At 43.0% G+C, this 71,347-nt stretch overlaps 3 protein-coding genes across 7 annotated transcripts in view; 1 reads left to right on the top strand and 2 right to left on the bottom strand.

The window, feature by feature from the left end:
• Window positions 1-13,795: 13,795 nt before the first annotated feature.
• arhgef28a (Rho guanine nucleotide exchange factor (GEF) 28a) lies at window positions 13,796-57,943 on the bottom strand. Of its 4 annotated transcripts, XM_030085027.1 has the most exons (36): window positions 57,778-57,943; window positions 53,596-53,650; window positions 48,089-48,233; window positions 47,635-48,003; window positions 44,393-44,582; window positions 43,418-43,610; window positions 43,127-43,196; window positions 39,680-39,729; window positions 39,435-39,510; window positions 35,579-35,685; window positions 35,233-35,495; window positions 34,969-35,149; window positions 34,101-34,212; window positions 33,488-33,574; window positions 31,980-32,022; window positions 31,333-31,434; window positions 30,658-30,781; window positions 29,945-30,080; window positions 29,817-29,872; window positions 29,672-29,732; window positions 29,432-29,567; window positions 28,284-28,399; window positions 27,639-27,779; window positions 27,221-27,471; window positions 27,018-27,143; window positions 26,815-26,932; window positions 26,074-26,328; window positions 25,917-25,993; window positions 25,649-25,827; window positions 25,477-25,568; window positions 25,178-25,363; window positions 23,471-23,685; window positions 22,769-22,816; window positions 21,642-22,160; window positions 19,494-19,767; window positions 13,796-13,976 (listed from the first exon to the last, which is right to left on the bottom strand). In XM_030085027.1, the coding sequence occupies exons 2-36, from the start codon at window positions 53,626-53,628 to the stop codon at window positions 13,810-13,812; spliced, it is 5,298 nt and encodes a 1,765-aa protein (XP_029940887.1). In that variant the 5' UTR covers window positions 53,629-53,650; window positions 57,778-57,943; the 3' UTR covers window positions 13,796-13,809. The 4 variants fall into 4 exon arrangements, with proteins under 4 accessions (XP_029940887.1, XP_029940889.1, XP_029940888.1 ...); XM_030085029.1 differs by lacking the exon at window positions 31,333-31,434; XM_030085028.1 differs by lacking the exon at window positions 33,488-33,574.
• A 5,635-nt stretch (window positions 57,944-63,578) lies between these two features.
• Window positions 63,579-67,114, top strand: ankra2 (ankyrin repeat, family A (RFXANK-like), 2). The gene is made up of 9 exons (XM_030085021.1): window positions 63,579-63,671; window positions 63,920-64,266; window positions 64,357-64,515; window positions 64,622-64,687; window positions 65,345-65,442; window positions 65,536-65,661; window positions 65,753-65,819; window positions 65,915-65,995; window positions 66,510-67,114. Exons 2-9 carry the CDS (start codon window positions 63,975-63,977, stop codon window positions 66,563-66,565), a joined length of 945 nt encoding a protein of 314 aa, XP_029940881.1. The 5' UTR covers window positions 63,579-63,671; window positions 63,920-63,974; the 3' UTR covers window positions 66,566-67,114.
• Window positions 67,115-68,819: 1,705 nt separating this feature from the next.
• Window positions 68,820-71,347, bottom strand: part of btf3 (basic transcription factor 3) — a 5,325-nt gene continuing 2,797 nt past the window's right edge. For both annotated transcript variants that reach the window (XM_030085022.1, XM_030085023.1), the window contains exons 3-6: window positions 70,970-71,083; window positions 70,686-70,887; window positions 70,078-70,134; window positions 68,820-69,324 (exon numbers count right to left, since the gene is read on the bottom strand). In XM_030085022.1, coding sequence (XP_029940882.1) covers window positions 69,278-69,324; window positions 70,078-70,134; window positions 70,686-70,887; window positions 70,970-71,083 — 420 coding nt within the window. In that variant the 3' untranslated portion in view covers window positions 68,820-69,277. The remainder of the gene's footprint in view (window positions 69,325-70,077; window positions 70,135-70,685; window positions 70,888-70,969; window positions 71,084-71,347) is intronic.

The raw sequence follows: 71,347 nt of genomic DNA, 5'->3' as shown, positions 1-71,347 counted from the left end.
GAGGTAAAATACAGAAGCACAGGAAAAAAAAAAAAAAAAAAAAAAAAGGAAAAAAAAGTCTGTCATCGATTCAAATGCCCAAATATGTGCAAGATTATTAAGGCTTCATGTTGAGAGAACCAGGGAAATCTGGTCTCTTTCAAGCACTTTATTGTGCAGTCATGTGTTAGACTTTCAAGCAGGAAATACACACCTTCACATTGAAATGTCCCACTGCACCAAATGCTAAGATCTGAGTCAGAGAGCTCCAGGAAGCAGAGGTGGTGTTGCTCAATACAGGAGCTTCAGCCTCGTGTTTGGAATTTGACAGCTACAAAATCTCTTGTATTAGTGGAAGGAAATACTATTTAAAAAAAAAAAAAAAAAAAAAGAGCGAGAGATCCACCTGGGATGCAGATCATTGACTATTTCATCCTGGACCCGATGCTTTCCAGTGACACTGGAAAGCTGAAAGACTACAAAGATATTAACTTTGCATAAAGATATTAACTTTGCATGCTTCATTTTCTTTTGTGTGCTCCACAGGTGAAGACAATTCTGTCCTCTAGCCACAGAATGTGATAGTTGTTGTCATGTGAACAAGCCCAACAAACTTCTTAACAGAGACATTTCCCTTGTTCCCAGCTCCATTAGTTCTCCGTAAAGTAGGTCAACATGCATTTTCAAGTGTCCAATTTCCAACAGTATTACTGCGCGATTCGTCTTGGGATATAGATCAGGAAGTATTTTTCAATGCTTAATTGATGAACCTTCCAAAATCATTTTCGGAGGTCTGAGCCGTCATCATATAAACACAGAAACAAATCGCTGAAGGTGATTTCAGTCATTTTACGTTGCTTTAAATCATGCTCGTGTGAGGTGTTTGTACTTCAGGTTTGGACTGCGATGGCGCAACACCGGCGTCTGAGACGTTTTACAGCACGCTGGAAGAAACCGGAGACACGTTATCTAAACACTTTACGGCTTTAGCATTCGGAATAATTTATTGGAGCTGTTTTGAGTTCAAAATGAATCTTCAATTACTGTGACGCTAGGACAAACATTTATGGTCCCCAGAAGATGAGCGGCAGGAACTCGGCGTCAGAGCAGGACTTATGCTGGTGGAAATCCCCCGCCCCCCCGCCGCACGCCATAAAAAGTCAATCATCATTTATCAATTTCACAAGCATGTCGTCTGTGCATCGGTATTTCATGAGGGAGCGAGAGAGAAGCGCCGTTTCACTAAACTCAGAGCATTACCTCAACCTGCTTGCTTGGAAATACAAACAAGCCGTGCGATGGCCGCTAAATCTCTAACCTCATGTGAGCAAATCAAGCAGATGGCAATCAAGTCAAAGAGGATTTTTATGTTTATTCTGCTGCACAAATAAAGTTAAAAACACAGCTTTAATTTTGCATTGACGGGTTGGCCGTTGTAAGCTGTTATTGCTGGCGTGATGCATTGCCCAGATGAAGGATCGCAAACAAGCAAAGGTGCGGTCATGGTCGAGTGCTGCGTGCGATCGCAGCGCTGGACGAACGTCGTCGAAGCACGGCATGAACGATGATGCATTTCAGCCACAGATGTCCACCTCATGCCACCGCAGAGCGTCACTCCGCCGATCACAAGGGTGACGCACCCGTGACTGAGAGCAAATGACCCCTGAACGCCGGAGTAATTGCCGGTTGCTCTTTGCGCAGGGACAGACCGAGGTGCACGCTGACCTTGCTTTCACCTGTTTTAATGGCCGAGTGTTCGTCTTGGAAGGACGGCACACTGCCTTGCTAAGTGCCGCTGCCTCTCATGTGAAGAGGAGCATTACCAGAGGTAAGCAGAGTAGAAAGGCCGACGAGGAGGAGGAGGAGGAAGAGGAGGAGGAGGAGGAAACAGTTCGATCCAGTGGGTGTTCAGATGAGCTGAAGTAAAACTTTTCTGGTGCTGTGAACTTACACACACACTCACACCTTAAAGTATTACTAATGCATCAGGGAGCGGCAGCAGCACCAGTGGTCATATAATGATAGTGGTTTAAGACACACCCAGACATTTAGCCAAACCTGGTCACAATTAGAGGCGGGTGCGACGAGCCGGCTGCCTCGCTTTACCGCACCAGGAAGAAAAGTCATTAGTGTTTTAGGTACGACAGTGCTAAACTGTCCAGTGGATGCAATGGACTAGCAGCAAATGGAGCGACTCTTGCTGGTGCTGCTGGAGACTGACGTGAAAGCAGGCATCGTTCGTCACTCGCTGTCCTCAAAGCACGTCCAGGCGGTCGATCTGACAGTGATCTACACTCCACATCCAGACTGAGAGCGAATGTCCACAGTGCCACTGACTGCATGTGAATTTAGAAGGTATTTTGATAAAAGATGGAGAATTCCCATGGGAAAATTCACCAAGAATCGCACATCCAAAACACATCCAGGGTCCATCACAAAAATGTGCAAACAATCAGTTATGGAAATCATGTAATGCTGTCATTTAGCAACCTTTGGACAAACAAAAGCTACTTTTCTCACTGAGGAGTTTGCAACTCTGCTGTAAACTGCAGTTTTAAAATAGTGTCGTGTCAAAGTGGAGCGATGCAGTCTCACAAAATCAGCGTGGTTTGACAGAATTTTCATTTTGAAAGGTGAAAAGGATGTAGCATGAAGGATGTGTTCACAGCCGGTACTCCAGCAGACTTCATCGACACACACAACATGACACACACACACTGACGACAAAAATATTCAGCAGTTAATCTGCAATTACAGTAATTTGTATTGAGCTCTAAATGTCAGTCAACACAGGATATAACAAAACTTTTTAACTAATTCCATGAAGCTCCTGATTAAAAAAAACTCGAGATGCTCATGCACGCTCAGGGAGAACACGCAAACCCTGCCCGGAAAGGCATCTACGCCCAGATTCAAACCAGAAACACAATTGTGATGGAGCAGTGCAAACCACTACACCACTATGCAGAATGTTGCACAAAATATTGATATGGTGGGTTTTGTTTTGTTTTTTTTTTTCTTAAAAAAAGTGGTGCAATATCTGACTTTTTATCAACAAAAATCCAACAATGTTACCTTTTCTGGAATTCAAATAAAATAAATAGAAAATAACAATATTAATAAAAACTGTCATCTCTATCTCTAGAAATTTCTTCCAGGAAGGAAGACGGTAAGACTTAAAACTAAGCCAAGCAACATGAATATTAGCACCAGTGGCCAACAAGCAATGGATGATTGAAATGGAAAATATAAAAAAAAAAAGATAGAATACAGAATCAATACACCATCAACAAAAGAAAGGCATCAACATTTAAGGTTATTGATATTTATATTAGATCTTTAGCCATAAGCTACAACTTGTGTTTTATATCTCATAAAGATGGTTCATTTTGTGTGTTTATATTGTTGGTATCAGTGTTAGAATTGATACGATTATCTTCCAAGACATACTGATCATTTCCAGTATTGAGATATGAGCAAAGATATCCGATTACTGCTACACAACTGGTACCTATAAATGTAATTTTGAGTCAGAGACCTCAGATTGGCCATTTGATGTCCGTGATGATCGGTCATGTTTCTATTAGACTGAAGACTTCCTGTCACAAACCTACACGCTAATGTTTTCCGCACTTCTAAGACACTGAGATCACACCCTGTCTGCATCTGCTGAGCGACTCCAGGTTAAGTTACATGAGCAAGTCGTTGGGGTTCCAACCCACACGCGACCCTACTCATCTACTATCTGTCACTGAGTAATTTTGCTGCTACGCAGTCACGCTCTCAACACACGGACACCTGAGTGCTCTCTATAATTTTCCATGGACAAAGCAGGAAAATGAGGGTCCTTTTGAAAAGCAGGAGGGCGGGCTGAACCTAATGAGCGCGGCCATTGTCGGGGATAACCCCGCTGTCACGGCGCAGGATCACAGTGAGCGGCTCGTCTCACGAACAGCATCACACGCACGTCCTCCACCCCTCCAGCGCTGACAGGTACTCGCCCCTTTTGGTGTGTATTAGTGCGCCGGGGAGATGGCTCACTTCCTCCCCGCAGCGCCAAACCACTGAGACGGCAATTAAAAGGGGCATTTAAGAACATGTCACCATTAGAAAAACAACCTCTCTTCTTCTTCTGGGCTGCAGACAGACGATGCCCTTTGACAAAACCGCAGAAGCAGACTCCTCCTAAGCCATCGCACACCAACACGGACACACACACGCACACACACACACACACGCTTCTGCAATGCTGTTATGCCAACACCAGCACCGGAACGACTGATGACTCCGATGACAGGAAGAATGGAGCAGCGCCGACAGGACGGCAGGCGGTGAATACACTCGTACGGAAACAACACGCGGTGAAAAATGATCCAGCGTTCGGGGCAGAAAGGCCTCCAACAGGTGGCGTGACAGATGCTGCATGTATCCGTATTGTCGCTTTGCACTTATTTCGTCTTGTTCTGTCAAGACGAAGTATAAAAAAAAAAACAAAAACAAATCATGGAGCTTGTGACAAAAAGTAAATCACGGCAGGTTTAAGGTGGAATGTTTCTGGCACAAAAGGGAGAAATGTTTCCTGTGATTGTGTTTTTTACTGAGGCTGAATTTATGTGTTTGTGCTTTGTCTCTCCCCAAAGTGTCTTATTATCGTCTTTCAGCTTTAACTATAGCAGCACCTCCCGGCCCAGTGAGGGAAAAGTCAACACAGATGTGTGTGAGATGTGGCATAAAATGGCCTCATCAGTGTTGCTGTTCATTTGCAGAGTTAATCACAGCCAGTATATTTAGATCAGCTGATGAGCAGAGAGAAAGTTTGGTTACTGAGACTTCAGGAGATAAGAAGACAATGATCATGAGACTCATGTCGGCTCCAAGAACCAGTTCGATAGTATTGACCTGTGAACTCATAGAAGAAACTAGTTGTAACTATATTACAAAACTGCACAATATATCGCATATCTATCAGAAACACAACATTAACACGTTAACAACCATAAAAACGCTGGTTGAGCTGCAATGAATCATGTTTGTATGTTGGAATTTTTTTCACAAAAAAATGTGCAAATAACTAACGAGAACAGTTTGATGAATTCATACCCAAATTATTCTATTCCTGGCAGCCACAGGAAAAAAATGCACGAGCACAAAAATGATCAAAACCAGAGTCAAATCAGCGATGTGCTTCTGAAATGCTGGCGGTGGGAACTGCAGACATGTAACAAAAAAATAAAGATACAAGAATCTAACAAGAAACAGGGTCTAGTTAAAGCTAACCTAAAATAGGGGCAAGAGAAAGAACACTGTTATTTAAAAAAAAAAATCTCAAAGTAAAATCATCACGTGTGTTATAATCACAAATCATGCCATTCCTCAACAGCATTATCATAAGTTCAGTTAACATTGTGCAGCACTGCAACATAAAACCTGGATTTAAACACAATGTGCTGCAATCGATGGCTGCTTCCACCAAAACTAAACCACCTAAAAGTCTTATAAATGCCAATTAAACTATTTTTCAAAGCCACACAATCCATTCTGTTTATTATATCATCAGAAGTGTTGGCTTTATTGCTAAATAACTACCAACTCCTTGCTTAAATGATATTTTGTGCCTTTGTGGAGCGCAGATTGTAGAGGAGAAAACCGAGACCTTGAGATTATAATACAGGACCGAGCCTTTATTGTCACCTTTCAGCCGCGAGGTAAACACACATCATGTGGGGAAACCTACCCTGCAAGCTTCTAGAATAAGGTTCAGAAAGACTCAAAACTACCAGGACTGTACACAACAGGAAATAGTCTTTGCAAGGGTCTTTTAAGGTCGATTTGTCAGTGAGTGACACAATGACGCAACAGTAAAGTCTCTCCAGTCTCATCTGGGCACTTTCTCAGCAGCTGTCTTTTGAGGACCCATAAAAAAGCTTTAAAAATTCCATGTTCAGAATTTATGGATATATTTTATATCCAACTATGAAAATCTGCTTTGCCTGTCTATAAAAAAAAAAAAATCACCTAATTTTAGGTATTTATCCTTGATCTCACGTCTCATTTCTGGGTTTAAACATACTTTTAACAGCACCTGTGTTGGTATTTAAAGGATAAAGGCACTCATCTCTGCTGTAGCCTGAGGTGACTCTGTAAAAATAATGCAGATCCTGCATCGTGTGGCCGTGACATTGAAGCCGTCTGATGTATAAATGCAGCGGTTAGCATTTATTCGGGGGGTAAACGACGCTGCACTTGGCTGCAGGAGATGGCCTTGACGTTAAAGAACAGCTAAAAGTGGGGTCAAAAGCACAGATCAAAAGATGTGTGGCTTCACAAATGTAAGCTGAAATATTTACCTTTTTACCAAGAAAAAAAAAATGAACAGAAAAAAGAAAAGCAAAGAGATAAAAGAGTAGAAATAAAAGTCCAGCAAATATACGTTAGGTTGTTACAGTCGCAGATTGTCCCCTCCAGGCATGCTTGTGAACAGTCTGTATATATATATTCAGTCTGGCCTGTCACCGTATTTCACCCCAAGAGAAATCTAATAACCTGTATATATGCTGTATATTGTTCAGGTTTCTCATAAAAGCATCCCTCACTGGGGTAAGCTTTAATGGCCGTTATTTATATTTGGGGCTGGGCAGGTTTATTCTGTGCGCCTACAGAAATCATTACCCCCCCCACCCACCCACCCCATGGGGAAAAGCTGTAGCAACGTGTGTCTCACCCTGGCAGATGACTCAGCGATAATACGTTTCCCCCCCTCCTTTTATCGCTTTTTCCTTCGGTGTTATTGGTTAACTTCCAGAGGGGTCATTAAAAAAAAAAAAAAAACAGCTGGGGGGGTGAAGAGACACGAGGCCACACACTGAGGTTTCTTTACAGTGTAATGAGCAAAGCCCAACTTTTAATTATTGAACCCACACAGAGAAGCCGAGGGAGAGAAACAACTAAAAAGCTATTAACTATTTAACATTGTTCGAGTTGAAGAGAGCGTGAGGGCTTAATGAAAGAAAAATCCACTTAAGGATGTCCTTCTTTTTGGCTCCACTGTCTTCAGATATACATATCTGAATCGGATTCTTTGGGATTCTTCTTAATGCTTTGAGGAAGGTGATATTAAAGACTGTCAGCTGAGCTGGTAACAGCCAGATGGCTGACTGGCATTTATATCGCAGCACAAGGCACAAGCGACGGCATGAGCAACAACACCTGTCAAACACAAAAAAACCCAGACAGGTACATATAGAGGCCCGTCTCCGGGACATGCATACATCAGCTTGCAGAGTGTGGAGATGCTCTGTTTCTGTCGCGTCCCGTGGCTTTCCATCACGGCGCGGCTCCCCTTCGGGGAGAGCTTTAAAAAACTGCAGAGGCACATAAAACATCTGGATTAAATGCATTTATGTATATGGTCCATAAAAAGATTGGAGGGGAGAAAGCCACGGCTCGCTCGGGCGTGCAAAGTGTTTCAAAACTGATTAGGGGGGGAAGATATTCTCCCACAAGCTCAAAATGAAGGTGATGAAAGTGAGTGTAATCTCCATTTTAACAGCACAGGTGATAAGTTTAATGGATCCTTGACGGGCCACCTGAAGTAGGAGCATGAAATATGGGTCTGAGCACATCTGCACATACTTCCCATTAAAAAAGGTCAAAGAGAGAGAGGGAGAAAGGCAAGGCGACACCAGGAGCTTATACAAGGAGCTGAAATGCATTAAAAAAAAAAGAATTTGTCAAAGAGCACTTAATTATTTGGACTTACACAAAGTTTGAACAGACCATTGGTCAAACTAGTGACAGCGGAATGCAGAAACAGGCCAAGATACAGCAGAAAACCACTGATTAGGAGTCAGATTTATTGAAAATCTCAGATTTCCTGGTAACTTGTTCCAGATCTGTGGTGCAAAGAAACTGAAGCCTGCTTCTCTCTATCTTGTATTAAAACTTGGGAGGAGACAACAGTCTCGAGTGACCTGAAAAGCCTGGAGGGCCTGTAGCACCAGAGAAAATCAGCATTCTGGAGTCGTTTCTTTATATATATATTTAGTACTCTGAAATCAATTCCTTAAGTAAACAGCCAAGCATTCAGGAGTTGGTAGAAAAGTGAAGTGGGCAACAACTTGTTTGAAAACACACAGCAAAAATGCTGTTTACCACAGCTCAGTTCGTACAATAAAGAAAAACAGTGCATACCTGCTCTCCTCCGCTTCGGTTTTACTGCAAAGTCCGCTGCTTTTCTCCGATTTAATGTGCGGCAATAAAAGGTCTGCTCTTCAAATAAAAAGCTACAAGCAACGAAGGACCTTCATAGGTGATTTTTTTTTGGTTTTTAAATAAACACTGTGTATTTTTGTTGAAGGCAAACGACAGCTGGGGAATACGTATCCTTAGTGCGCATGCGCAGATTTGACGCGACGTCGGTTAAAAAAAACGCAGGTGAAATTATGATAATAAAAAACAGATTTTTTTTTTTTAAATGGAATTAACTCAAATGAATGATGGTTCTGATTCTTTATCAAACTTTTATTAAACAGACCGTTTTATTATGCAACCAGCAGGTGGAGCTGTGCAGGGGCGTTTCTAGACTCTCTGGGGGCTGCAGGCAAACCCAACCCCCAGTCAACTAACTTTTTTTTAAATCAACTCTTTTAAAAAAATAAATAAATAAAATAAATAAATAAATAAAATCACAGAATACTAATTTAAAAAAGACACTCACTTCCTGCCTTACAGCAGTCACAAAACCATTTCATCTTGAACCAGAGGTGTCCAATCAACAGTCTGTGCATCAACTATGGTTCCCAATAACATTCTTCTTTTGTGAGATTTCCTCTTATTGCATTACGTTTTAAAAGAATCAGTAAAACAAAATATAATTTATGCACTATTCTTCTCTGAAACGTATACTGATTTTTTTTCAATTGTGTAAATAGGTAAATACCCAGTGTAGCCTCACCCTGCATGCTGCAGTCCCTTTTTTTTTTTTTTTTTTTTTTTAGCTTTCTGCCAATGCACAATAATCAAATGACTACAGAAAAACAGTCTTTTGATATCAGATCCATGCTCACTCTGTAACTCCTGCTGTCATGAAGTGGAAAAATATCTGTAAAAATGTCCTAATGTGGCCTTTAGGTGTGGACACAAATCCCAGGTTTGTGCGTGTCATCATATAATTTACCTCTTTGGTTTACTAGTGTTTCTCTCACACTCATTGACAAGTGATTTAAAATTTTCGCTTGATGATGGAAATGTTGCCAATCACTTGCTAAAGGTTAGCTGTTGTGCATTGAGCCATAAACTTACCTGGTTGATGGGACAGCAACAAAGTGAAATATGTACTTTCTCTTGACTGTCTTCATTTTTCATTCTCCTCTTGATGGAAGAGAGGCAGGAAGTGGATAACAGAAGGTCCCCTTAAAAGGGTTTCCATGTTCCTATTTGGGAAGTCAAGTCAAGATGTTTCATCGTATTGTCACTGGTTAAGACCTTTGTCCGCGTGGTCTGAGGGCTTCTGGCAGTTTCCAAGCTTGCTGACCCAATGGGCCATTTTCACAGCTCCACTACTTCCTGAAATTAACTGTGCACATTCATTTCCTGTCTTGCATTATTGGCCAAAATGATTAATCCAGGTGTGTCTTGTTGCAGCAGTCTAAACCAGACACACCTGGATTAATCAGTTTGGCCAATAATGTAAGACAGGAAATGAATGTGCACAGCTATTTTCAGGAAGTAGTGAAGCTGTGGCTGTGTTCGAAACCGCATACTGTCTACTACATCCTTACATACTCATACTATCCATCCTGCATCCTGCTTACTCAGTCCATCAAACAGTATGCGAAGTGTTTACACTACAGCATACTACATAATAACCCACAATGCATCGCATTTCTTCCATGAGCAGAAATCGATCTGCTAAAGCTGATTTCACTGTAGCTCTAAACTCATCAAATGTATAACTTCATCGAGATTTTTTTTTAAATTAGGCGACAAAGTGGTGGTTTAGAGCCCGAGTGTGTCGTTTATTTGTCCGAATACCAGCCGTTTATGATTTTGTTCAGACGAATTCGGCGAAATTCAAGCCAGCCGCAGTGAGCAACGCACTTCCGGTTTTTTTCACCAAAATAAACCACCCCTTTCCCTTTCTCATGCAAAAAAACCTCAGTGATAAATATGTGCTTTTACTTTGAAAACAAGAAGGAAATCTTTCAGCAATATATCACGCTTAACATCGCAGTTTGGACCGGTGTCCCGTTAACGGACCACTTATTATGCCAATTAAGATGCTTTACCGACGGAGAGTTTTTTCGGCTCTTCAACAAAGATCGGCTCGCCGTCTTCGGTACATCATGGTTGCTTTCAACATGGACTTGTTCTCAGATGTAAGGGTTTTTTGTTTTGTTTTGGTTTTTTTTAAATATTTTTAATCATTGTCAATCCAATCAGAAATCTCGTAATATGACATACGAGCACAAACAATGGAGGGAACATTAAATCTAGAACCATACTCAGCTTGCTAAATGTACATCATGAAGAAACAGTCATTGTGAACTGAATAAAGTTTATTCAAATGTCCGTCGCGTTGCATCTTGGGCAATTTCAGTATGAGTAGTGAACACACGATGTATACTCAACATTTCTGGCGAATGCAGTATGCATCCGGGAACTTCTCGCATACTCAAAATCGCATACTGCCAGTGTAAACACACTGCATACTCAGTAAGTTAGTATGAGTAGTAGGTAAGTACGTGGTTTCGAACACAGCCCGAGAAAATACCCCATTGAGACATTTGGAGTCAGGGCCCAATGAACCAATCGCCATTTCACATTCATTTTGATGAGGTTTACAGCAGCTCACCAGTCCATCAACAGCAAACACAGAGACACTGAAACCCACATCTATGAGCTATTTAGAGTCACAAGTTGTGGGTGTTTGCTCTCTCAGTTCAAAAACAAGTGTTGCGCTTATTTTATGACCCTAAATTGCCCATAAAGGTGTGTGTGTGTGAGTGTGTTTGCTCTTTGGAAGCTGGAACTGACTTTTCTTCTCTGTTGTCCACAGCTGCATGGAACGAGGCAACTTCGAGCAATCATCATTTCATATTTTGAACATATTTCCTTTTATACTTCATGATGAATTCAAGACTATAAATTTCTTAAAAAGTTAGAATTTGCTCTGTAGTTATCTTACTGGATTGTATTTTAAATTTAGTTCACAACAGTAAACGTATACAGACTGATTGTAGAAATGTAACGATCACTAATGCAAAAGGTGCAAGTTATCCAAAATACATTTGTAGCCAAGAAAAGCTTGTCAGCCTTGGTTTTCATTAAGACTATAATCAAGACTGCCATTGTGAGGGGCTGATTAAAAAAAAATTAGGCCTAATCATATACGATTTTAATTCTCAAAGTCAATACAAACTAATTGAAATGTGAAAATATGAGTAGTATTTTTTTTTCTACAAGTTTAAGCTCAATAAAGCAACAACTTAATAAGCCAGAGAAAGGACTGGGAACTGGGGAGGAGCAGAATGTTTATATGCAGCAGTGTGGTAAAATAATAAGGTGCATGCTGGGAAGGAGCAGGGATCTTGTTGATCTCAGGCATTTGCTCCCCTGTCGTGAAACCGCGACAGCGGCAGGAACACAGGTGGAGCACGAGGAATATATCACCGCCGTCAGAGACACGCCTGACAGTCCCTCTTCAGGCTTTTCACTCCAACCCTAAACAGATTTTAATTAACAGAATCTTCTTTCCTCTTGTGTATTTGGAAGTTTTAAAGACGAGACGAAGCACAGAATATAAAACAGAAGCAGTAGTGGTGTGTGTGTGTGTGTGTTGTTTTTTTCCCATATGAATGCAGTTGAGAGCTGCAGTCAGACAGGAAATCATTGACATTCATACACCTGGCCAGCCACCTGTCACTGCTGGCACCTGAACGGGCAGCTCAGTCGCACATCTGTTTGCTCTGTGGGGGGAGGCGGCACACCGAGAACAAGAGGACCAAACACATTTCTGCATTCAGGTTCAATTTTTATGTTTGCTGCATCAACCTCTTCACAAATCTCCATTTCAATGGCTGGAAAAAAAAAATGCAATTCACTAATTTTATCATTACAGACAGACCCGAATATATATATATATATATACATATACACACACATACATAAAATACATGTTCTCACAACAAGAAACACACACCTGTTCATCTGTTCACCCAGTTACACTATGTACAACACAACCCTTTTACAGTGCACGGTAAAACATTATTCTTTCGTAATAAATAAATAAAAAGCACAAACATTATTTACATTGCACTGAAATCACATGGAAAATACTGCCACGTCTTTAGTGTGCGAACGGGAGCCGACAACAGTAATTAAAGCAGGTCATGTTTTCATAGTGTTCGTAACGCCGCCAGGAGATAGAAGACATTGGCACGAAGGTGGGGGGGGGGGGGGGGGGGGGGGGGGGGGTCTCTGCTGCTCGATGTAAACCTGCAGCATGAATATTCAAGTGTAAATAGTTCGGCTTTAAGCACAACAAACAGGATTAAGGCAAATTCACTGGGATTATGCTCACCCTGTAAGGCCTGATGGGACTGCTCATGAAGCAAAAGGATCAAATGAAAACCTCCACAACCATCGTGGGGCGTCAAAATTACTTGTCTGCGTTCAAAAGTATTCAAATGACAGTGATAAGGTGTTGGTATTTAGCACTGTCTCACTTCCTCTTTGCAGGTGCTCGCTTTACTAATTCATCCGTGGAGGCAGTCTCTCCACATTCGAGAGGTTTTGTTCATAAATCATAAGGCACTTGACAAATGAAATGTTTGACCTGAACATCGAGCGAGATAAAAAGTCAAAAAGATTGCCACACTTTAAGCACTTTTTCTTTTCTTCCTGAGGGGATTACGACTGTTTTCACCAAATGTCACGGCAATCCATCAAACAGCTGTGAGAACATTCTGTTCAGAACTACGGAAATATAAAATCAAGTGTCAAATCCGACTGATCAACTCTTATTCACTGAAATACATGAGTATGATGCTCCAAGAGGAGCTTCTTTAGTTTTAACTTCTACTTCCTTTCACAAAACTACCCAGGTGTAGAAAAGATTTCAACTCTTCTGCTACTTCTTTAACAAGAAAAACATTCTTCAGATAAAAAGAAATAAATGAGAACTGAAGGCGGTGAGCGGAGTGACGCCGTCGCACCTCATCTTTCAAACCTCATGTTTCGTGTTGCACATTATGTTCGCCTCGAAAATAAACAACACCTGTCTGATATATCAAAAAAAAAACAAAGAACAGCACAGCAGTTTACTACATGGCAAGACAATCGCCCGGTAGAACGACGCAGCTCGATGTTCCGCCGATATGAAGCGTCTGTTTTGTTCCTCTCCTCCCTCGATGACAGATTTAATAAATTTGGAGCTCAAGGGACGAGATGTGTGGGACGGAGAGGGAGTGGCGGTGAGGAGGAGAAAGGGGGGAAAAGTTGTGACTGCAGGGGAGTATGCACACACACACGCGCGCGCGCACACACACAATTCTGAAAAGTAAGAGACACTGAGCACCCGGTGGTGCCTCAAGCTAAGGTGCATGACAGCTTATGCGAGTCTGTTTCTTTATGTCTCTTTGTGATTCCAATAATGCTCTACAAAAACAAAAAATACAAAAGAAAAAAAAACAAAAATAAAAACATGAAATAAATTTAAAACACAAGTGCTTTCTGAAGAAGATTTAGCGTCGATGCTGAAGCTTTTTTTTAGCATCTCATCTTCCCCCGAGTACCACTTTTTTTTTTTCCTTTAAGGAGATTTTCTGACAATCAGAGGTACACGATGGTTTCCTCTCTGCTGTCCTCCTCTCTGCTTTCGGTCTCCAAGGAAACGAGCGCGCTGAGGTCCAGCTGAGGGTCACCGGGATGCGGGAGCACGGGGAACGGGTCGGCGCCGCTCGCCGTCGACGGCCACGTCTGCCCATTGTAACTGTGATCTGAGTGGGCACAAGAAAAAAAAAAAAAACACATTCAGCCCTGTGCAGTATGATTTTTAAAACCCATATCCAGACAGTAAAAAAAAAACAGTGTTGGTAACAACTTGGTGAAAATGCTCCATGTATTTATTCTCTTAATGAGAGAACTGATGATGAAACTGGCCCACGCCGTTCTAATAGCTCAGCTAATGCAGCTATATGCCTCACATGGCACAAGCTAATTGAGAGAAATGACTGAAAGTTGCTTCCCCATTACACTTCCAGCCCCGCCGCTCCTTAATAGAAGTAACTTGTAGCTGTAATCAAGTGCCAATTTTCAGTCGTTTGTAAAAACCCATTGACTGAGCAGACTTCATCATTTAGCGAACAGCGATGAATAATCACGCGGCCACATGTTCGGTGAGCTCAGTCTAATTGTTGAGCCCCCCCTGATCGAATCGGTAACGGCGTGCAGATCGCCGGCACAGCTGGCGCAGCCTCGTGACGGCTCCACACACATTCCCCGGCGATTCATCACCATCGCCGCTTTCGCCATTATCGCCGTCGTCACAATCAACTGTCAGGATCCGGTGGCACCTGCCTCCTCGCACCCGGCGGGAAGAGGCGGAGAGACTTGGGGACCGCAGACGTGAACGACGGGCGACGGCCGTTAACGGCGATTCAAAGTGAAACATCACGCGTGACGCTCTGCCCTCATTATAAGGGGCGCCCCCTTCAAGGACCGTTATGATTTAACCAAACAAGGTTGGGAGGAGGCTGTTTGTGTGGGCGGCGTCCCGCCGAGCGTCTCTGTGCATTCTTCCATCCGTGTGCGCGGCGGGTGCCGTCTAGCATTAGGGCAGGTGTGCTGTCATGGTAACAGATGGCGCGAACTATAAATTGCCTCATTGTGTCCCTGTAGGAAAGCGTCTCCGTTTGATTAATTATATAAGAGCTGCGTTAGAGCGGCTCTGTCCGCCGCCGTGTAGGCCCGCCCTCTGATAGATGACACATCGGTGTGCAGCCAGACGATGCCGGCGCTCAATCTCTGTCTCCGGGCTTAATGACGTTTCAAGATTTTAGCGTTAAAACCATGTTACAGCCACCAGTAATGTTTAAAGAAAATACCAAAATATTAATGAGGCGTAACAATTCAAGATAACTGCGTTTCATAATTGCCTGAGCCCACAGGATAGAGCAATATTAAATTGCTTAGAAAAAGCTGATGTCGCAGTTTTCGTTGGTCTGTTTTCATAAGACTGCTTTTTTATTTTTTTGGTATCTTTGTTTGAAGAATTGTGTAAATCCGGCTCCATACTAGTCATTGCCAATAAAGCACTTTTATGTGTGTGGGTTTTTTTTAAAAAACAGGCAGATGTACAGCCTGATAATCAGCCTGGAGTTCTAAAAAGAGAGAGTGCACATATCCCGTCACATGGCCTCAGCACGGACTGGTTAAAACTACATGAACTGCAGCAGAATCACAGTATTTGTCTCCTTTAATAGAACCTTTTTTTTTTTTTCTTTTTTTTAATAGCCTGTATTATCCATGAAGGAGCCTGGGTATTCTGATAATACACACAGGGTGTGTGAAGCTCATAAAAGCTAATGCAGCCTTCAGCTGTTTGCCCGGAGCATTAAGTGCACAGTCAGCTACAGAGGTTTGGAAAGTTCTCACCTTTTCGGCAATAAAAAAACCCCCACAAAGCCGTTAATCTGCAAAGCAGGAGCCGCCGGATCATTAAGTGATGCCACGTTTATCAGTCATCCATTAATCATTTTAAGTATTCAGGAACGTACACTGACAGTGCTCGGCCTTTTGACTGCCAGAGGAGGTGAAAGTGCACGTGTTGACTTTTTCTTCTTATTTTCTATAAATACAGGGATAGAAGCATGTTTATATATTACATTTATATAGTTTTCCAAAACACATTTTATTTAAAATGGTTATAGAGGATGTGGGTAAATGGTAAATGGGTGTATGTGAGGAACAAATGATACACAAATGTATCTTGTCATGTGTGGAATATGAAGATAATATAAGAAATATTTATGCAAATACCTGAAAATTGTGCTTTGGGCATCGTGACAAAATATTATCCTTTGTTTCAACTAATTCAGCATGTTTCCATGAGAGGTCAGAGCATTGGACGACCCCTGACGGGAAAACGCAGTAAAGTCGATGAACTGTCAGCGAACTAGAAAAATTAAACAAGCTCCAAATATGAAAGAAATAAAAGCTTAACAATGGTTCCTGGTGCAAAACTGTAAAAAACAAGTATGTCTTTGCTTCGTTCTTCCAGAACTTAGCTTGCATGTTTTTACAAATCACACTCAAAGCATGTCTTTGCTGCTTATGCTTCTTCAGAAATCGAGTTACTTTTCATTGACAAAACCAACCATCGCTGACAAAGAGCATCCCCGAGAACAACACTAATGACTGTATGTAACATGCAGCGTGTGCAACACTGATTGTCACCGCTAATTACCACACATGTCAAGGTCCTGCAGAGAACTAGCTGGATAAATAGTTGATGAGCAAATTACCGCCTGAGAAACCATGTGTCATCGTGTTATATAACTCCTCCCGGCGAGAACTGTGTTCAACAAATATCTACAGTAAGAGCATTACGTCTGATCTTCGTCGCCTCGGACTGTTTTTCACCCCGGCTCATCAGCTTTCTCCACAACACCTTCCGCTTCTTCGACTTTCTACACGTGAAATCACAGGTACTGCAGCTGCGAGACTCACTTGAGGAACTGGAGTCTGTCGCAAACACTGGATTTTCTGTCCCGTCTACAGTGAAGGCGCGTCTATATTTAAAGCCAGGAAACACCACCTCCACTCTGAATCAGAAGAAATGCCTCACGGACAACACTGCTTGTAGTTGATTTTCCATTTAATAAGCTCTTTCCACATTCTGCGTCTATTAGTACGTCTTCTTACCGATTGTTTTTGAAGTGACGGTTTAAGAAAAAAACACAGAATCCTGCTCAGATGAGGCAACTATACCCTTTTATCTCACAATTGAGTAGTAATGTAGGCATCAATGTGCATTGAGATGCTTTGTAGCAAAGTCACAAAGCAGGGCCGTGCATCACACAGCATATCATACAAGGCTGGAATCCATCTACATACTTTAAAGCGCAGGTTTCATCTCTCTTTTCTTCGTCGACCCACTCACGACATTCTCCTGCTTTTGTATTAAAAGGTGAGTAACAAAGGCCTGATGCCACTCATCCGGCGAGACGTCACTTCAGGAAATTCCATCCAACTGGTTCACCGAGATTATACTGTGCCGCGGCGAATTACGGATATCCAATGAATTAAAAAAGGGCGTGTGTGAGAGTGTTACACGAGGAAGCATCTTCACATGCTCAGGTGAGAAAGTGAGGCGAAATCATACTTTGATTCATGTGTCTGGCAGCACAATGGAGCATTTGCATCTGAAAGAGATTCCTTTTCAATTCACACGGAAAGAAAAGAAGAGTCACCGGGTTCCCTCCACACGCCAGTCGGAGCGTTATCAACCGTAAGGTCACACGGGGGAGTTCAAACCCCTCGACTGCACATAAAGCACAGAAATGACTTCGTATAGATGTCCAAATGGAGGAAATAATGTGACCACGGCGACTTTTATTCACAGTCAAAGATTACAGCGTCGGGGGGCATTTACGGGACCCGCTGAGGAGTGGTTAAATACGAGCCGGAGCGCAGCAGACGGCGGCGCAGTATCCGCCCCTGGCTTGTTAACAAGTGACTCAGGTTTCACTGGGGACTGTGTGCGCTCAATAATGAGAAAAGGTTAATAAGCTGATCAATGAGGAAGAGATTGCGCTGCCTGCTGCGGCTGGTAAACAATACCAGGAACTCCACGTCGGCTGCGGTGAACGCTAACCCACCTCCACAGAGGCTGAGGGACAGGGCGAACGTGAGCCTATTGTGAACACCGGAGTCGGAGTGAATGGATTAGGGACGGGTTTGTTCTAACGTGGGAGTATGGCCGGCACCTCCGCGGCCGAAACACAGATTAATTTGTGTCCGCATCTCTCATTTCTCGCCCCCCCCCACCCCCCTTCACCTGCGATGACAAGTCATGCTGTAATGAGTTTTGTAAAGATTTTTCCAGATCGATGTCCCAATCAGTCAACCATTGCCTGTGAACTGTGATTCACATGCTGTTGTCTGCCCTGCCAGTCGATGGATAGAGAAACCATTGATTTTTTTCTTTTCCTTTGGCAGGCGAGGGGCCCCCGGACCGCTGCCGGTGCGAGCGGAGGCGGTCGGAGCGGAGGAACAGACGAGGCCACGCCAGGCATGCGGCCTTGAGAGCGCGCTGTGTTTGTGTGTACAGTATGCTCTCACATACATGGGTGAAACCGGTGCGAGCGCAAGGTTTGTTTACATTCTCACAGGTAGCGGGGCTTCTCGTTTGTGCTGACAGCCTGAAAACAGAACTACCGCTGAAGTTGTGCAACACCAACACACACACGGCAAACTGCACGGAAAACATTCAAATTAACTGGTGTGAGAATGAATAATTGAGTAACTTAATGTTTTTTTTTGGTTTACCTTTTACTGTCTTTTTCCCTACTTTAGCTGTAGACAGTATTTTCTGTGGTCTTTGGACAAATCTATTAAAAAATATACCACTAGTAAAAAACTTGAGAATTAACTGTCTTATACTGAGCACCTGAGAGCGTTTCCATCGAATTATCATCATTTCAGACTTATTTAGCCAGTTTTGAAAAATCATTCGGTATCATAATGTGAGCTGTAGCGGGGACCGACACTGATAATCTGGATGCAACGTCGGTCCAGAAGCGAGAAAGAGAAGGGCAGTGAGACATCAGATGCTGGACATTTCCAAAAGAAGTTTGGAGGAGAGTCCATTAGCTTCATGTGATAAAAGTTTACGAGGAGTTAAATAATGTATAAAACTGAAATGTATCTGCCGGTGGTCAGAGCTGCCAAAAGCCTACTCGTACTTTAATGTTCACCCAAACACCCTTAAAGTTAAAACCCGGAATGAGCATCTATGAAAACTTATTTTCAATTTCTTCTCAAGGGCTGTTTTGTGTTCCTCTTAACGTTGAGCACCGTTGTCGCTTTATATGGCTTGTTTTCAGTTCCTGTGTCATGTGACTCACTGCGGCTCAAGCAGCAACTGATCCGAACTTCTCTTTTCGCTGGACTTTGCAGATACTTCTCTCCTCGAAGCAAAAGGGATCACGAGCTGAGATTGTGCTCTCCGCCTCGCTTCAGGCATGTGTGTGAATGCAGTGTGCTTTCTGGAGCTTTGTCTGGACCGTGGATTTGTCAGCAGGGGGGCCACTGCTGCATCGGCTCATTTCTGATGGCTGTACTTATGCATTGCAGTATTTGCATCCTATTTTTCTTTCAGATTATTTCTATTTTCTAAATAATGTCTTGTGAAATAAAAGTATCCTGACCTGAAGTTCACCACTCTTAAAAAAAAAAAAACATGAAATTGCTTTACTGCATCTAGACACAAACATGAGCTGTTTGGTTCTTACCGCTGGTTCCAAACCTCCCCGCGGGGCTGCAGATGTATCCCGCCTCCTTCACCCATCCCTGGGAGTCTGAGTCCTGGCTGTGGGGGGCCTTCCCCACGGGGGGCTGTCTGCTGCTGGATCTGGCCAGCAGGGTGTTGAGACAATTGTGCGTGCTGGGGTCGTTTCTTTTTTGGTGGAAGTGTCGATTGTTGATGTTGGTGCCGGAAAACGCCGCCTCGTTGACAAACACCGAGCCGTTGCCCTCGAGGTCTCTGGACTGACTCGCTGTGGTGTCCTGAGAGGAGGGGGGGAAATGTCAGCGTTACAATTCAGTGACCAAGATGTGTATCCGGATGAATGAAAGCCAGAAAAAGCAAAGGAAGCTTATATTTATGCCCGTATGCGAGCTTCTAAAATAAAATGTCATGTTGATGGTTGGATGACGATCACACCTGTGAAGCCTTTCAACAATGCACCTTTCAGCTGCACTCATGCATTTGCATGTGGGAACAGGAAACACATTTGATAACATAACAGACACAAAAACCATAGAGGATATCTGTTATGCTTCTTTCTTTGGAAAAAAACGAGTCAACAAAAGTCCAAAAGTGATTCACCGACAATCAATTATTCCATCTGTATGTAATAAATAACGCTGGCTATATTCACTCAGGTGTTGAGATATCGCTTTCTGAGACTTTAGCCTCCAGCCCAGTTTAATGGATGTGAATGAGATTTCCTTTATATTGCTCACAGAACTGAAAAACTACCGAGTGTGGATGATATAGAGACTCGACAGTGGCAAGTTTTTATAGAAACCATCAGAGTGATGGAGATCGGTTTCCACAAAAACTGAACACTGTTGGGAGCAGGCTCTCGTGGATCACCCTCGGTAATGAAGAGGCGGCTTCTGAAAGGAAATATTACACGCAGGTTTTTAAAACTGGAAAATAATTCAAAGGTTTTTCAAATGGAAAAAATTAACTATTGCATTGGAACAAAGGCTAAACTCTTCCAGCTGCAAATCTCAAACCCTGAACGAATAAAGACAAAGAGACAATCAGAGGTGAGAAAGGAACATGCTTGGAGTCAACAGGGTGAGGCTGATATATGGTGAGCGGTGTCAGTGCAGGTTGCTGAAGCCTCTGGCTCCTTCTTCTGTCTCCTGTCCCATCTCCACAACAACAAAGCTGAGCGGAGGCAGCACAGCTAATTAGAAACGACCTGAAAGCTGTGTGTGTGTGTGTGTGTGTGTGTGTGTGTGTGTGTGTGTGTGTGTGTGTGTGTGTGTGTGTGTGTCTGTGTGTGTCATTCGATCCGTCCCTGACCCTGTGAACTGCTGCCTCCAGCTAAAACACTGGCGGGGCTACATTAGGACCTCCACTGCCTCCGCACGCCTCTGTCAGGCTGCGGCGATCACGGCTGCCTCCGCACCCACTCAGACAGACGAATGAATGGAAAAATAAAAATAAAAGTCTGCCGAGAGCCAAGACGGCCCCATCCTGACTTGCGCGTAAATTAATGAGCGACAGGGAACATTCTGCCGGTCTGAGCGTCCGTTCCGGCGTCTCCTGACCGGTTTCACCTGCCGAGCAGAGCAGCTCCAACCCAGGGGAGGCTCACCTGATGTATGGCCTGTATTAGTTTCACCGCCGCCGCTTATTCGCTGCGAGCCGCGTCGGGACTTAAAGGGCAGGGGAGAACAGTGCACCCTTTATCCTCGCTGCCCTCCAGCTGCGGAGGACATTTCACTGTAATGCTCTCAAATAAAGTGCCAATAATTTAAGTCCTTTTGGACACGACTGATTGGTTTCTTGAGCCCTGCGCCTCTGGTTTTTAATTATTTTGTCGGAGCTTTTATTTGCAATGGTTTAATTATCATCAATCATTAGGATGTTTATTGGTGAGTGGAGCTGCTGGAGCACCAAGACAAATGATGCTGAAATTGCTCTCATTATCGCAGGTCGTACATCAAGAGGGGATCGAGCTGCTCCGCGTAAATGAGTGAACCAGCGTAACTCAGGTTGATGGCTGTCTCGGAAACGCTGCTCATTTATGGTATTAGCTGAGAAATACTCCACGAACACTGCTCATCTATACTGAACCCTAGAAAGGATGAAGAATGATTGGGTGTATTTTGAATTTGACCGTCAGAGGTGCACCGCCTACCTGGTGCCCATCTAGAGGGATGACCATGTGGGGGATCACGGCGGGCAGGCTGCTCTGCCGCCCGTGCTTCCAGGTCTGGAGCAGCTTCTGGTGGGTTTCTAGACGCTCGCGCTCCCTCTCCACGCTCCTCTGGCCCTCGCGGAGCCGCTCCAGGCTCTGCTGGTACTCCTCCAGCTGCTCGTCCAGCTCTTCCCTCTCCTGCCTCAGCCGCTCCGCCTCCAGCTGGCACTGCCGCTCCCTCTCCTCCAGCCGGCTCTCCAGCGCCACATGTCGGCTGTCCCTGGCCTGGCACTCGCGCTCCCAGCGCTCCTTGTCCTGGCGCAGCCGCTCCTGGAGCCGCTGGGCCGCCGCCACCTCCTCCTTCTGCTTCTCCAGGTTGCGCTGCTTCTCCTGCTCCTGCAGCGAGTTGCCCCGGACGCTGGGGGGGTGCGGGCGCAGGGCGCGGGGCGACGGCCGCCCGCCGTCCTGCAGGAGGAGCCTCTGGACCTCGCAGCAGCTGTCCTGCATGGTCACCACCGCCTGGCGTGGACAGGGGAGCGACAAAGCGGTGAAGTTCTTGAACATGCACTGGTTCAGCCATCGTTTTTTCACATGGCACGCAGGCGTCCTCGCAACAGGCAGCCGGTGATTTGAAAGGCAAAATAAATCACGATCAGGCTCAGCTGGCGGCCCAGACTTTTTATGCGGGCACATCATCAAGATCTCTTTGTTACTGGCAGGACTGCGGGTTGACTGCATACACAAACAGGGATGCAAAACTTTGAATATGGAAATCACATTGTGATCAAAACCTCAAAACCCGAGCAGCCGGGCGGGACGTGTGCTGTAGGTAAATTCATAAACGTACTCGCTCCTCACAGATTTACATTTTGTACCACGGCACAGAGGGCTCTAGCACGCCTCTTAGAAGAAAAGGGATCAGTGTGATGACTCTCTGCAGCTCGCCACCTTTGGCTTCAAACAGGTCTCTGCTGTTTACTGAAGCTGCAGCGCTGCAGGTAATATTAAAGCCTGCCGCTGATAAAGCACGTACGAGAGCAAAGGATGATTCCTGGTTCGCACAGGTGACACACATGAAGAGAGAGTTTTAAAAAGCTGGTGGAGGTTTTACTGAGCGGTGATCTTACCTGCAGGCTGTACAGCAACTGAGTGAGGTGCTGGACGCCTTGAACGACCTGAAAATCACACACATAGTGCACATCAATGTCTCCAGTGGTTTGTAAACACTGAAACATTCTCAAATAATTAGCTGAAGAAGAAACTGAAGAGGAAAAAAAAAGAAAATCAATTCCAAGCTGCATTCATGCAACATGTGTGCCCCCTAGAGGCGGATTTTAGATCTACAATACTATCACAGAAATTGAAAAGGAAAAACTCTTCTCTCTCGTTGTGGTAATTTACCTCACAGGTCACACAGAGCCACAAACAGAGACATGGTAATTCTCATAAGTCTCCAAATCCATATTTAATGTCTCAAATACCTCTGGGAACTAAATGGACGTCCTTTATTATGAGCTTATCAATCATTCATTACATTAAGACCGAAATGTAATCCTAATAGACTCTGCTGAATTATTAAAACAGCTGTTGGCGATCGAGAGCCACACATCTGTAAAGACATGGAACGGGGCGGACATGCAGCCTGCGAGAGGCTTTAATCACCCACAATACCTCGAAAATACCACTGTACCTCCACCACCAGGGCAACAGTAATGGAGAGAGCAGTACGCCATAAAGCAGCATCAATATTTAACTCGAAACCCATTTCATTCACAATCACGATTCACACCACAGATTCTGACAAGAATTTCAGACACTGGAATATTTACCTTGAACTCAATGTCATTTGTATCTGTGTTTTGTGAGGACTGGAGGACCAGGGCTTCGGGGCAGCTCCCCTCGCCGGCCTCGTGGTTTTCAGAGTCTGGGGGAGGATCTACGACCGTAGCAGGACCGACTGGAAACTCGGGGTCTGACTCCAAATCCTGGCTGGGGCTCGGCGGAAAACAGGTCTGGGACGACAGTGTGGCTTTCAGATTCTCAGCTGCAAAAACACAAACCACAAGAAATCATCAACTAAAACCACAATAATATGAGAAAATAAATGTCTCCCACTGCCACTCCCACTGAAAATGAATGTTAATTTCAAAAGATTTAATTATGTTCAGAACACATTATATAAAACTTGAGTACACTGTGCTTATACAATAATCTGAGATAGCAGTGCACACCGAGACACACTGACATTAGAGTCATTACTGAAAATGCTTCCGATAAATTGGATAAACTGTAGGGTTGGAGTTCTGGCCTGGCTTTTCTATACGGAGTTTGCATGTTCTCCCTGTTCGTGCGAGGCAAGTGAAGTTACTTCTTGGCTCTAAACTCCACAAATTCGATTTGATTACTTGATTGTTTTCCAGTGGTGGACTGGAGACCTGTCCAGTGTGTCCTAATTTCACCCATTTTGAATGGCGTTGAACCAGGATGGATAAAACAGTATGAATTTATGGATAAAAATAAGGGGGAATGCATTACATATAATCTGATTCCATTTCTATTTTTAAGTACTAAAATCATAAGAGGACTTTATGACTTAACCATTTGTGCTGCTATATGTCTTGAGCTGAAACAATCTCCCATTTTCTTACCTTTTGTTGTATTTTAACACGTTTATTCAAGAATTTATTGATTGATTTTAGTTTTTTGTATTTTGCATTTCTCCTCTGCCTTTTATGTTTCCCCAGTTATTGTAGTGTTTATCCAGGTCCCATTTTTTAGTTCGTATTTTAGTTCACATTACATTTCAATCAATTTAAGTTCAACTGAATCAGGTTTGGTGTCTCTGTATGTGTGAAAAAATCTTTCTGTAGGCAAATGTCACAACAGTTTAATAGAAAAAGTAAAACAATCTCACTGTGACTCTATTAAAATAAACACACAGGCTGATGAAAAACATCCCTAAATGCACCGAACATAAAACAAGTTGCACAGAAGAAACAAAGCTTTGCTTCCTGTATCGTTCACGCTTCACTTTATCCACTTTAATTCTTCACCGCCACAACACAGAACCGTCCACATCTCCAACACATTTTTCCTCCACGTCAAGACAAAATGAGCTGATTGCAGACGATTCCACGACTTAATCGGAATATCGCCGATATTTCAAGAGGTATATAATCAAATGAAATGTATAATTGATGCAGGTACATTGATTTATAGCTGTGATGCTTTATGGACCAGTTAATGTAGTTGAATTTTACTATAATGTATTATTCCGTATCAGTACATTTCACTGGAGTCGCTTACTCTAAACAATGAAACTGGTTGTAAAACACAGTTGCATTTAGCTAGAACATTTCTTCAAGGAGGTTATAAAGGTTGACTAACATTACATAACTGTGTCTATTTGTCAAATTTTATCTGCATTGCCACAAAGTGAAAGTAAAGTTTAAGTGCTGCATAAAAATGAAAACAGCCAAAAGCTCAGCATAAATATATCTGTTTTCTGCGGGTTACAGTGTAAGCAAAAGTCTCACCCTCTTGCAGAGCCGCAGCCAGCAGCACGGCCGCCTGGGGCAGCTCCTCCGAGTGCGGCTGGGCCAGCAGTCGCGATTCCACCGGTGAAGGATCTGTCCTCCCACTCAGAACCGAGAGCTCCGCGTAGATCTGCAGCTTTTCCTCCAGGCTGGAGCAGATCTGCTGGTCCTGGCTCATCAGACTCTCTGAAACACAAGTTCGCCGGGTCAAGGATTATACAGCGCTGGCTCAGGGGTGGTAAATAATACATTTCTTTGGAGAAAAAACAAGTAAACAATGCCGCGGCTCTCTGAAAAACCTTGCAACTTTTGGATCTTCTGGAAACGAGCTTCAGCGGCTCGCTTCTCCTCCTCGGATTCACTCGCGTACTCCTCCTCTTCCTCTGGACAGCTAATAGGGGGATGAGAGTAATATTGGATAAATATCAAAGGTGAATTCCTCAGCATCCTTTTCCACAGAAGTGTACAAACCTTTCTACGGCCTCTCGAATGAGCCTCATCCAGGCGTTTCGTTCGTCTTTGGACGACGTGTGGACTTCGTACATTTCAGGCCCAGCCGCTGAGGCGCTGATCAAAAACATCCCTTTTTCTTCGTTTGCAACCTCGCGGACGATCAACTTCTGCAACGCGATGACCGGAGGCTTCTGGTCCTGAAGGATGGGGAACATATTGTCTCATCTGACATGGTCACAGGCAAGACAGTCCTTCATCCAAGAGAGTGTTTCACTAGAACGCCTACCACAGCGGCAAATGTATACTTCTGGTCTTTTTCTTGCAGAAAGATGAGTGTGTCCGTGAGGAGCAGCGCCAGAACATCTGTGAAAGTCAGAGGAAGTATTTAAACTTTGATATCAGCCTGGGGAAGCAGCACAGAGCACACAGCCCCCAGATCTCACCCTTCAGCCGCCCGGTGGCCGTCTTCCACAGCAGCAGCCCCTGGTGCTTCAGCCTCTGGCCCGGACCCATCATGTCCTGCTTGCGGAACATGTGTCCGTTCTTCAGCTTGGCCGCGCTGCGGTTCTCCATGCGGTTCCACACTTCCCGGAGCCGCTGGTGACGCTCGTATTCGCTGACCCTCAGGTCCACGGCTGCGATCACGTCTCGGATCTGAGCCAGGGCCTTGGAGAGGTCGGCATGCTCCTCTGTCCCTTCTGATGGATGTGAAGGGAAACATATAGCAAAACTGAAAGAGTTACGATGCCTTTGATCTCCACCAATAGACCAATCTAGTCCAAATACAACTGCTTTTCTTTTTTTTTTTTTTATTTGACCTAGTGCCCCTAAAAACACACACATTAAAAGTTTGTTCATTCTTTCATTCATTTATCCTTTAAAATATTTCTTTAATGTGAAATACTTCCATATATTTTAGATGCATTTATTGCAAATAAACAAACACTTTTATCTATGCAGTATTTCGCAGGATCTAATTACAGTATTTTCAGTGGAGGCCATACTGATCACACTTAAGTTTTTTACAAATGATCGGAACTTTTTAGTTTATCTGTAATGAGTGTAGAAACATCTTAAAACGATCAAGTTTTAAATCTTGATATATGTGTCTGCGTTTTGTCTTCAGCATGTACTGAGGTGAAGACAGTTGCTGGTTCGGCCTGCAGGGGGCAGTAGATACTGACCTTGTGTGTATTGCAGGATCCTCTCCAGCAGCACTGGGTACTTTGTGATCCTTTGGGTCACCAGCAAGATGCACCCTGGGATCTCTTTCCGCCGCACCAACGAATTATTACCTTGTTGCTTTAAAACATAAAATCAACAGTTAAGCTGCAGCTTCATACATTGAATCAGAGCATTTTAGAGGAGGATAAAACAGTCAAAGTACTTTGATGAAGCTTTGAAATCTCTTGTTGTGTTGCTGGAGTTCTTTGAAAAAGCTGACGGCTTCATTGTGATGGCTGCAGAACTCTCCGTAAACCTGCTTCATCTTGTCTCCGTTCTCATCTGAAAACTGCGGGAGAAAAACATCAGTGAGCGCCGCCCGCTCTCTCCGCCAATCAACGCCGCCAGAGCGGCGCCCGGGCTGACCTGCTGCAGAAGGACGTCCCCGATTCGCTGGATGAGGTAGTTCCTGTGCCCCTGGGGCTGGGCCGAGCTGTGCCGCCGCTCCTTCATGGCGGCGAAGAAGGCGTGGTGGAAGAGCAGCAGCTGATCCAGGCAGGGGAAGACCCGCTCCACCGCCTCCGTGTCCAGCTGCACCTCCTCCTTCATGCCCCGCCTGAAGATCTCGGCCATGATGTGCAGGGTCTGCAGGTGGTGCAGCTCCGTCTGCATCAGCTCTGCGTCACACAGTCGCCACACGCACGTGTGTGAACGTCACACGAAGACGCACCAAAACAAGACTGATCGGTCGCTCAATTAAAGCAATTTGAACTGATGACGTGTGTTTACAGCTAATTTCCTTCTAACGATTCACTGGCGCTTGGAGAAAAGGACATGTGCTCACCGTAGATGACGTCCTGCCTCTTGACGGCTCGCTTGTCCTGCTTCTTGCAGAACTTGTGCTCCACCGTCAGACTCCACGACTCGGCCTCGTATTCCACGGATTCGGCCGAGATGTCGCCGTGGATGAAGGAGTCCACGCAGTCTGTGCAGAGGAAATCACACCAAACTCTTTATCAGGCCAGTAAATATACAGGGGGAGCTTGTAGTTTCTTCCATATTCAAACTGATAACTTAGTGACAAAAGGAAGGAGAATATAGGTGTGTTGATCACATGAAGACAAATTTGTCTTACTTATTGAGAGTGTGTCTAAATTATATCATCAAAATAAAAACAGTATTTTTTTTAAAGCCAGTCCACTTATTAGCCGGTTTGCGTTTGATGATCTACAGCACTTTCACTGTGATGCACAGTCAGCAGATCGTTTTGCTTACTGTGCATATTTTTGAATCTTTCACTTTCCATTCATGAGAGAAAAAAAAAAAAATCAGGAGATGACCTAGTAAACTGTGCTTATCAGCATCGGCTCAGAGTTTAAAACCCTGACAATCTTTACGTGTACAGAGACATAAAATCCATGTGGAAACACGAAAGTGTTCCTCTGGAGGTGTTTTTTTTAGTAAAACAAGAGCCTCATTCATCTCTTACCCTCCCCGAAGGATGAGTCAGTGGAGGTGGAGGACACCGGGGTGGGCAGCAGCTCCTCTGATTGGCTGGTTGTTTTCAGGGAATCAGACTCGGTCTCTGAACTCTCACTGAGCCGACTGAGGAAATAAAAACATCACTTTAAACAACATGGAAAACTCCATAAGTCATGACAGTAAGTGATTTCTCTCATTGATCTGATTTTCACAGCATGTAGGAATACTATGATAAAGCTAAAATAAAGAACAGTGGATGCAGAAAAACAAAACAAAACAAACAAAAAAATGTCAGGGTGTAAAAGGTTTGAAGCATTTTCAAAACAGCTGAGTGAATCAAGAACACAAAGTTTTTCTTCTCGTTGAATTGATTCACAAAAATGGTTCAAAATGCTTCTGAGGTTGAATGTGAACCGCAGGCCAGAGATTTATTACTTTATTATTCTAGATCTACATGTCAAATTCAATATGTTCTGAATGAATGAATGAATGAATGAGTTCATTTTGGACCAAAGTTTAAAACAAAGTATTAAAAACATACATAAATAAATAATACAAAATAAAAACTGAAATTTAGAAAAATGAATAGGTAGAAGTAAAATCATACATTTTTTTCTACATTTTTCGACTCCTAACAAATTCATTTATGTGCATCAATTTTTAAATACACTCACAGTCATTTTGTCACAGTAAATGTATAAGCCAGGCAACTGTAAACACAAATTTCCTTATAACATATTTTTTTCTTAGTGATTAGGTAAAAGACCAAAGTGAAGCCAAACACTGCTGGTGAATAAATCCATTCTCACCAAAATAGAACGGCAGGAAATTTCAGTTTGATTTAGATTACTGTTTCAAAACTAAAGTCTTAATGATGTTTTTTTTTTTTAAAGAAAATCAAGATGGGTCCTCAGTCTCAGTTTGAGAACCAAACCTTACAACATGACATTAATATATCATTATACTTTATAATTACTAAAGATGCATCGTTATTGTGATAGTACTACAATACGGATGTTATATTATGAATGAACTCAACATATATAAATACATAGAAAAGCTTGAAGGGAAAATCCCTCCAATTTACATTAGAGTAGTAGATAAGTTCATGTGAATGCTGTGATAAAAAACGTGTTTTGCTTGGTGCTGACTGACCCGTCGCTGTTGGGGAAACTTCCAGACAGCGGGCTGGACTGCGTTCCGTTGTCCCTCCGCTCCTTCGGCGTCCCGGTAGGTAGAGAGGTAGAGATGGGGATGGCACACTGAGGAGGACTGTCCCTCACCGTGAAGTCTGAGGGGGAAGCAGCTGCAATGAGCCGGCCGTTCCAAACGCAAACTCTACGTTTCACCTGCAAACTAATTAAAATCCTCAGACGCGTTGGGTAATGGACTCACTCTGAGGGAGGGACGCCGTCCTGTTCTTCACCACGGTCACCGCATATTTATCCTGAAGTTTCTAAGTAATACAAATGAGAGTGCGGTGAAGGCATGTAAACAGCAGACAGGAGCAAAACTTCACTGTATTCAGAAGACGACTCACTTTGAAACATGGAGGGACAGAATCCCTGCAGCCCTTATGGACGATGGCAGTGCAGCCTGGGAAAAGGACAGGAATCATTTTTTAAAAGTGTAATTTGTTGCGCTTCCTTCGGATGACAGAAAACTCACCCGAGCAGTGCAGGAGGTCCTTTCCAGAAGCCGGTTTGTCACACACCACACACACGGTGGGGCCCAAACAGGGGCCCGTGGAGAAGCGGTGTCCATTCAGCTGCTTATCCTTGGCTTCCCGGTCTTTCCCTTTCCCCTTTGAAAACCACGCCAGAGACATCAGTGTTCCCGAAGATAGCTAAAACAAAAGGTAATCAACAACTGCGTCCAGTAGTTCCTGCTGCAGTTTTACCAGCGGCTTTCTACGTGTACAGCAGTCGCTCGTGCAACTGAGAACAGAAACGAGTCTGGAAGGAATCCCGCCTCATCCCATGCCGCTGGAGAAGCCCAGTGACACGGAAATGAAGCCGCTCGTAAACAGCCAGCGCCAAGCCAGGGACGGTTTCCAGCCTCTGTGCTGACTTGCCGACCGGGGATTAATCATTAAAAGGAAGCGGCTGGACACCGTGTTTGGTCTGTCACTCCGGCCTTGACATATTCCCAGAAACATTTCCTGCTTTTGTCTCCCGGACCGTCACATGATTCATACCTGAGTGCGAACCTGGGAATTCCCACACGACTAACGCTGCCAACGTGATATCTCACATAATTAAACACTCTGCATGCAATTTGAGCAATTAAATCACACTAAGAGTGGAGTAAAGTGTTTAAGTGTTGTTCAGCTCTTTATATTTGAAGGGAGTAGCAGTGAAGAGTGGACTGGCCGGGTTTACCTTGCTCTTGTTGCGAGTGCTGGACATCCTGCTTTTGAGAAAACTGAAGGTGCGGATGACTTTGTACTTCTCCGACTCCGCCTTGGTTGGGACGCTGTACTTATCCAAGTCCTCTTCTTCAATTCTGGACAAAAAGTTGAAAAAAATACTGCAATTACAGTGGAATTGGATTTGAGTTCAGCTAATAGGCTCACAAACTATTTGGTGGCTGGTGGGCACGAATTAGTCACAGCATCCGCATTTTCTTCACGTAAGTAAACAAGAGAGAAAAATGAAGCGCTGATGGCTTGTTATTGTGCAGGTGGTGGGATCACACACACACACACACACAGCTGTAACAGACTCATGAGTTTCGACGTTAGTCTGATCTTTCACAGCATGTTAAACAAATGTTCAGGATGTTAAAGAACAAAAAAAAAGTTCAAACTATAAATTCTTGTGCAAAGGTGGCAAAAAAAAATAAACATTAGGACTGTTAGACACATGCAACGAAGCGGAAGACAGTTTTTTTTTTAAGCATACTGTTAAATTACATGAGGAATTTAGGTATTTCCTTGCAGTTAGGAGGGAAAGGTTACATGTGGTTTATTGTCACAGATGTGTGCTTCACGCTTTAGTTAGTATTTAAGAACCGAAGCTAAAATAAAAAAGGGGCTGATTTCCCACACCACGTACTCTTTGAGAAACTCAGAAAGCGTGAGATGCTGGAGCGACTCGGCCAGCTCCATGCTGCCCTCGTCGTCGGCAGACTGGGCTCGCTTACGAAACCTAGCGTCCCTGCAGAGAGCAGCACACTATATTTCTCTTGGTTGACATGAGGGGATATTACCTAGTTTATTTAGCTCAAGAACCTTTTTAGTACTGATGCATGAAGGGCCTGGTCACAGTTTCAACATTAAAAAAAAGACACAGATTAACAAAAGAGGAAAAACTGTGTGAGGGAGACTCAAAGATACATGGATAACTGGATGCTACTTTCCTTGAGGGGGGATAAAAACAAAGCGTGAAAATAGCTGAAAGAATAATATTCATAAAACAAGCTCTGCATAACAAGGAACGAAGAGTCTTATCATAAACAACAGCAGAACGCAGACTGTCACCAAGCAACAGGGTCTTCATGGTTATCCACATACGCTGCTCCCAGCACTAATGGTTACATATCTGATGGAACATACCTGGATTTTAATTAAGCACAAAAGCCCCACGGAGACAAGCTGAGTCATTCAGAGCAAGAAAAAAAAAAAGAAAAGAAAAGGAAAACAATGTGGTCCAGAAAAGAAAGTGCAGTGACGCAAATATGAATGAATATAAATCATAAATACCTTTTCTCATGTGGCTGATCAGACCCGCTGGGGGTTCTCTGCTCTGTGAACACAGTAAAAGGAAAAAAAAAAAAAAAAAACATCAAGAAGTTGTTATGGCAAATTTGCAAAACAGTAAAAGCGCATAAATATGCATGGATTAAAATCAAACGCCGGTCATCTCTGTGATGAAGACCGGCAGGAGAAAAGACCAAACTCAATGCAGCTGCAAAATAAGGAAGCTTCATTCTAAATGTCACACAGGCTCTGAGTTCATACACACTCAGGTTTCATTTACATGTCGGAGGAGCTGGTTGTTGTCAGAACTGCTTCATATAACATCTGATTATACCGGCAATTGATATGCAAAATGACACAGACAATCCTCGGGCACTTAATCAGAGAGGGACGATCCGAATGAGAGCAGCAGACAGTGAAGCGCTGCTGACCACTCCTCTTCCCTTTCCTCTGCAAACCCGGGCTGCCGCTGCATCACCGTGAGATAGAGCAACGATCAGCTGTGTGATTAATGTATTGAACGAGTTGTAACTCAATTACTCTTTAAAACTGGGTTTTGCTCCCAATGGTTTGTGATTTATTAAAGAGCTGCTGCAGCCTGAAGACAAACACATAGATTTCCATTCGGGATATTTAGAGGCAATCGTGCTTTATTAACTTAAAGAAGTTTTCTCCTTGGAAAACTTTTGGACTCAGATTAGTATGCAGTTGTTGATTTGTATTGTGGTCATTTTGCTAAAGTTTAATAGTTCATTTTGGGTTTTTTTTTTTGGTGGTAGTTTGTGTTGCTGTCTCACAGTGATTAGATGTGTGTGCATAATGTGTACATTAATATGTGTGTTATGTTTATGTGTGTGTGATAGGACGTGCGGGTGTACTTGCATGTAATCGAAGCTGAATGTGCATAAAATAATCAGTGTAAGTGGAATAAAAAAAATGAAAATATGGTTAATGTACTTTTAAAGTTTGCAAGTCCTGGATAGTGACATTTTGCAGCCGCTGTTTTTGATTTTAAATTTCGTATGTGGACCCTGGCAGAACACTATTATTGGATTCTGTTGCATTTTCATATTAGTACTGATAACATGGAGCCACAAAATGAGGTAAAGAAACTGTAAAAAAGGAAAATCACAGCATGAATCATTCACAACGATTTGATTCTCTCTTCCACACAAGAAGTGTTTTTACTAAAATTATAGAATTATATATACATGCCACACAAAAATCAGTGTACAAATTAAACTACACACTCAGCAAATGTCATTGCAGACTAAAAATTGTGATTATGTACAAGCACAGTTTTTTATGCTTAAAAAAATCCTCTAAAATCAGCAGGATTGGGTGTGTTTGTGACCATTTTCACCATAATCCCAAACACACAATGAAGTTTCGCCTTTTTGAAGGACTTTAACCTCCCACAGAAACGCGGTGACGGCGTGAGGAGTGCCGTGCCGGGCCGGGCCGGGCCGGGGCGGGGCGCGGTGTGACGGCTGCAGGTGTCCGGTACTTACTACCAGGGTGGAGCAGAGACAGAGATTTAGACAGAGAGAGGGCCTGAAGGAGAGATCGGCTGTGGCTGACACTGTGGAGCACGGCATCTACAAGGCACAGTGGACAGAGGGCTGCTCACACGTCGGCGACAGAGGACACACGCACTCGCACCGCGTACACTCAACTCCCAGCGTCGCAATTCACAAAAATAAACTCTTCTTCTGTCTCATTTGTTTTAAACACTGTTTGAAATGATGAGTTGTGGCTCGACTGCGACCGGTTGTGTGCCAGAGCATTTCTTGGCAAGATCCGAGTCTTCAGAGATTAATGTTTCTGTCTCTGAGTTCGTCAAGCAGCCTAAACAATCATCTTTTCTTTCCTTTTGTACAAATTAACTGCTCAGACGTTCAGTTCAAATTGCTGGCATCACGTTTAAAATCACTTGGAGTTGAGTGTACAGGTCATTAGTAGTGAAGGTAAAAATCTAGGTTAAATTCAACGCGACACAAAATTAGCTTCAACCGGTCACATGAGTGTCACCCCATTAGTGATGGAGAAAAAAAACTACGGGCGTTAGTTGGAAACGAAGTTAGTTCTCCAGGAGGCTGGATGCTCCCAGCGGGAGCGACTGACCTGGGTGGGTGTCTGGAGCCTGGGGGTCCCGGGGAAAACGAGTCGGACGCAAACTGATCTTGGAGGAAGAGTAGGAGTAGGAGCGCAGTCGGATGCCCTGGTCAGCCAGTTCCTACAGAACCAAATAAAAACATTAATAATAATGATAATGACGAGAAGCAGCGAGGAGAAACAGAGGAGACTTGATGGAACAGATCCAAATGGAAAATCAAAGAGTAAATCTGCATTTTAACATGACATTTGCACAATCATAGAAAGAAAATAGGCAAATTTGATACAGTTAAAAACTATTTTTCATTTTATCTTTATGATTAGCCTGCACTCAAAGCTGCTTGAAAAAGGTCACTCAAAGTGATACCAGCTCATTTCTAATCTGATCACGAAAGCAGCAGTTTAACAGCTCATTCCAAAGGAAAACTAGCAAATAAAAATTGTGCACTTCTTAAACTGTACTGCGAATAGCAAAGAAAAGCAATGAATATATTGTGTAATATTTTCTGGAATATTACAATCTGAAAAATATAGATTTCCCTCATGTTACAGAAAAGATTTAAAGGTTTTTGGATTTGAAAAACAGGGCGAATGTAGTTAAAGATCGATTTATAGAGCATGATATATATGTGTCGTGCTTTCAGGACACAAAGACGTTCTTTTCAGGAGGTTAGGATGGCTCCTACATGGACAAATAGACACACACCTCGACGTAAAAATCAACTTACATATCAAAAAATGCCATCTGGGACCACTAGAGGGACCTTTATTACAGCAGAGTGGAACTAAATAAAACACCTTTAACATACAGTATTTCAATACGGTGCTGGAAAGGTACTGATAGTGAGATCAAACACGTGGAGACAGTGTAATTTACTTCAGAGGTGGGTTCACAGGCGGATGTGGACTGGCTGCGAGTGCAGGTGAGACCGGCGGGAGGACGACAGGATTCGCTCGGGTCGTCGCTTCCCCTCACGTCGGGTGAGAGCGGGGAAAGCGGAGCTGCCGGCTCCGGGCTCTCTTCTTCACTGTCCACCTCCAGGGCGACCAGACTGGGACTGCGGTGGAAAAACCAAACGCTCGATCATCACATGGATCAGCACAGGGAGACGCACAGACGCGCTGGAAACAGGTTTAAAACCTGAGAATACAGCAGTCCATGGGGGGGCTGTCTCTGGCGGGGGTCTGCCGCTCTGAGGAGGCCGGACGGTTGAGCCGGAAGAGGGCCTGGTCCAGAGGGGAGAGCGGAGGAGAGCAGCGCAGAGGGGGAGGGGGCGAGCCTTCCGAGTACGGCGGAGGAGTATCGGTGGCCAGAAGGAGGTCCTCCGAGCTGACAGAGTCCCACATGTCGGTCCCCGTGCTGTCCCTGGTCACCCCGCTCACCCTGTACGGAACGCCATCCATCTGAGGAGATTAAAAAGACGCCGTTAATACATCCAAAGCAAGGAATAATGGCTCCAGTTTTGAATAAATAAATGATGTACGACCTGCGAGACGATCTGGTTGCCGTTTTGATTCATGGGCTGTGGAGGATTTGCGGCCTGCTGGGAGAAGTGGAGTTCCACTGCGCTGGGCTCCAGGCGATGCCCGTTCACTGTGACAAACAGGGTTTCAGTTCTCAGGACGGATTCACTGCGGTTTACAGTAATTCAGAGATTACTTCTTCCTGCCTCGCCAATCCATTTTTCCAAGTTAAGATCATCTCTTGTGGATTTTATTTTTTTTCTGCCGCTGAATGATTTACCGTCAGTGGTGAGAAGCCCTCTCCTGATTACCATAACTCACCCCAGGATCAGACACACGCTCATATGTCAAGCGAGCAGATTTCAGTATAAAAAACTAATCACACATCAGATTTCACACATAAAAAACACACATCAAAGTAAATATCTGGGAAAAACCGATGAACAGCATGTCAGAATTTTGGAATCTTAAGTCAAATTTACATTCTTGCTGCTTTATTCTCATAATTTGTGCTTTTTATTCTCAGCACAATGCATTAATCTTTCACTGTTTAAATGTCAGGGCTCAGAGTGAAGAGAGGAAAATGTGATGAGATGCTGCATAAACTCCCGTTTGACCTTTAAAGGATTGTTTTGCTAAGAACCTCCTCATATCATCCTCACCAGCAGGCTGTCTGCATTTTTAGGAGTTAAAAAAAAGTGACTTTGTGTCAACTTTTGCTCTCTTTTATGTGGGATCGCTGCTCGGTGTTTATGGAGACTTCGGTTTGTGATAGTCGAAAAGACAGATTCTAACATCTGGTTAGGTTGATTCCTGAAAATCTTCTCTGTTTTCAGGATATTACAGCCTTGCTTTGGTTTGAGAAAAATATTGAGTTCACAAGTGTTTCGTAATGAAGACGTGAGGTGCTAATTAGTTTATTTTATTAGTCAAACAACTTAGCAAGTTAAAATTTTACACTTCAATGATTCAGTTTTATTTGTGTAGCGCCAAGTATAACAGTGATTTCAAGGCACTTTGACAAAGAAAAAACCAGACAGTTTCACAACTCATCACTTAAAAATGGCAGAAGGTTTGTTTGCTTTTCCAAATCAATCAAGAAAAAGTCCTAAAATATAAGCTTTGGAACTCAAATTGAAAAACTTCTCCTGAAAAGACGTTTTTCGTGGTAATGTCTGGTTTTCGACCCAGCAATTGAAAATAAAAATCATGCTTCAAATTGAAAGAATTGGCTGATCAACACTGCTTATCAAAGAGTAACAAAAAAAGATCTTGGATTCAGTCTTTTATATCTGGCTGTCTCTAAAAATGAGCCACGTACACCAAAGTTATGATCAAAAGCATGTTGCAAACCTGTTCGGTTCAAATGTTTCAATTCAACATGAATGACGATGTCCTGAGATCTTCGCTCACGTTGAACTGAAACTCACGGAAATTCACAAAAATTTCCAGCTGCTCGTAGATCGGTGAGATTTTTAAATGTGCACAGTGAATGTACGAACTCAGCGGCGTCCCTGCTGTATGTTTATGGGAGTGGTGGATGGTTTGACTGCTGCAGTAAAACAATGTGGAAAATTGCCTCCCTTGATGAGTGCACTTTCCACACAGACTTTGAAGTCTGGACCGGCCACGGCCGCTCTAATGTAAGGGAAATCCTGGGCATCACAGAGGCATTTCCTCTCCGCTGCTCTCAAACACTGAGACTCAAACATACAAGTCAAACTTCTCGTATCCAGTCATGGCTTTTGTCCTGTTTTTCTTCATACGGCTCGGTCTGCGTGCTTTCTTTCTATCAAGTATGGTCCACAGACACAAAAAAAATCTCTTCTGTATTTCATTTAGAAGCTGGTGGCAGATTGAAGGAGCACCGGTCTCAGCCGGTAGACTAATCTTCACACCGCTCCAACAATAACTGACACTGCTGAGTTATGTCGGTGAAACCAGAGAAACCTTTATGATCGTCCCAGCAGATCTGGAAAAAACAATAACTCTCGATGACAATTTGGAAAATGCAGCGTCCTTGAGGCGCTGTCATCACAACTAAAGCATTCGGGTCAGCGGCGAGTCTGATAACTCCGGCAATAAAGAGGAAAGTCTGCTGAAAAGCGAAACATTCAGACTGTGTGTTTTCACTCAGCACTGCTGCACAAAGTCACGCAATCACACACGCTTGTGCCATTTAGCGTCGCTGTAGCAGCCAAAACCAGCCCATCAGAGGGTCAGATCCAACTCATGTGGCAAAGCTAATTCAAAGGAAGAAGACAATAACTACATCTTATAAATACGAGTTGTCCTCTGTGTTCTGTTCTCTTTTTGTAAGATCATACCACAACACGGCCATCTGGAACTGAACAGCTCATTATAGCAAGATGCAGCAGTGAAAGCAAGCAGTTTTTCAGGAAAATGACATCTGCATCAGCGCATGCTGTGAGTTTGAGGGAGCAGGAAGCAGGAGTTGTGCTGCTTGAGAAGCTTTTGCCAACACTGAAGGAACTCCTCAATCTCGTTGACTTCATTTACAGATTTTAACGAAGTACTTTGACAAACAAAATGGCATTTGTGATGGGATGATTTAAAAAGCAAGTCTAAAGAAGCTGACTTTTTAGGGGGTTTCGTCAAAAAAGTGAGTTTTGAAAAGTTTTTGACAGAAAGTACAGATTTTACCGTCATTATCTAGATAGGAAGATGATATCGCAGTCGAGAGGCCCTGATGGAAAAGACATGATCACCTTTGGCAGTCAAACCCGACTTTGGGACAGTCTGAAAGGTCCTGTCAGGACATCTAAGGCTTCACACAGACTCAAAACATTACTGTAGCACAGAGGAGTGCAGGGTTTTTTTGTTTTTTTAAGAAATACTATCACAAATGATCATTTTTAGAATGCTTTTGCTTTTTTTTGCACTAAAACTGGGAAATTTTCAATATCTTAAAAATAACACTTAAGCAAGCTGAGCTCAAATTGGGCTTCATCCTAGTTTACAATGAGTTTGACATCCCTGTGAGAGTTTCTCTTTTTCGGTAAACAACACAAAGAAAATCAGCATTCACAGTAACTGAGGAAACACCCAGACCATCCCAGCATCTTCTTTAAAGTTTATACTAGCCCACAAGGGCTCACACTCCCAGAGCTCATACAGTTCAGCGTATGCTCTTCAAAAAGAAAATTTGAGGTTAATGTATGTGTCAGAGCTAAAATGCCAGCTTTTAAAAGAGGGGGACTTTTGTTTTTTTTTTTTTTGCTTGTTAACATTCTTGCTTCAAGTACACAGCTTCCACTGTCCGACAAATGGGGCGGTGGGGGAGGGGACGTTTGTGGGACACGCCAAAGAGAGCGAGAGAGCGCGAGAGAGAGAGAGAGGGAGAGAGAGAGAGAGAGAGAGAGAGACATCCCCCAACTCAGACAAAGTTTGAGTGGGACAAGCCTGACCCAAATCCCGTCTTTGTCCCAGTGACGGGGCGGATTCCTGGACTCCTGAGCTGAGTCGTTGTGGAGGCGAGAGTGGGCGAAGACCTGATCGGCTCTGCCTCCAGACAGAGACCCGGCCACTGATGCGTCCCCCTGATGAAATCAAACTGCTCCTGTACCTCAGACAGAAAGGCCTGCATGGCTCTCTATTGATTTCCTATGATGTGATTCAAAACAGAGCTTCGCACAGCGTGCCAGCAGCAGAAAACGATCCCAGTCGAGGCTTCTCAACCGGCTTATTGTGTCTTGTTCCCACACTCTGCTGATCAGTGCAGCCACAAATATGCTGTTGTGTTTTCCTAACATATATTGCCCATTCATCATTTGAGGCAGATGCCAGAGTAATATTGCAATAACATTGAAATGGCGAAAATATTTCGGTCTGGAAGAGAAGCGAAGAGAAGAGAATTACCAGATAATTGGGATGGATAGCCTTCGTCGTGAGCATCGTCATCATCCAAAGACAGAACAAGCTGTTCTTCAAAAACCTTTAAACAAAGCAGAGAACACAAAAATGCAAGCGTGTCTATTAGGAAAATCGAATTATGTCGAAAACAATACAGACACACAAACACACACACAGTTGCATGCAACGACCAAGAAGCTGATCAGCAGTATAAACACTGATTACACACAGCGGTCTTCACGAGTACTCACACTGTCCACCAGCGCTCGCTCGTCCACACGGAGCTCCTTGCTGATGAAGCCTGCGTAGAAGAGAAGCCAGAAGTTGATGCGTGTGGGAAAAATAATCCGCTTCTCTCTCACATCCCCTCCAGGAGAGTCCTGGAGACAGATCCCTGTCAGGGACTCTGCTATCCAGGAACAGAAAACTACACCGACGTGTTGTTGCCTTCACCCAAAGCAGCAGGTACAGAAAAAAAAAAAGGAAGAAGAAGAAAAAAAAAACAGTACACACACCCTACTGCGAAGTTGCTATTTCGAGAGGTCGGCTGCAGATCAATACTGAAGGACACTTCCTGCTTCCTTTTATCAGTCAATACTGCCATCCGCCAATGCTATGATTCACCCAGAAGAGGGGCCATAGGCCTGGTGAGTGGCACAAAATGTGCACGCATGTGTGTGTGTGTGTGTGTGTGTGTGAGAGAGAGAGAGAGAGAAGCAGAAGATTCACCCTACAGACCTGCGAGGGTCTGTCTCAGTGTGTGGTTGCATGCTAGCCTGAGCACGTCGCTCCAGGAGGAAAAAAATAAATAAATAAAAAATACAATATGCTTCTTGGGTTTTCTCAGTGCTCTCAGAGGAAGAGCAAACACACATGCGGAGGAGAGTGTGCCTTTTATGGAATCTCTTGGAAGTGTTTTTCTAGTCTCTTTAGGATGCGAGTGATGGATGTCCCGCCGTACTTGTGTTTGCTCGAGTGAATCTGCGGCGGTTCATTTTCCGCTGGCCTTCCAGTCAAAAGTCCCTGTGCTTGCATACCGCCACGCAGACGCAGCCCGACACGAGCGGCTTGTGCACGCGAGGGCCGGTCTGATGGCACCACCAGGGCTACAACCAGTGATTATTCTTGAGTTCTGTTGTCGTCACACTGAATCGCCGTCCAGATTTAGAGAACAAATTGAATTTTTTCATGTCTGCGCCGCTCTTTATGAAGAGTCCTGACCCTCATATGAGGTAAACTGTCGTCTCGCTACAAACAGATCAGGCACATTCTGAGCCGATGACGTTCAGCTGAACTTTCAATGCTTATTTTGTTGCTGCGTTTGGTAGATGATGCAGAAAAGGATATGAAGATGCTACAATGTTTCACCCGGCGGCTTTTTTCAGCCAGATACGAATAAGATCAATGATCTGAGCCTCCACAGGCCTTCCGCAGATATCAGGAGCAGAAAAAGAGTATTGTGCACATATGATTTCAGCCTGTGAAAGCAGAGAAATCGCTTTTCATGTGGTACTGCTGAGGAAATCTCAGCTCCTCCTCCCCTGAACACACCAAAACCTTTTAATGTTTTTCTAATACCTTTCATAACTCTTGGCAGCACATTGTTAGCACATTCTGAGCCAGTGACGCGAGGCAGCTTCTCTCCAGCTGAATTTAAAAAAGAGAGACGCTACTTGTCAGTTTGTAGTTTCACTTTGTAGCAAAAAGAAATGGAATGTTAATAAAGGAAACTTATCTCCTGAACCGAGCACGTTAGATGAACCACATGCAAGCGAGTGGCGAGCTTTGATTGTTTTTTTTTCCACCAATTTCACCTGGTTCTTTTCTACAGATATGCATTCGTATAAACAACAGCAAGGATTTTGAACATGTACATTAAAAAACAGCAACTATGAAACAAATTACAGCACACTGCAACAGATAAAGTCCCTTTAAGTTCTCAGCATACCGACGATACCACTGCATCAATGACAGACCAGAGCGCACCGATTGGTTCAGAGGATCAAGCATTTCAGTTGAAACGAGTTTCAATACCAGGAGCGAGAAAAAGACTCCAATAAACCAGTAAAGTTAGCGTCATGTTACACAGGAACAGCGTTCATAAAACAGTGTGGTTTTGTCAAGGCGCCAAAAATACAAGGGCGAATGTTAGTTTTGGCCGCGATATTTTATACTTCGTCTTTCAACACAGCTCATGTCAGAAAGTGGCATATTCACTTTTACACATGAGGCACGCCCACTCAAACTCTGAATCGCGTAATAGTTCGATGGAAAAAGGTTTTGCCCGTGTGACGTGTCGCAAAACCTCCCACGCCGGGGCTGAGAGAAAAGAATCACATGCTTTTTATAGCGCTTTCCAGAGAAAAGAAATGGATCTTATGTGGCTCAAATTCTTTGAATTCCACTTCTGTCAAATGTTTTTTTGTGATCTAATCTTCTTCATTTCTTCTTCATTTTCATTTACATTGGTTTTATCAACTGTTAAAGTGTTTAACCTGCAGCTGTACGCGGCAATGTGGGATTTCATATGACCAGTACGTCAAATAAAACGCACTATTATTGCTATTCCTCACCTTCCCTCCAGTTCTGATGCTGAAACTTCAAGCTAACTCCTTCAGACTGACGAGCCGGTGAGTTTTATTTGAATACACTGCCACTTCTAACCTCCTGCAACACTTTAACCTGCATCAGGAGAAAACACGCTTTCAGCAAAGCGAGGTCTTCCTACATGAAGGACTGTTCACCCTGATGTCAGCGCGTCTGCATGTCAAGCTGTTGTTGTTCACAGTTACTGTTACACAACTGGATCGTCCATGTGACAGACAGCATGTGGCACCTGAGGGACGAGCCGCACGTGTCTGAACTGAGCTCATCCATCTCTTATGAAGCAGCGCTACCGGCGAACAGCCGCTTCATGCAGATGAATGTAAATAATCGTATTACAATTCTTCAAACCAGGGATCCTGATCTGATATTTTGGACGAAGCCGAGCACTTTCTGCTCTCAGAAATGGCAAATTAAGAAGTACCTGTTTGCCTTTCCTCTGCTTCTGTACATTATTTGAAGGAAGGGGTTGACTTTTGAACACAAGTATATGCACGTTCATTCTTCTCATTCTTCAAACCGGCTGGATAGTTGTCTGAACGTCTTTGAAGATGATTCAGAGTTACAGTGAAAAATCAAAGCAGCTGATGCAAAAGATGAAGAGAATGATGGTTTTAGAAACAAAGAGATCAATAATGGGCAAATGCCCTCAAGATGCATTGTGTATCAATAAAGACAGAAAAATGTTTCCTCTTTTAATGTCGTATTTGAGTGCAGTTCACTGTATGCCGATTCTGTTGTTCTCTTTTTACTTAAAAGTTGAATCAACTTTTGCAAAAAATACTTTTTCACTCATTTCTACTTCTGCTTAACTAAAAAAAATATGGCAACTGCTGTCAGCACAAAAGCAGTAATACTCTTCTAGAGGCAAAACGGAAAGTTAGTTATCTGGGGTGTGATTGGATATTTGGTGTCACTGCAGCAGTAAGACTGAATGATCGGTGCTTTTCTCTGTTGAGAAGTTAACATAAAAAAGAAAGGTCTCTACCATATACAGCTCAGGACTCAAAGACATCTAATACACAATAAACATATTTATATTAATTTACATTCAGCTCTTCAAACCATTGTGAAATACTGAAAAGGTGCCTTACCGTCACTAACTGGCTTTTCTTCATGTTTTTCTTTCCTTTCTTCCTCGGTCACACCTCTGAGGACATCGGTCTGGAACAGAAGAGACAAATATTTAGAAACATGTCCTTGCTATAATCTGATTAATTTGATTATGCTATCATGTTATTTGATTGTGGCCTTGCAATTTTAACTGCAATCTTATCTCAGTTTGTAATCTCCTAATTTGGCTTCTCACTGTTTAAATGAGTCCAAACAGAATCAGCCATACATCACATCTGCTTCAGCCGTGTCTGAAATCAAAGTATTCTCACCAGTTTGAGGACAGTTTGGTCTTTGAGCCTCTCTCGGAGCGTCGCGATGCAGTCGTGGGGGAAGCTGCTGGTCGTGCGCTGCACGGTGAGGGCCGACGTGTCCGTCACGGGACAAAACCTCAACATGCAGGCGGTGTCGGACCACACGCAGCACACACCCGGCGCAGGCCGGACGGCGGGACCAGGGGGGCCGCTGAGGAGACGGAGAGAAGAAGCAAAGGCGGGCACACTTGGGATGAAAACTGGAGTTCATGGAAACAGTGAATCAACGCTAACATAACACTTCATTCGTGTAGCTTTTTATTTATCATACTATATTATGATAAGTGCACATTTGTCACCACTCGGTTATAAAGTGTATTTGTAAAGCTTCATCTCCACAGGTGGAAATCTGGAAGACTAATCATGCGCTGCGCTGATTTGTGGAACATCTTGTGCACATTTCAGCACTTCTCAAGGCAAGCTGCCAGCGTTTTTCTCAAAGTCTTTTTCCACACATGAAGCAACGACTGTATATCATGCAGGCTATCAGCAACGGTGTTTAATTATCTAGCTGATTAAATCCAACTACTGTGTGTCACAATTAATGGACCGTAACAGATTCAGTGGTGAGAAACAGTTCGAGACATCCAAAGTGTTTGGTGTTTGGTCACATGCTCACTGTAACTAGGAGGCTTTCCTGCAACAGCAGTGATATTTAGACCGTGACTAACAGGCTTTTGGACCGTGTCTTGTTTCTCGCAGCTTATTAATTTAAGGAGCAACTAAATGCATGAACTTTGCCTGCGATAAGATCATAATGTTCCAGGAAACTTCCTAAATGGGGAAAAAAAAAATCACTTTAATATGGCTTGGGAAGCAATTAAAAGGCATTTCTCTGAGTAACTGACGGGAAACACATTATTCTAAGAATGTATTACAGTAAGACCCTCACAAATATGAGACGAGGGTTCAAGAGGAAGGTCAGAGCCTTACGCTGCCAGCGCTCTGATCATGGCGTCCTGTCCACCTCTCTGAGCCAGCTGAAGAGGCGTGTCGCCCTCCTCGTTGGGTAAGGTCAGCGTCCTCCGACCCGCCGGCTGGTGGATTAAGAAACGGGCGAGGTGGACCAGACCCAAACGCACCGCCAGGTGGAGGAGGGTTTCTTTGGGGCGATGTTCAAAATCTAGAAGGGGAAACGGAAACAAACATTATTAGGTCATTTCAGAATTTTTATGGATATTTGTTCGCTCATGTATTTTTTTTTTTTAAATCAATTTAGGTAATTTATGGTTCATGCAATGGTTACATTTTAAAAAATCTCTCAAAATAGCTTTAATTTATTGTACTTGTTCCTCAGAGGTGAACTAAAGTGATGCTTTTTTGAATAATCATGCTCCGATTTTATGCTGAGGGAAAGCTGACACTGGCTGAAGCTCCTCGCTGCTTCTCAGTGGTGTATTCTGAAACACAAGCAGGTTTTTAACCACTGGATAAAAATCTAAACAGGAAATTGTACTATTTTTACATTTTTGTTATAAAAACTTACACTTTCATAAAAGAGATACGACACAACAAGGAATGTTAAAAGTGCTGAAGCTTCCCTGCTATGCCAAAAATATGACCTGTTTTTATTCAAAATTTACAAAGATCAACATCAAGGATCTCCCTGCTCCTCTACAATACAGCTGATTAGATCGGATCCCGGTATTGCACACACATTTTTCTGCACCTGAAGGGATCATCTGCTACTTATGTGTGGAATGCATGGCAGTAGCAGGATATGCGGGAGGAGGAAGAAAGGCTCTGAGTTATGAAAAGGTCGCAGTATATCAACAATATGACGACCTCGACGAACTGGATGCTTCAGGGAGCAAACACCTGCCGCGAAACAGCTGCTGTCTGCTCAGGGAGTGTAAACAGCCGGCACAGGGACGCTTCGTCAGTCGTAACTCTGCGAAGATGACGGATAACCACGCACATGCTGCACATCACGTTTTCGCAAAACTAACCTCGACGGAAAAGTCTGCTTGAGAAGGAACTGTGCGTCCTCGAAAGTTTTATCATTGCTCTAAATGTGGCTGACGGTGAGCGCATTACTATCTGCCCAAACTCCGACGCAAACTGAGCCGGATCCAGAAACTTTTCCTTTTCCTTTATTGCCTTGAATTCTGTCGGTGTCCTGAGATGAACTGAAACGGCCCGTCGCCTCCACAATGGTGCGACTAATTGCGACCCACTTTCAGAAAACTGAGAGGAGAGAACAGCGAACATGCGCTTCATGCAACGTGCGCTCCACAAGAATGTCATTGTCAGACTGTTGTTATTTCAGATTCTGCCCTGAAGGGAGAGGGGCAAGACAGCGTGTTTGCATTTGCACCTTGCTGGTGTTTTGCATGTGCGTTTGCATGGACGACGCCGTCTCGCAGGAAGACACATGCTAAAACCGTGAACGGCTGGTAGCAGGACATGATATTTGTTGGCTCTGCTCGGTCTGTGGTCTTATTTCCTCATTGAATATAAACAGACTGGAACTCTGAGGAGACTGTAAAGTCATGCACTGACTGCAACACACATACTTTCTTAATAAGATGCAATCTATTAAACGCTTAGTCCAAGCTTAAGACTAAAAAAATACGAGCAAAAGAGGACTGTGGGAGTTAATTTATCAGGCAGAAAAGTCGGAATGATCGCTCAAATCTGACCAGGAGGGAATAATGGCAGTAATTGCTCCATCTTCAGAGCACGCTGTCCGCTCCGCGGCTGGCTGGTCCTGCGCATCATGTGATTCAGGAGGTGTGCAGTCATATCACATCACATTGGAATCAACTGAATAAAAATCAGCTGACCAAATCTCCATGCAGTTTAGACTATCCTGCAGGAGAGTTCCTGTTAGTAGAACACTGGGTATGGATAAAGGGTCACATGCACACCGTTTGCACAATTTTCCTCCAAGCCGCAACAGAAATTTAACCGTTAAAATAAGCATAGCAAAGCTCATGCATGCAATTGTGCGATGCAAACAAAACATTTATGAATGTGATTGCAATTTTTGTTATTTTAGTTCTTTAACGATTTTAGCTGTTTTACTTATTTTAGCCTTTTTAGCCATTCTGACTCTTCCTGCATTTTCTCTGTTTTTTTATGTATAGTTAAACGGTTCTGTTTATTTTAGCCATTTTCGATGTCATCTTCTTCAGCCATTTACCTATTGAAGCCATCTTAATACAGGTGCCCTTTGTTAAAAACAGAGCAGCCTGGAAAATAAAAAGCATGAAAAAAGGTAATTATCATTTTCTAAAAGCTTCATGGAGGCCCTTCAGAAAAATGCACTGAGCCTTTTGCATTTAATAAGATCCTACAGGTACGAGCAGCACTTCTATCAGTCCTCACTGAAAGCCTCATGGGGCATACAGTTTATATCGTGTAAGAATCTTGTTTCGATTTTTAATAAGTTCTGCATATGGATGACGCTTCAGTCAAGTCTCAGCTGTTTTACCTACATTTGATTCTCGACCGCCTTAACCACTAAACTACACATTATGTCCGTCCAAAATAAAATATTGTTGTGAAAGTCATCAGTTAACAATATTCAGTCCAACTGGATGAGCTACTTCTGTATCTTTGAGTTAAAATATTCAACGCTTGTTCAATTTCTTCATAATTTCTCAGTAAAGAGTTTTGAATCTAAGAAGCAGTCTAAAGAAAAACACAACGGATCTGAACATGGCCAACAAAAAGTACTTCTGTGCTGAGTTAGACAAATGTCTTTTTTGTTGGGTGGGGGAACAAACTCTTTCTGAATGAAACTCAAACAACAGCAGAAAAAAATCCATGGGAACCTTTAGGACTTGCAGAGTTGCTGCAATGAAAGCTTTTTTTTTCCCATCTTCAGAGCAGAGGGGAATCCCTGACATTTGACATCTGTGGGTCACTCAGGAAGTAGGAAAGCATAAACTGGAACATGAGAGCTCAGACCAGCTCTGGCTTCCTGGATCCGAAGAGAAAAATAGTGGATTTTTCTAAGAAACTGAAATGAGTCCACATAGACTCTTTTGTCCTGAACGTGCTTTGCTTGATTAAAACTGTTTCTGAGTTTAAATCTGTCTCACCACACAGGATGTACATTTTGTACTTTAGCTGTCACCAAAAATAACAATGGCCGTCAGTCAGCAGTTCCAATCCACCTTCAGCAAGTAGAAATAAGCTGGTGACTTTACAGTCTCACTTCCTGTTACCTTCACTTGGCTGACCGCTGGGGTTTTTCCACTCTGGAGGGTAATCCATGTTAGCCAGAGCCTGTGTGATCTTCGTGTCCAGCGTCCTCAGCCCCTCGCCATCCTGTCCGAGAGGAATGTCCTGCTCGCTGCAGTCTGATCGCGCAGCAAGGTCCTCTTCAGCGGCCCTCCCTGCCCACACAGGGAACCTCTTCAGGACCTCCAGATAGCTCTCGGGGACAACCTGGTCTTTGTGTGCACTGAGGTACTCCGCCACTTCCTGGGCGACGTCCCTGAGGAATTGAAGAGATGCTCCACCCTCGCACGGCGCGACTTGGTCGTCAAGGTACAGGTACGGAGTTACAGAGGCAACTTCCACGAGATCGTGGCCTGAGGGAGAAAAAAAAAATCATCAGAAATCTTAAAAGTTAAAGAGGAAACTTTCAAACAGAAAAAGCTGGATTGAAGGACATACCTGGAACTGTGAAGCTAAGGGTCAGCCCATCGGCGGCTAATTTAGCGGCGGTAACGTGTTTGAGTCTGGAGCCCTGGACGACGACAAAGAATTCTGCATCTGGAGGAGCTCCGGCCTGCAGCTTCACATGGGCCTCCACTTGCCCCTAGAAAGGATCATGGAAATTCATCTTTTAAATGCCCCAAATACACATGATCATATTATGACCATTAACACTGGAGAGCGCACGGACATTCACACATACAGAAAACAAAGTTGGATTGCTATTAGAAGTGACTCAACAAAAAACTATCAACTCCTGGGAGAATTTGGATTGGCTGTGATGACTATCCAGAAGAAACTGGGGCAAAAACAACAACAAAGATAACAGACTGCTTCGCTTCTAATTGCCGATTGGAGCTGATGTATATCAGGGGCAAGAGAAAGAGCACTGTTATCTGCAAGCAGATTTTAATGTCTGCTCTTCATTATCTCAACACACGACAACATTATCGCCTATTCACTGGAAATCATGCAGCAAACGGCACAAAAAAAGCAGAAGTAGAACAAGAAAGACAAGTTATTTTATTTTGCCTGATTTCGTAACCCCTCCCCAACGTCAGATTGATTATCTAATCTTGAAATCTTCGACCTTGTGTGAAATTAGCCTCAACTTGTTATTTTTTCTGGCATCTAATCCTCACAACTGTCCGTGTGTCAGATGTTGCGAGCCGAGGGAAAGATGGTACATTGTGTCACGCAGAGAGCCGAAACGGACAAAAATACTTTTTTCTTCAAAGATATTGACCTTTGTGAGATTACACTCCAGGCTTGTGCAATATCCTTATCTTGTCCTTTTTGGTGCTTAACGTTGGGATTTCTTTGTGATTTATGGGCGCATCCCTTATCTCTCCTCTGTTTTGATACCTTCAGCTGAGGCATCAGTCGTGTTTCATTGTAATCTTTGCTCACTTCGCTCTGATAAAAATGTTCGCTCTCGCTTTTATTTCTACTACAAAACCTCAAGATAAGATTTGTTTGCTCCTGATTGCTCAAAGAAACATTTTAACTGAGCGTGAATGTTAAATTTGGACTCCCTGACCGAAACTGATGGCTTCATTTTCCAAACCTGTGTTGATACATTTAGCTTAGATAACCAAAGATCCAGTTTCTCAGCTAACAGCAATAAAATCTGCAAACGATAACGCATGCTGCCTGTCCATTCAAAGTGATAAAACATCACTCCTTCATTTATCTCATTTCACGTGAAAACTTTGAGCTTTTCAGAGTCGCACAGGTGCAGAAAGGCCGGCGAGCTCTTGCGTTATCAGGCCGTCGGTGTGGATTGACTGGAGCTGCCGTTGCTCATCTTGCTGAGTGTGCTAAGTGGCTAACTGCACTGCCACTTAGTGCGCACGCACGTTATCGCTGATTGTTTTTCCACATAGCTAAAAGATAAGATGTCATCCTGTGGTTTGCCTTTGCCAGGACTCCTGACGTTCTCCGGGGCGAGACGGTCACCGCCGGCACGAAACGCTCATTCAGAAAAGCGAATGAGACCAAATTTATTCACATTTATTCAGTTTCCGCTCTGCACACTGGTGTCAACTTCCAAACTACATGTTAAAAGTCAATCTATCCACTCTGTTTTATCTATTTTCAATCTGCTCCACGGCTATTTGTATTAAATTTCCATGAAAAAAACAAACAAAGAAGCGAATATGATCTTGTCGCTTTATTATCTTCAATTTTGCTTTCCCTCCTCCAGGGATACGAGCGCTTCCTCTTATTTGTGTCAACACAGCAGCAGCCTGAGATAATATTGCTTTATACAGGCACAATTTGATCAGACAGGGTTTTCTTGATCCGAGCTGCACCTCCTGAGCCTTGGGGACGAGGAAGGAGGACGACTGGGCTGTGATAAGACGTCAGGCCGATGTGATCTATGGCCTTTCCTCCGCAGGCTGATCCAGTAACAATGAAATATTCAGCACCTTGTGGTTGCACCTCATGCCTCCCATATGGGCAGTTTTCAGTAAAAGCATAATGTAATTACGGAATGTAAGAGGTTTGGACGTGAAATCTAAAAGGCATTTGTTTGTATTTTCCTGTTCATATCAGAAACACTAAAACCCAACAATAAAACCTTGTCCAGGTTTTATTACTTCCACACACTGTTGTCCATTCATTCGGCGGGGGAAAAACAACATCATATCTGCTGCCCGGTCTCCAGGAAACCGGCAGTCATCAGCTCTGGAGAGCTTCGCCACGATCTCTGGAGTGCAACACGCAGGTGACGTCAGGGGAGCGAGATCAGTGCCGCTCCAACAACAAAAACAGCTCCAATAACAGCCGGTCCTCCTCGGCTGGGAGGCAGCCTGACGTCAACGCGTCGCATGCTAGGATTTCAGTTGAGAAAACGACACAAAAGGACATTTGATGTCAATGGGAAGAGTTGAACTTTGCACTGAACTCCGCTGTAATCCCCAAAGAATTCAATCGCAGTCACTGTAAATCAGCCTAACTTGACGGGTTTGCTTTGATCATTAAAAGAAAAAAAAAAAAAAAAAGGCACAATAGAGGGCACGGAGAGCCGACATGCTTGAGGATCGTTTTCATTTCACAAACATTCACACACTTTTTTTTTTCCCCAATCTTAAAACGTATTTAAGATGCCAGGGTTTCACAGTTGCCACTTTAGCGTCTTCACGTCTGAACGAAAGGAAAAGTGATTGGATTAACGACGGTGACAGCAGCGAGGACGGAGCTGTGGGCCCTTTCTCATACCGAGCTGAGACACATACCTCCGATTTAATGTGCTGTGCAAACGAAACACTAATAACGACTCCACTTGTCAGAAATGGGCGGCTCGTAAAGCTGGTGAGGAGCTACAAAGCGTTTCACAAGTACAGAGCTGGCACCGGACTCATTGTTACATAATATCATCGGGCACGGAGAAAAAAAGGAGAATTATCAGGTCTGGTGTTGATATTATGTCTGCAGCATTTGAGAAAGTTACCGTGATAAGAGTGCCTATCTACTGGTTCAAGGAAAAGATTTCCTTTTTTTTTTTTTTTTTAATGACTCACTGGTTTTTTTACTTGATCGATAAACAATGAAAAAGATACTACATATCTCGCACTATGAAACCACATTGCCATTGTAGAAACGGAGAAATGGATACTCCTAAAGTTATGTGTTGGTGAAAAAGTAGCAGGACTTGTCGAGCCGAAGAGCCGCTGGAGAAGCACAAGGTAGCCTTGCTGGAGCTTTGTGTCTACAGATAACACAGGTGACGACAGCAAGCGGGGCTTTAATAAAGGCAAAAGGGGGAAATGTTTCAGCTGTTTGATACCTTCTAGACAGTAAACTGACTGCAAAGCTCAGCATGTGGAAGGAAACATGAAATACATCAGATTATGGATTTTAGGATAGGAATTGAGAAACCAGAACACTGTAGCTTCTCCGCTGACTTTGACATTGACTTTGGATTTATCTGAACTCGTAATAGCCATAACTACTTCTGCCTCTCTTTGTGCTACTTTATCTGGCAGCGTTGTAGACAGAAGAACAGCTGGAAACTTTCAATGGAAATTGTTTAACTGCACATCCAGCTACAGCAATAATATAACTATATCCTGTCTGTTATGAGCCTGTAACTGATACAAGTCAATGCACTGAAAAGGAAAATCAATTTGTGTCTGGAAGACCATTTCTTTGTTGTAACAATGTTTCTAATCAAACCCACATCGCAGAAAGATCGATTATTTGTGAAGACCATGCATTTGTGGGATGAGCAGCTGAACTCCAGATGCTTGGTGATGTTTTGTTGATTCATCAAACTTTTACATTTCCAAAATATTTAGCTTGTTCAGACTTCGAAGATTCAATCCAACCAAAAAAAAAGAAGAATCCACAGCAAACATAAACTGTTTGACACTGGCAGGTAATCCACAAACTCAGCTCAGCTGCTCATCCCACAAATGCACGCTCCTCACGAATGTCACCGCAGTTAAAAGAGAGAGAAGTTTGCATGTTCTCCCCGTTCTTGCACATGCTTTTTCCTGGATATTCCTGCTCACTGGGGCGAATGCTCAGCGGATGGCTGTCAGCCTTTTCTGTGTTGGCGTGAAACCAGTTCAGGATGTACCAGCTGTTCACGTGTTTCTGGCTGGGAGAAGCTCCGGCCTCTGTTCTCATGTCTCCAGACTGAGATAAAGTAAGACGAATGCAGAGAGTCAAGGAACACAAACATCAGAAGCGAAACCACTTAACTTATCTGACATTCGCACTACGTTTATCTCCAACAGGTCTTTTATCTCCGGACAAAATTAATGCCTGGATGAAAAGCCTTTGGAATCCGTTACATACTTACAAGAGTCTGTTTTTCACTAATCGTAGAGAAACAAATCCACTCTGACATGACGTCTTCAGCCAACAAAGCACAGTCAAATTTCCTTAAACATGGGAACTCCAACATTTCTCTGGCTGCCATTCAATGTAGCCATTTATCCGCAGATGCCGTATCTGCCACGGACCTGACACTTGTGTTGCATGTGTGGAGGTACGCCGTAAAACTTTACTGGGCGCGCTACAATAGCAGCCTTTATATCACAGCAGTGTGCCACAGCCGGTCCGCACAAAGCCCGGCATTCAAATCTGGATCTCATTGAGCGGTGAGAGTTGCTCCTGTTGAGCTGTGACCCTGGAGGGTGGAGACGCCACTTCCTCTGAACGGAGAGGTGCACGTCTGAGTGGTGCAGCGCCCGTAATGATTCACACGTCTGGCTTTCGGACCGGTCCTCCGTCGGCCCCTTCGGAGCGGGCGGAGGCAAAGGTTTCAGACGGAAGACCACCACCCCCACCCCCACCCCCTCCTCTAAAACTGGTGACACAGCAAAACAAGCAGACACTCTGCCTAGCAGAAATCTGGCAACGCTTCAGTAACCAGCCCACCCAGGCTTCCACACACACACACACACACACACACACAGACAAGAATAGGGGCGAGAGACAAAGGGAAAGGCGGGAGCGAGAAAGAGAGAGACGTAAGGGAAAGGAAGGCAGATGGAAGATGTGAAAGTAGTTAAGAAAAACAAAGTTCTACTATGTCACACAATAATCCAAACACACCTGCACACGCTGCGCTCCCAACATACCTCCGAAAGAAAAATGTGTATTTATATAATTCGTAAAAGTGGGTGGGTTTAGTCCTCAAAAAGCACCAAACGGGTGTAGTATTCCGCTATTCTTGCTCCCATGCTGCCATGCTTTGAGGCCCTCGTCATTTGGTGAGCAGGTTGAGTAAGGCCCGGCGTCCCAGGGGACTGAAACCCTCCTGGCTTGGGTTTCACCGGCGACACAAGGCTTATCGGTCAACCAGTGCAACACCGGGAGCATCAGAGAGACTAAGGTGTTCTACTTCTGGTAATAAAAAAAAAAAAGAGAAACAACAGGCAGTCAACAGGCGCCTCTGTTGGACCACCAGCACGCCAGACACCTGCAGAGCAAAGCCTCCAGCCACTTACGTATAAAGGCACCTCTCTTCTGTTCACTTCCATTTTCTCGCCATCCACCAGGCACCTGGAGAGGAAACAAGGCATGTTACTGCAGTGTCGGGTATCAGTGCTAACCTGTGGGTGACCGACTAACACCAGTCTAATTTTTCCCATGTCACATTTAAATCTATCACTTCTTTCACCGTACAATCATTTGTTACACCGATGTAATTAATCCTCGAAGCTGAGAACCGCTTGTCTCTTATATTCTACAATCACAACACTATGTTGCTAAATACTGGGTTGCAACTACTTTCATTCTTTGTCGCTTAACTTCCTCAGATATTTCAGTCCATACTCGTGTAAAGGAATCATGTAAAAATGGTATTGATTGTTCAAGAACGTCAGTCTCCTTTTCTATCGCATCCACCACAAAATCCACACTAGATTTAAATCTGGCACTATGCAGTGATGTAGTGGTTCTATCTCTCTCGCCCTCCAGACAGAATACCCCGCTCTGGAGTCCAGGCCTGCCTTGCTGTGTGATAGGTGCATGTTCTCCATGCGTGTGGGTTCTCCCCGAATACTCCGGTTTCCTCCCGCAGTCTAAAAACATGCTTGACGTTAATTGCTGACTTTAAAATTGCACGTCGGAGTGAATGTAAGTGTGATTGTCTCTCTGTGTTTGCTTTGAATACTGTGCAATAGTTTGTATATACCTTGAATTCCAGATTTTATTTATTGCTAAAAACTGAGGCTGTGATAAATGCTTAGTACACTGACGTTATCCACCAGTGTGCCTGCAGATACAAGCAGCTGCTGGAACTACAACGACCAACTGAGAGGGCAGGAGGAGGAGGAGCTGTAACTGTATCGTCAGCACACACCTGATCCGCTGTGACTTCACTCTCAGCCGTGAATAGTGCATGACTTCAAAGCTTCACAACAGCGTCAGCTCCGCACCGAGTCTAGACACTCATCTGCATCAGCTGAGGCCGCCAGAACAAGCGCTCCCACGTCACTCCCGGGGTTTAACAGATGGTTTTTATTGATGTTTGTTTCTTATATCTGCGTTGTGGGGCCATCACTGAAACTTTAACGGTAGACTTGGTCACTTTTGTCCTTCACATCCAGGTTCCCCATACTGAAGAACAAAACAACCCCGTTCACCACCGTGAAGGAAAAATCATCCTAATTAAGAATACAGTTGAGAGGTTTTTGCTGTGAAGTATTAGAACAGAAACGTTACGTCTCCATGAGATTTCATAACATCCTATTGTTAATTCATAATCTTGAATACAGTGTTAATCCAAACTGGACTTTTTTTCCCTTTACGCCCTTGCCTATGTTAGCTCCTGTGGATCAGTTGAGTCTTTCTCAGTAAAAGTACTTTTGACTGACTGTGTTCTTATAAACGTTCATTAAATAAAAATGGATTGAAGCGACTTGTTTAACGATAGGCGTGTCCACTCCTTTTGGAAAGATTTATACAATATCACGGAGTGTATGAAGAAATTTCCTATCTTGAGAAATATTTATAAGAAGAGACATGTGTAGGAGAGATCAACGTAAATCTACAGTTTATCCCAAAAGCGATGGATATATGGTCGAGGTCAGTACTTCATGGGCTCCAGTAAACGTATCTCACACACCAAACGTATCCCATCAGGCCTTTATGGAGGTTTGCACTCCAAGAGCCCAGCCCCCAACAAACAAACAACCCCCCTGGACCAAATGTTACAGTTTGCTGTTAGTCTCTCCTCACTCGTTTAGCTGGCAGATGGAGAAACGCGATCGGTCACTCCCGAGAACGCAGCTTCACTGCCGAAGTCCAGGAGCATTACGCCATGGCGTTGCGCTTCATGACGTAAGACTGGCGTGCAGCTGTACAGCCGCGTAAACCCAAACCGCGAGGCCACTTTAGCACAGTGAAGTCGGCCGTTTGCGGACTTGAGTCGTCTGCAATCCTGCAGTAAAAACACTTCAAAAACTGACTTGTTCAGAGGCAGCACAGGGAGATGGAGGATGTTGCAATCATCATATCAGAAAGTTCCTGGTTGGAAGCTTGTGGCTGAATAAGCCTTTCTGTGCAGAGTTTGCATGTTATCTTGTCTTTTAACTTCCTCCCACGACCCAACAGCACGCTGCCCCCACCAACACATGTTGATACACTAATGGCAATTTTAAGAATATTTTAAGATTTCACTCTACAAGAAGAAATTACTTCACTCCTAAGAAAATGTACCCAGAGAAAAACAGGCCCTAAGCCCAAACTGAGAACACTTTTGTTGTGAGACAAGCAAGTAAATCACTGTATAATCTTTCTTTTTCTTTAATAAACACTCTTTTAAATTGGCCCTAGGTGTGTTTGCCATGTGATAGACTGGACACCTATCCAGGGTGTGCATTGCCAGTAAGCTGGGATGGGCACGAGAAAATACAATCTGGTTTGAAAAGAACCATTCTGGAAGAAATATGGATGAATGAGCTTGCTTTGAAAAAAAAAAAAAAAATCAGTGACCTTTACGGAGTGACCTATTTCTTTTCAAAAAAAAAAAAAATTCCAGTGAAGGTGGGCTTCATGGCTCATAGCTTGGTTTTACCCACTTGGTTCCACTGAAGTGAATGGAACGCTGTAATTAATCAATTAACAGGTGCAGCCCATTACTTTTATCCGCACTGTTTCAGTAAATGAAAAACAATCTTCATTGTAACTGTAGGGCGTTCTGTCTCTTTGACCTTATTCGGCCCCAAGATTACTTATATTTATATAATGAAGAAAAAAAGACACACCGCAAACCCACAACAATAAAAGATTTAACCATATGGCTGGTCATATTACGCTGACTGGTGCCCTTTGGGTTTATCTGACAGTGATATCACCATCACATTTAGACACTGGCCAAAGGGCATTTTATCAATAGTCTTGGGTGTCCATCTCTGTTTTTAATCCTATTCATATCCATGGGGTTATCCTATTGTAATCTGGAACCAGAGACGGTTTATATGTCATCCTGTAGAATAAACGCTGTCTTGAGTTCGCAGGTTTCGCCCCATTAGGTCAACAGAGACGTGAAGGTTTTTGTTTGCTTTTCTTTGTTGAGAGTCTAATGAAACAAGTCGAGAGCCGTCTGGATTTGAGTTACTTAAGCTCAAACAATTCGACTGTCTGCTGGTTATAAAACGCAGACACTGTGATCATCCTGTGAGGATGAACCCTAAATCCAGCGTCTATTTATTCCAGTGAGCAAATAAAAAGTGTGTCAGTCATTGTCCTCAGCTTGACTTCAATGTGAAGGAGGAACCTGACCTGGCTCGGGGCCATGCGCTCCATAATAGAGCGTGAGAAAAGAGATTACACATAAAGAAGAGAACGCATGCTGTCAAAAAGCATTTAGGAAACTTCTTGACGTCCAACTATGCAAATAGTTTGTAGACTTGAGCAAGTAGAGCCTGTAATCCTTAGATTTTTGTGAAGTATCCGATGACTGTATGCTCTGAGTCACCTCACAGCATGGCGAACTGCCATCAGCTATGGGGTGGATGAAAAGATGACTTGGAAAGACTCATCCTTGGGTAATTATAACGTGCTGTACATGTGTGTACAAGTCTAAAAACTATTATTCTTAATGCATCTGTCAGAGGGAGCCAGGAGGAGAACTGCACACCTTGGCAATGCAACAGCGCCTTTGCAACTTCTTGCAGTATGAAGGTTTCCCTGCAGACTATTGATAAAGTGAAAGGATTTTCACTTTGTGTCACATGATAAGGCGTGGAATAAGTAATAAGTTGTGATAGATTTTGACTCAAGGTGATTTGCCTCAGTTTGTGAAAGTTTGATCATACAAAGAAGGAAACTGAGGCTGCAATTGGCACTCAAATGTACTCTCCAGAACAATAATTGACCTTGACTGTTTTCACTCACAGTAGTCAGCAACCAAAGCAAAAACACTGAATTCAAGTGTTTCATAAGTGAGAAAAATGGGCTCCGATTCAACATTTTGAGACTAAAGCAGAAAAAAATGATGCCACGTGAACGCACCAGCCTTTTTTCCCTTTCTTGAACCAGACTTTATGAATCAATGAACCGACAGGACACCTCAAAGTTTAATGAAACAATGCTGCAAAAAAAGCTTGCAGACCGCACAGTTACATAAAATAGTGTATTTGACAAGAAACTTTTAAAGTGAGAATGAATCAGCTTGCCATTACCTGCTGTCGTCTCTTCTCCTCCGCGCTCTGCCCGACCTCTCGTAAAACCGACCGAAAACGTTCCTCCGCGGCTTGTTTTCGGCGCTGAGTAACTAATTACTCTTTAATTCATCTATTTATCCGCCTTTTTCCTCATGAGCCGTCGCAGCTTCATCCGCCCACGCCGTATTCTCCTGCGGCCGAGAGTCGGTTTGGAGTTTGTTTTGCAGGTGTCGCCAGTCTGCAGCAGCTTCTGTGGTCCAGCCCCCTTCACACACGCACGCACGCACGCACACACACACACACACACACACACACACACACACGCACGCGCGCACGCGCACACACACACACACACACGACACGATATCTTGTACTGTATATAAAAAATACCTATAAATTCATAAAACTATAATCACGTGCTCTCCCATGTCCAATTTAATGTGATTCAAAGCTGTTTAAATTGCAGCCAATCAGAGAGCAGTCCGAGTGACGTCACTCACACTTGCCCGAGCTTGTAATGTAAACAAAGAAACAACCGACACGTTGAGTCCACGGCGGCGTGGAAACGACAAGCAGCCACACTCAGCGGCGACTGCACTTCTTCCACGCTGATTACATCCCGCTCTGAGTATTTAATGTCCGTTACAGATTACATGACTCAACAGTTCCGAGTTCTGAATGCATGGCATGAGTGATACTTCTTTTTTTTGTTTCCTTGCATGTTTGTTTGGTTGTGTTTATCGGTGTGGTAACGTTTTTGTGTAACCTGATTTTGAGTGCAGAAATTGTGAAAGATATGCAATTGAAAGTCCTAAAATTCTTGCAACCACACCCCAGTGTCAAACCCGTTTTATTTTAAAGAAACCAGTGCATCTCTCCAATATTGCTTTCAAATCACTGCTTTTATGTGAAATGCAGGAGGGTAATTTTTTAAATCCTTAGCAGGGAACCTATTGAAATCAAAGTTTTATGGGCGTGTAATGAAACAATTTTCAATTTTCATATTTTATTAAAATAACTATAACTGATAGATGATAAATAGATAGAAAGAGCGATACATAGATAGATAATCTATAAGTGTAGGATTAATTATCATTTATAGTTTAAAATAAAATGACATTCAATTTCTTTCTGAATTTTCATGTGGATTAATGAATGATCAAGTTATATAAAAATTATCTATGACTTACTGAACAAGTAGGCCTAAGTAATATACGAGTCAAAGCAAGAGAAAATAAATCATCACTAAGTTTGATTAGAGGTTTAAAGAACAAGTTTTCCTAATATTCACAAACGCTCAAACCCCATGGTACACCTATATTTCAACTGCAATAGCAAAACTATTCAATAATGTCTTCAGTGGTTGGTTGAAATTTACTCTTTCAAACAAATCTACTTGGGCACGCAAAGTGGAAACATAAACTGTTTTAACAGGAAGAAGCCTGTTGATCCAGAGTCAGAGGTGGAGACTTTCTGCTGCTCTGGTTGGAGTTAGGGGACAGAAAGAGAAAAGCAGAGGACAGAGACAGAAACCGCAGCATCCCAGCAGAGCCACTGGCTCCCGGAGTGCTGCTTCCTGGAAGTTTAAATACTTTCTAAAAGTAGAATGAAAGGCAGACATTCAGCTATCAGGCTCCCCTCATGGGAAACCAGCCCCCTGTTTCAGTTAGAGGCTGACACAATCATTACATTTGAGATCAGGCTTACATCCTTCCTTTTTGATAGAGCGTATAGTTTGGACTACTTGATGTCAACCAGGGGCGTTTTCTTTGTAAAGTTGCTGGGAGAGCTTTACTGCACTATGCTTATCTCCTTCAGTCACTTTCCATACATCCATATATCACCATTCTGTTTGTTTCCTGTAGGAAGTCTGTGCTCTCGCTGTCTGCGCCCAAAGTTTCCATTTCTGAGCCTGGCTCAGAGGTTTCTTTACAGTGAAAGAGACTTTTTCTTTTCAAACACTGAGTGTGCTTGCTCGTGTGGAACAGTGGGTTTTCTGTTTGTGAATTTATCTTTCTTAATGGAAACCCAACATGGATTGATGTTTAATGCACAAGGAAGAGTTGTTTTTTTACTTTATTTGGTCTTTGATCATCCTTGTTCTTCCATGAGTTAGAGTTTCTACATTACTTTATCAAAATCTGCATTAAGTCAAGGGGCTGCAGAATGTACTTCAGGGATATGTGTCTGAAAAAAAAATGACATTCACAGTGGAAAAATTACACTGAATATATGAACTTCAACTTTTGACTGTAGTAGAAGACCCTGATTTGAGCACATGGCTTTTGTCCTGCTCTGATTCAATCCTACAGTCAAAAAAACATACATTGCAGGTTATGCGGTCACTCTGAAATTGCCCAGAGGTGTGTGTGTGAGTGTGTGATTGTCTGTCAGTCTGTATTTACTCTATGATGAACTTCAGACAAGTAGAGACTCTACCCTGCCTTTACCCATAATCAGCTGGGATTGGCTCCACAACCCTGACGTGGTTAAAACGATACAAAAGATGGATGAATGACTGCATTTCATGCATTTATTTACTCTCAATGGATGGGTAATTATATGTTTTTCTGATGAGTTCAGCAAGTACGTATGGAAGTAGTGTGTATTTACGTGTGTGTGTGCAAGTGTTGCTGTGTTTAAGCTGTATGTAATAACAACATAGGTTATGTTTGATAATATTAAAATCCTGCTGAATGAGTGCAACAGACTGTATAGGAACTGGGAAGATGTTAAATAGGGAATTGTGATATTGAGGAAGTGGGCGGGATTGAATACGCTTTGCTTCTGCCTACTCCTTTTCAGACATGATTAATGTTTGTGTTCATGTGTAGTAGGACAAGCTTTATATTAAATGTAGCTGAAGGGTTGTTGGTGAATTCATACACTGTGTAAACAATTCTGCACACACACGTAGATGTTTGAATTAGTCATGATGCAAAGATGTTTGAAATAAATCATCATCATTGTCGAGGTTCATCTCTCACACAACTGCATGAGCCTCGAGTCCTTCAAGTTGAATTGGGGATATTTAGCTCGAAGGGCATAATGATGCTAAAAAATCAGTACAACTCACCTCCAAATACCAGACGTCATCATCATCCCATTCACTTATCACACTGTATGTAAAAGAAAATCCACCATATGCCAGTGAAAGCAGGTTCAAGACATCCCTGAAAACATTCAGATCCCTGGTTCTGAGTGTTTTTCCAACAAGTATAGCTTTAATTGACTTGTTCTATGATGCAGTTGTCCAAATGGCCATAAACTTTTCTTGAGATGCTTTGGTGAGCGGCAGAAAACAGACAAACAAACATGTATTCTTCAGGGATCTGACTGAGCAAACAGTTTATCTTCAGTTAATCATCTTTCTTTCTTTCTTTGACTTGTTTGCAACCAATATGTTCCAAAATGTAATAATCCAAACATTTATTGTAACATCTAATTGCTCCAACTGTTGGCTCCATTTGGCTGCAGCTCCCAGGCCTTCCAAACTAGCAAATGAATTTGGATCTAATGCTACACTTTATTTCTTTCAAAAGTTTTTTTTTCTTTTTCATTTAACATAATCTACAAATTATTCCAGGATTTCAAAACTTGAAGTGAAAGTTTTCTAGTTCTCATGAAGTTCTGTCAGATATCTTGTGCCCTGAGGGGAATAGACAGAGTCCCGCTTTATTTTGGAGTTTCATTTGCATGTGGATCCTGCTCTTCCTAATGCTCTTCAGTTGGATAAATGTCTTTCAGTGGGACTCTAACCGTAATCCCACACAGAGGACAGATGTTCACACAGACATATCACATTAATGAGAAACGAGAGAGAGATTTTCCCACCGTTCCTGCTCGCAGCATTCACCCCACTGACTGATAATGAGCAGAAGATAAAATGAAACAAGGTCACAGCTGACTGCTGCAACAACACTGTCTCCCTTTTAACACAGTCAGCAATGGCAGTTAATTTTTCTGTGGCTGGAAAGAGTTGTCTCAATTAATTGGAAAGATGAAAGGATTATAGGTCATTTGGGACAGAGTAACACACACACACACACACACAAACACACACACAATACGTTTAAAGCTGGATAATATCTGATGGAGCTGTACTGCCATCTGTTGGCAGCACAGTAACAGTAACACACAACAAAGTGAAGAAAATCACAATACTGCCCTTCTGTGGAAGATTTCCAAACTGCATTCCTCATGAATCAGTTTTTAATCTCATTTGTGAAAACAAAGTGTGATCTTGTGAACTCTCTGGTGGAATTGTTCTCAGTGCATTGATTCACTGGTCCTGCAGGTGGCGAAAACGGCCCACTGTGCTTCGTCACACTGACACAAGAGTTGCATGCAGCCATGAATTCCCCACAACAAGCAGCTTCATCAATGCAACTGACCTGGAAGGTTTTTATTCTCAAGACCTCCTGCTGTTCTCGGAGTAGAGTGCTGAATGGACTGCAACACTCCCTGTCCTCATTATAGACTCAGGAAAGACAAATGCATACAGCAAAGATGGGCATTTTTTGTTTCCATTTAATTCAGCACAATGGGAAACCAAACCAGAAATAATGTATCGTGCAAAGCACTGAGGTTAGAAAACTGGAAGGTTTACTATCTTGGCAGAGTCGCCGTCACGCTGGTTCAATCAGGCCTTCTTTTCCACGAAAAGGCCAAACAGTTCAAGAAACAGCTTATGAACCATTGTGTGGCCATTTTTATAAGAACAAATTCACCCTTTAAATCACCTCTTGACCTCTCAATCACACTAATCAAGAAATCAGTGCTTCAACTTGGAGGATTTCAGTTTTGTAATATAGCCAAACAGCTGACGCAGTGATATAATAATTATCTTTTAAAATGTTTCTTTATTGTGCCATACCTTGCTAAATGTTATTGGGATAGCACTACACAGGTCAACCAACACGGATAACGTATTTCCAAACAACAGCATGCAAAGTATAGTACTCTATTTAATGAAAACTATTAAATATTTTATGTAGAAGCAATGAATAGGATTAAATGCTCCAAGGACTACAGCACCATTTATCCTGCAAAGCCTAATCACACTATTAGGAAATCTCTACTTTGCAAAACAAACAAGGAAAGTCACCAAACACACGTGCGAGTACGCACGCACGCACACACACACACACACACACACACACACACACACACACACACACACACACACACACACACACACACAAACAGAGAGAGAGAGAGAGAGAGAGAGAGAGAGAGAGAGAGAGGACTGAAAAAGGTCCAACCAAAAGATCTGTAATATTATTATTCAAAGCATTTTTTGTGGTTTTCAGAAACTACCGGCTATTTAATAGTTATGATGATCTAAAGTACACACAAAAAAAAAGAACTTGATATTCCTTGAAAGAGCTGAGTTTGTGAAGAGGCATGTTTCTTTTGGCAAGCTGGTTATTAGCAATCTTTTTTTTTTCCCTTAGAAGAAGGAAATATCTCCAAGCCATCATCTGGATTACTCACAAAATATCTCAATTTATTCCAGTCATTTTGGTGGTTTAATGCTTGAATGGGGAAAATGTCTACTTTAGCTCAGTTATTCACATTCAATAAACTTATTATGCTGTTCTTGGTTCCCGACCGCATCCAGCATTTGTGTTGGGGGGTAAATGTCAATCCCTTGGTTTTAAACCCTTGCAACCATAATTCAAATAATCTAATAAGCCTATTTAACTTTGTGATGTCCACGGAGGGACAATAAAGCCTCTGTGTGGGTTATTGTGGGGAAAAATAATCATCTCGCACCAATGCGGAACCAAAGAAGGGGGATTTAAATAGCGGATGCACCTCCGGTCACAAACTGCGCATGCGCTGAGCTGAAAACACCGACAGGAGTGATGTTTTTGTGAAGATATTCAGCACAAACAATGCAATATCAAGTAAGAACGTGTCTTTTCTGGAGACTTTCCAGCGTTGTCCTTTTACTTTTAATATATTATCGTTTTAAATGTCTTTATTTACAGATAAATGGCGGAACTATGTAATAACAATAGCTAGCGTGCTAATGACTGGTGCTTGTTGGTGATTTGACATTTGTGAGATTTGTGTGATGTTTTAGTCAGCACACAGTTAATAAAATTTGACCCCTGCGAAGAGAAATGAATGTTTGTGTGCTCATTTATTTCAGGTGTCCAGCTGTTCCACTTAGAGCTCTGTGTGATAATAACATTGAGGATCAGAGGATGGACATGTCAGCCTCAGACGGAGCCGCAGACGGTTCTCTGGGCTCAGAAGAGATGGAGGGCATCTGTGTAATGCCAGACCTGAGTGCCATAAAAACCGAGCAGTCCGTGGGCGCCAGTCCAGACGACACGAGCACCCAAAACGTGGCCATGGGCATCAAATTCATCCTGCCCAACCGATTTGACATGAACGTTTGCTCGAGATTTGTCAAATCACTGAACGAGGAGGACAGCAAGAACATCCAGGACCAGGTCAACTCTGATCTGGAAGTGGCTTCCGTTTTATTTAAAGGTGAGAACAAAGTGCATCCTTGTTTATCTGTTTCCTACAGGGTGTTTGTAATTGGGTTGTCATTCATGCAAAATCCTTTCTCTTTTTCAGCTGAGTGCAATATTCAAACTTCACCTTCACCTGGGATCCAAGTACGCCACGTTTATACGCCGTCCACCACCAAGCACTTCTCCCCCATCAAGCAGTCCACCACACTCACCAACAAGCACAGAGGCAACGAGGTGTCTTCCACGCCTCTTCTGGTGCATTGTGAGTACAACACTTCATTTCTAGCTTACGTTTTTTAGAATTGTTGGAGAATTTTGATCATGGTCTTTGAATGTTTGTTTGTTTGTTTTTTTTCTTTCTCCCTCAGCTTTGTCCATTCATCAGCTGGCTGCCCAAGGAGAGATGGTGTTTTTGGCCAGCAGGATTGAACAAGGTAAAGCAGACTGCCGAGGCTGGTGGTGATTGAGTTCTGAAAACAGCCTGCAGGCCGGTTACAACCGCAGTGACAGAGTCACACATGTCGTAAAACAATAACCGTGTTGGATGTTAAAAATGTACCCTCTTCACAAGGTGATTTTCATATAAACTACTGAACAATTATGAGTACAGTAGAGTATTAAATAACTTCAAGTGTTGTGATCAGTAGCTACAAAAACTATGAAACCAGTCAAGAGATTGTGTTGGTATTGAATTTTGAATACATATAACGCATAGAAATAAAGAGTAACTTAAATATGTCAATGTTTGAATTAAATTATGGAAGAAGTAAAGTATTTTAATAATTGCAGATTAAAAAAGACATTTCCAGCCTTTTTTTAATTTGATCTTTATCTTTTCAACTTATAAGTGATTAAGTGAATGCAATATATCAAAAAATGTAAATGGATTTTTCCTCAATACTGTTTTAACTGGAGACCAAAATAAAAAATGGTTAAGATTATGGGTACTTGGGAATGTTTAGTTTGTGCGTAGAAATACATAAACAATGGAATTTTTCAGTAATACTTTTTTAGATGCACTTTATCGTTTTAGCGACTTGCCTCAACCACTAATAGTGTTTCATGTTTCTTTCTTTGCTTCATTTTAATAGAGACGGTGATTAATCTCCAAGATGAGGAGGGCTTCACCCCCCTGATGTGGGCAGCAGCACATGGACAAATCGCTGTTGTTGAGTTTCTGCTCCAAAATGTAAGGAACTCTTCAAATTTTAATAAAATCGCACAGTTTTGTTATATTAAAATAAAACTTTTTATAAATCGACTCATTCTGTGCCACCTGCAGGGGGCTGACCCAAACCTCCTCGCTAAAGGGAGGGAAAGCGCTCTGTCCTTGGCCTGCAGTAAAGGATACACAGACATTGTGAAGATGCTGATCGACTGCGGCGTGGACGTCAATGAATACGACTGGGTAAATGATCGCGTTGCTCTGATTGTGTTTTCGCGTAACAATGACTTTCCCAGGACAGTTGATGTATGGATGTGGGCTGTTTGGGTTTCAGAATGGAGGAGCCCCTCTGCTCTACGCTGTGCACGGAAACCACGTGCGCTGTGTGGAAATCTTGCTAGGTGGGACAGAACGATTAATTGAACGTTACGTCGTCGATCATTTTCTCAAAGGCAGCTGACTTCACGGAGTTTTCCGTGTTTCTGATGTGTAACAGAGAGCGGTGCTGATCCAACCATTGAGTCAGACTCGGGCTTCAACGCGATGGACATGGCCGTAGCGATGGGTCATCGAAATGGTGTGTGGGAAAAGACACTTACTGTGTTTACCTTTAGAGCAAACACATTAACAAAGTGAGAGTGGTGCATAAATTCTATAATTACTTTCAATGAAAAGTATAGATTTTCACATGCAAAGACAAAAAAATGTATTCTGACAGCTGACGTCAGTTTGTTTTATTGTGAATTTATAGATCATTATATAACCTTCTCAAAAATGAGGTCTCACCCCTGCGTTTATTTTGAGGACCTGAGTTGGCTTCGTCCAAACACGCTGAATTTTCAGCCAATTTCCCTGGTTGAGAAGATTATGCTCGGTCCAAAGCACTCCGTCTCTCTATTTCTGGCAACTGCAAGTCCAAAAATAATCTCAAATACAGATTTTCAACATAATGTAATTATTTGATGGTAGAGAAAAAAACAAAAGAGACAGATGTTACAGAACACATTCATGAATATAAATGCCATACATGGTTTGTTTTTAGTTTCTGTGGAGGAATTAAAGCGTTTGTTTTTGTGTTTGTGTGTGTTTAGTTCAACAGGTGATGGAGGCACACTTACTGAAGCTCCTGATGGGGATCAGAGAGTGAAGTGGAGAGCGACCTCCACAGCCAGGAACACCGCGCTCCCTTCGCTCTTTTCTACAGTCTTGGATCAGATTATTTATATATTTGTGTGATCCTGGCACACCTGAATGTTTGTGTTGTGTGGATTTTGACTTTTAACCCGTTTGTTTTTTAAATCTGTTACACTCAGATAATCAGAATACACGGACTTTTGGGAGTTTCTCACTGCGACCCAGCATGCACTGCACTGTGATCCACAGCTCCCATGTGCACTACACTGTCCTGTAGGCTTCCAGCATCAATGTTTGTCAATGTTGTTTTGTTTGAATAATTTAATGACCTTTTTTTTTTTTGCAGAATTGTGTTTTTAATTGAACCTAATTATCGTGAAATTAGACCCGTTTCCAGGTTCAGGGAATTTACCTGAAGTCCAGGATTTCTGCTTTTGACACATTTCTGAGGAACATTGGACAATTTGTGTGATTTTTAGATGCTTCTTCTTGTCTGAAGGTTGTTTTATTTATTTATTTGAATGGTTCTGACTGTTTCTCTGTACAGTGACGCCACATTTTAGTGTCCTCCCCCCTGATATCATGGTGCTGTTTGCCGTTGTTTGAAGGTACTTGTACTTTATACAGAAAGGAAAGTGGTGGACTGAGTAATTAACTTGTATTGACTCCACTCTGTTATCAGTCATTTTTTTCTGTACAGATATTTATCTGATTACATGTAAAACCACTGTTTATAGTCATTGAAATTAAGCTGCTTAATAAAAGATCAAGCTTTGTAAACCAAATTCCACCGAATCGCCGGGTAAATAAAGGCTTATTTAGATCATACCGTAGACAAAACAGAGGGTCAATCTGTGCCACTGAATTAAAAACAATAAGATTACCGCAGTTATGAGCTAAGTAACAAATCATTTTATCCCCAAATGGCACGGCAAAGTGTACTTTGTGCTTCGGTGGTGGCGATTCAAGCCACAGCCACACACATCAGTGTTCAATTACAAACAAAACAAAGCTAATCGAGCGACAGAAGGAGAGAAAAAATGCTTTCCGACTTGCATTTGAGTCAGAATTTCCTCAGCATTTTTGAGAAGTTGGTAATCAGTGGCCTGGGAAAAAAGCTCTGTAGAAGGTAGCAAGATTTAGCATTTAGTTTGAATACACAAAAGAAATAGTTGATATTTTTTTGTCCTCAAGGTTCAGTTATGGATTATTTATTCCAGTATGATTTCGCAACTCTGGGCCACTTGAGAATAAATTTAATATTTTAGTATTCTATTCTGTGTGGAGCAGCAGTCAGGAGTTACCCCTGGGATTAGTGAAGTATTTTCTACTCTGTTCTACGACGTAACTCGTGGCAATGTAGCCCCACAAGATTGACTTTTAACTCATGAACTGCCTATCTACTCTGTTTTCACTCCCAGTTTGACCCCACTGACCTCTGATCGCTCCATCCTACCCTGGACAGTCATAATAACTTGTACCTGTGATTTATCTGATTATTACACTGGACTCGAACCAGGGTCCCACGCACTCCAGTTCAAGACTTAACCCCAGTGTGCCAGTTTGACCTCAAACCTCAAACATGTAATTATGTCCAAGTACAATAATAATAGTGAACTATTGAAGTAGAGCACATTTCATTCAATAAACTTTTATCATGTTTTTTTAATAGCTATTTATTGACTATTGCTGCATTTTGAGGTTTTAAACCTAAGTGCTTTGTAATAGGGTGGACAATTTTAAACGTAATAAAGTCAATAACATAGTGACTTGCCAAAAATGTAATCAAATACTTCAGTTTTGCCAATAATGCAGTAAATTATTACATTATTGGCCAGTCGTCTCATTATATATTATGTAAAAGCTTAATAAAAGAGAACGATTACTGCAGCTAAAAAGTTCAGTATTTCATAAAGAGGTTTGTTTTTACTTGTTTTCACCACAAGCGATCATTCAGTCTCCGCACTGCTGACCTCAATTATGGTTGTAAAATCTATATTACTGGTTTTATTATGAAATGGCCAAAATTATATTTTTGGTTACTACGTATAATTACCAGAGTAATCAGAACCACGACTGATTGGCGTTGTGGTTTACATTCCCGCTTTGTAGATTTTTCAGCGTTCTCCTGTTTCATCTCACAGGATTTGAGGCTAACTTGTGACATGAAGCGTCTCTAGATAGATGCTCTCAGCTTAAAATTTCAAGTATGATCATTTTACTTCTTCGTTTGCAGACCTGGTGAATAAATGACCGCACAGCAGTGATTCTCTGACAGTAGCAAAGGTTTATTCCAGACATGATGGTTTTATTGAGGCCGCACAATTAAGGATCAGTAACATGTAGGAAAGACAAGATGTACAACAAGGGAGCCACTTTTTTTTTTTACCAAGAAAAACAAAAACAAAAAAAACAAAAAAAAAAAAAAAATTCCCTCTCACCCAAACTTGAACATTTAGACCACAGAGCACGACGACCTTTTGGAGAGTCTGGTGACGAAGAAGAGGTGGTACACGAGTCCTACCACAGCCCACACTTCAATACTGCTACCCCGGTTTTAATACGTCAGTGTTCTACTCTAGGAAATGAATTCTCTCGAGTACGCAGGTACTTTGATTGGCTTAACGTTTCCCCTCGGGTCGATCATCCCTCCACCTCTTGAAATAAGACATTACAACATCTTGTGCCCCGCACGGTCAGGTCAAGTCTTCCAGTCCCGTCTCCTCTAGTTGGCCTCGTCCTTGGACGCTTCGTCGAAGTTCTCCACCAGATCTGAAACAACAAAAGACGGAGGGGTGTAATTGATGGGAGGTGTGTGGGGTGGGGGGGGGGAGCGGAGGGCCGGACGGGCCATCTGCACCGACGGCGCGCGGTTCAGGAAGAGCGTGTTTATCTGAAACGTGATCCCGGGCCGTAAAGCGATCCTCGCTCCTCGGCTCATCTCTGGAGTCAGGAGGCCCGACGTCGACGCGAAGCAGCTGTAATAATGGTGGCGGAGAGCGTCGGGGAAACTTGGCTCCAATTTACTCGGCGAAACGTGAGAAATCGAACCGTCCCGAGTCGTGGCTCGGAGGGTCGCGGGGTTAAAATGGAAACAATTCGATGAGGTCTGAGTAAACACGTTCCGAGAGGAAACTTAACTCCAATAACAATGTGATGGCGACGGCCGTTAACCCGCCGTGCCATCGGCCGCTCCAGTACATGTGTGATCGTTTGTTACGTTAGTGAGAAGTCTTGGGGGAAAAAAAAAAAAAAAAAACGGCTTTGAGATCATCGTAATGGCAACCTCATGTGTTTGGCCCATTTGCTCCACAAAAGAAAAGCAAACTGGAGCGAGCGGCCGTATAAACAACCAACGTGAGACTCAAACACAGAAACCCTCGGCGTTGCACCATCGCCTTCGCCTGACCTCTTCCACGAGCCAGAGGAAAAGCAAACCGCTCCATCGGTAATCCTTCGGAGCAGGTGATGGATTACGCCGCCGTCACGGACACTCGGATTTAATGTGAAAAACATTCAGCTCACCTGGAACATCGTCATCCTCTTCTTCTACTGCGGCGATCGGCGCTTTTCCATCTGCGGCTGCATGAAAACAAACAAAAAAAAAAAAAAGACAAGTGAGAGACTGAAGGTTCCCGAAAGCAGTCGCCGTTACCCCAAACCAGACACAGACCCGAGCGTGTTGCGCCTCCCTAAAGCTCTCACGCCACAACTTCTGTCTCCAGCTTATAATTTATGTTTAAAAAACACATTTCACAATATCTTTTGCGTTATACGATATTATTGTTTCTGCTTTCGGTTCCCAGAGTCAGAACCAAACATGCACAAGCTGCTTCGACTTCTTATGCGCCAAATATTTGGAACAAAACTGCCGCACGGCTCCAACTCTGATTCCGTTTAAAAACAGACCGAAGACCTTTCTGTTTCTGGCTCCTATTTATAATGTTTTCCCTTTGAAATTGCTTTGATATTCATACCTTTGGCTGTTTTATTTTTATATTTCCTTGTTTTTTTCCCCCCCACTTTTTTACAGCTTTTGCTAATTAACTGTACATTTATGAATGTAAAGCACTTGCTAAAAGCTGAAACGTGTCACACAAATAAAGCTGCTTCACACTGCTTCACAAACCCACCCTGTTTGGGGAGGGCCTCGGCGATTCTCCGCAGGCTCGTCAGGCTGTCGGCTCCCAGCTGGTTGAGGATGCCCGGCAGCATCTCGGTCAGCTGTTTGGTCTCGGCGTGGCCGGTGATGGTGAAGGTGTTGGCGGCCAGAGAGGCCTGAACTTTGGGGTTGTTGAAGTGGATGACTGTTCCTTGATTTGTAAACATGTTGACCTGGAGAAGACGGGAGTCGTTACATTCCCGGGCGGAGATTAACCTCCGGAGCGAGACAAAACCAGCGCTGAGCGCGGCTCACCTCTTCAATGCCAGAGATGTTGTTGACGCCGAGCTTCTTTAGGGAGAACTGGAGCTTCTTGTCGTCTGCGGTCGCTGTTCTGTGTACAACCTTCTTCTTTCTGCGAGCAGTGCCCTGCAGGGGAAACGATCACAGACATGTGCCTCAGTAACGCCTCCACTTTTTTTTTTTTAAATGACACATAAATCTCTTCCCTATAAACTGAAACAATAGTGGGTGTTTCAATTTGTGGTTACAAATAGTATCTAAATTATTCACTGTGATACAATAGAACCATAAATCAAACTGTTTAAAGCAACTATGAAGTGTATTAATTACACTTAATACATTTATGACACTTTCTTACAGCGTTGCACAGCATCCAAACTCTGATTTCTA

The sequence above is a fragment of the Salarias fasciatus genome (assembly GCF_902148845.1).
Source record: "Salarias fasciatus chromosome 7 unlocalized genomic scaffold, fSalaFa1.1 super_scaffold_4, whole genome shotgun sequence".
NCBI lineage: Eukaryota > Metazoa > Chordata > Actinopteri > Blenniiformes > Blenniidae > Salarias > Salarias fasciatus.
Note: the sequence above shows the minus strand (reverse complement) of the source record. Positions and strands in the feature narration are given on the sequence as shown.

Excerpts from the sequence above, each read along its gene's own strand:
- arhgef28a (XM_030085027.1), bottom strand. The coding sequence starts at position 53,628 with ATGGAAGTGAACAGAAGAGAGGTGCCTTTATAC. Across the intron at positions 35,150-35,232 it reads ATGGACTGCTGTATTCTCAG|TCCCAGTCTGGTCGCCCTGG; the intron begins GTTTTAAACCTG and ends TTTCCACCGCAG. Across the intron at positions 26,933-27,017 it reads GATTTCAAAGCTTCATCAAA|CAACAAGGTAATAATTCGTT; the intron begins GTACTTTGACTG and ends TATGTTTTAAAG.
- ankra2 (XM_030085021.1), top strand. The coding sequence starts at position 63,975 with ATGGACATGTCAGCCTCAGACGGAGCCGCAGACGGTTCTCTGGGCTCA. Across the intron at positions 64,267-64,356 it reads GGCTTCCGTTTTATTTAAAG|CTGAGTGCAATATTCAAACT; the intron begins GTGAGAACAAAG and ends TCTCTTTTTCAG. Across the intron at positions 65,443-65,535 it reads TTGAGTTTCTGCTCCAAAAT|GGGGCTGACCCAAACCTCCT; the intron begins GTAAGGAACTCT and ends TGCCACCTGCAG.